This window comes from Mus musculus, chromosome 19 (assembly GCF_000001635.26).
Source record: "Mus musculus strain C57BL/6J chromosome 19, GRCm38.p6 C57BL/6J".
Taxonomy (NCBI): Eukaryota; Metazoa; Chordata; class Mammalia; order Rodentia; family Muridae; genus Mus; species Mus musculus.
The window spans coordinates 33,716,434-33,788,522 of NC_000085.6; the positions used below are offsets into that span (position 1 = coordinate 33,716,434).

Genomic DNA, 72,089 nt, shown 5'->3' on the forward strand with positions numbered 1-72,089 from the left:
AGGGTATAGTTTACTTTCAGCATAACTTTTGAAATGTAAATGAAGAAAATACCTAATAAAAAATTGGAAAAACAAAAGAGAGAGAGAACACCTGAGTGGAACACACTGGAGTTTTTCAGTTCAAGAGACAACTGCTTTCCAGATGTTTTCCCTAGCATTTTCTGTGAAGATAGAATTAAAGAGCAGATACAGGTATGTAGAGTAATCCTTCTCAAAGGTCAGTGTACCTAAAACCCACCAGTATCGAAGCACACATGGCAACAGCATTTTCTGAGTGAGGTCAAGAGCTGAAAGCTTCTGTTAGCTGGATGAGCAGTCTTTTATTTCTTCCTTATTCTCACCCCAAGCCAGAAACAGCTTTCTAGAGCTCAGCAGTGAACTCAAATAATGTGTTTTCAACACTACAGGGCTCTTTCTTGTGGTTTTATTCCTGTATTAGCCTTGAACACAGAAACTTTGGAGATGAAAAATTTTGTAATAATAAACATCACAATTTTCTGATAAGCTCAGAGGATATTTGCCAGGCCACCCATAAACAAGACATAGTGAATGATACATTCAGTATTAGTCACCTGCAGATTTAGAGACCGCTCTCCAAATGAGAGGATGATTTTTTAAGCTTGTTGAATGATTCTATGTTTGACTTAACAAGATTTTCAAATAGGCAGGTTTGATTTTATTAATATACTTTGTTTGTTTCATGCTTAAACTTGTAATAGCTCTGCCTATTATTTCTTCAATACCATCATTAGACAGCTCTTCTAATGTTTCCCTAAATGAACCAGTTGTTCTGTCTAGCCTTCCTAGAGTCCACATTCAATTACTACAGATTGGCAGCACAAAACCAAGACTAGTTCCCAGCTTGCTTGTTTTTCTTTATTTCTTTCCTTCCTTTTTCACTCCTTCTTCCTTCCTTCCTTCCTTCCTTCCTTCCTTCCTTCCTTCCTTCCTCCCTCCCTCCCTCCCTTCCTCCCTCCTCCCCCCCTCTCTCCCTTTCTCTCTCCCTTTCTCTCTGTCTTTCTTTCTTTCTTTCTTTCTTTCTTTCTTTCTTTCTTTCTTTCTCTCTCTCTCTCTCTCTCTTTCTTTCTTTCTTTCTTTCTCTCTCTCTCTCTTTCTTCCTTCCTTTCTTTCTTTCTTTCTCCCCTCTCTCTCTTTCTTTCTTTCATAGAAACTGCTCAGAAGGATATCATAACCTATGGTTTTAAAACAAAACTAAAGCTTTCCTCAAGGTTTAATTCATTTGTTCTATTCTAGGATGAGATAAATCCAGGGCAAACAAAATCAAATGATTATAGAGTAATGTCTTGACTTGTATAAAACACTTCTATCAATCCCCACAGGAATAAAAAGGTATCAACTAATCTGGATCCCTAAGAACTGCCAGAGACTAAGCCACCAACCAAAGACCATACATGGGCTGGTAAATGGCCTTTGGCATATATGTAGCAGAGGACTACCTTGTCTGGCCTCAGGGGGAGAGGATGTTCTGAACCTTGTAGAGACTTGATGTTACCAGGAAGGGGGATTCAAAGTAGAATGAGGTGGGTTTGGGTGGTTGGTCGGGAGGGGAACACTATCTAAGAGGAAAAGGAGAGGAGAGATGAAGTAAAAAAATTATGCAAAGAGAGACTGGGAAGGGAGCATTTTTAGAATGTAAATAAATAAAATAATGTAAAAATACATCTTATGTGTTTTTAAACAAATTTAATTAGGAAAAATAATATAATAAAATACATTGTAAATCTTTTTTAAAAAAATAACTGTGATTTTTATTAGGTATTTTCTTCATTTACATTTCAAATAATATCCCAAAAGTCCCCCAGACCCTCCCCCGACTCCCCTACCCACCCACACACACTCCCACTTCTTTTTTTTTTAGTGTTTTTAAAAATTAGGTATTTATTTCATTTACATTTCCAATGCTATCCCAAAAGTCACCCACCCAATCCCCCAACCACCCACTCCCACTTCTTGTCTCTGGTGTTCCCCTGTACTGAGGCATATAAAGTTTGCACAGCCAATGGGCCTCTCTTTCCACTGATGGCCAACTAGGCCATCTTCTGATACATATGCAGCTAGAGTCAAGAGCTCTGGGGGTACTGATTAGTTCATATTGTTGTTCCACCTATAGGTTTGCATATCCCTTTAGCTCCTTGGTCACTTTTTCTAGCTCCTCCGTTGGGAGCCCTGTGATCCATCCAATAGCTGACTGTGAGCATCCACTTCTGTGTTTGTTAGGCCCCGGCAGAGTCTCATAAGAGGCAGCTATATCTGGGTCCTTTCAGCAAAATCTTGCTAGGGTATGCAATGGTGTCAGCGTTTGGAGGCTGATTATGGGATGGATCCCCGGATATGGCAGTCTCTAGATGGTCCATCCTTTCATCTCAGCTCTAAAGTTTGTCTCTGTAACTCCTTCCATGGGTGTTTTGTTCCCAATTCTAAGAAGGGGCGTAGTGTCCACACTTTGGTCTTTGTTCTTCTTGAGTTTCATGTGTTTAGCAAATTGTACCTTATCTCACACAATATGTACTCACTGATAACTGGATATTAGCCCAGAAACACTCCCACTTCTTAAATAAAAGAAAGTTGAAGGTTTTGTGCCTGGCTTCCTATCTAACTGCCAAAAGGCTTGACTGGTTACTGAAGATGGAAGGGTCTGGCTCCATCTCTCCCAGTGCCAGCATTCTTTGCTAGGGACATCCTTGTAGATTCCAGTACATTCCCACTGCACTAAGTTTCTACCTAACCTCCTCAGTTGCGCTAATTCCAGTTGTCTCTACCAGTGCTCAATCCCTCCAATCTCCTCCTCACCTGATCCTTCTTCTTCTCATTTCCACCTACCCCAAGTCCAGCCACCAAACTCATTCTATTTCCCCTACTCAGGAAGATCTATGTATCATCTTTGACTCCTTTTTTCTTGCTTAGTATCTCTGGCTCTGTGGATTATAGCATGGATTTTCTTTACTGAAGATCTAATATCTACTTATAAATGAATACACCGTGCTTGTCTTTCTGGGTTTGGGTTACCTCAGGATGATTTTTGTGTCTAATCTCACTGTCAATTGTGAAGCCTTGGGAGGCCTGTACGTTTCTGAAAGACAATGGAAGAGAAGTGGATCTGGGGGAGAAGGGAGATGGGAGCATGGAACTGGAAGAGTGGAGAGTGAAAACTGCAATTCCTTTGTAATGTGTTAAGGAAGAATTAAAAAAAATTCTTTTAAGAAACAGAAGACTGCTTATCATCAATAAGTTGGCTTTATTCCAGAAATAGTACAGGGAAGATTTAACATAGTCCAAGCCAATAAAGTAATACACCATCCCATAAATGGACAAAGACAGTAATCATGGGAACATCAATAGATGGGTAAAGGCTACTCACAGAGTCATTGGACTTTAGTTATAAAGTCATTTAATTCACAAAGTCATTGGACTTTGATTTAATCAAGCAAATGTCCTACACAAACTTAAAATAAAAGGAACTTATAACATGTGTACATGTTCACACACGTAATCGCACATATAGGTTTCTTTATTATCATGTAAAAGATTGTAAGAAAAATGTATTTTAGACTGGCCTTGGTTACTCTTTATATTGTTCAAACTGTGCACATAATAATTACTTTATACTTTGAACACCTAAATAGGTTAAAATTTAATAATAAAAATACCCAATTAAAAAATTAAAAAAGTTTATAATAAAATTAAAATTGCATGTTTGAATTTGTGTTCAATTTGTGTTGCAAGGAGAATTCAAAATACCATATTATTCACGGGCTTCAATGACTGATCAATCCTGTGGGTTATTTTCAACAACTCAGATCATTTTACATAATTTTCTTCTCTCAATTTAGAGAAAACTGACATAAGTGACTTTCTCAAACAGTGCCTGGTTCACACAGGTGGTGTGACAGGGGAGGTTTGCAATGAGACTAGTGACTAAGACATGTGGAATCTGAGCAACAAGATTGACTGTCCTTCTCGAACCTGGGTTTGAATTTATGAAACGTATTATGATCTGTTATTCAGATTGCATCATGTGTGATAGCACAGTATGGGCCAGGCCTCTTCCTTTACTAGTATTTTAGGATTTCATTACTCTAAATTAAATGGAGGTCTTTTCTTCAGGAACATTCTTTTAAAAACACACTTAGATTAATTAAAAAGCAATCACAAGATAACACATTCCCTTGATGGTCATAGTTTTCACTAAAACAAATGATTCATCAAATGAAACAGCTGCTTAAAAAAAATCAAAGATAATTAAGGTGAATAATGGCCAAGCAAGAAAACATTTGCACTTATAAGAACAAGAGACTTTCAGAAAGGTTTAAAATCATGCAAAAAGCTAAATATAATCACCATCATATTTCCTAAGAATTGTTAAAATTTCCTCAGAAACCTCTTCCCTAGTATTTAATCCCCATATAAAATCAAAATGGCTAAAATCAGGAATAGTCTTAAGGTATGTGAGGTTGTGGATTTTGGGTTTCAAAATTTCAACATCTTCTGGGTCAGATAAAAAATCTTTTAAACCAGTAAACATGGCAGTTGGAACCTTCATGTCTTCTACATTGTATACAGGAGGAGTAGTCTGACGGAAAATGACAAAGAGCAACGCGTTAACAAAACATTAACAAATCAATAAAACATTAACAAAATTCGACAAAACATTAACAAAAATACTTATTCTCATCTGTGACAGAATAATTGTAATAACAAATTATGTCCATAGAAATCATTGAGCTTGGCCCTTGTCAGGTAACAATTAATCTTATTTATATATATTTATATATTTGCGTACTTTAGTTTTTTTCACAGTTACTCTCTATGTATTGTATGCTGCTTTCTTGTCAGAATCCTCCCCTCTCAGTATTTTGAAGCCTGAGGTCACTGCTATGTCCCACCCCCTATTATAGTGGTCTGTCATTCAAAGTGTGAAATAATACAAGTCCCAAGTTTTCTAAACCTGGATCTCTACATATGAAATGACTCTATCAATAAGTGTCTGATAAATCCCACATAATTTTGTGAGAGTCAAATGATGCGTTAGACAGTATATCACAGTATCATCGTACAAAAGATGCTATTTATTTGATGCCTCTCAAAGTTCTGTTTCTTCTCTCTTCCTAAGAAAAAATGAAATGTCCCAAAATCTTATTTTAAAAATGAGGACTTGCATTAGATTTCTTAGACTATGTACCTCTTATAAGAATCAGATCATTAAATCTGGAAGAAGAGACTTACCTGATTGTAGTGTCGCATATTCAGAGATGGACTTCCCCAATCATAAGCCTGAAGTATACCACTTCTTCCTACCTTAAATACAGAGAAAATATACCACTACTTACACAGCCTTAGATTTTAATAGAACCAATATTTATTGAGTTCTATTGCCTCTTTCTAAAGTATTGACACATTGGCTCACATAAACCCAGTACATTTTCTATTTTAATGATATGTATTGTCTGATCAATGGCTAATAAATTGAAGTCCTAGAGAATTCCACAACATATGAATAAGTATATAAAGGACCTAGAAAACAAGTTCATTTTTGTAAAGCTCAATCAAATTGTACCTTACAACTATTTTAATATTGGTTTATAATATATCAATTAATATGTTCTCCACAGCAAGAAAAGTCAATAAGTAGTTGAGAAAATAACATCCATGAATGGTAAAAGCTTACTTATTTATAACATAATATTCATTTTATGCTATATTTAATTTTAGTAGTGTCTAGCATATCTCAGTTTATATATATTATTAAATACCAAATGTGTTTAAGTATAAGAATCTAAACTAATGCTTATAAGAAGAATAAAAGGAAAAATCTCAAATTAGTACATAATTTAAGTGGTGTATGTTGAATAGAATTAAAAATAATAAAAGCCAAGCCAAACCAAACCAAACCAAACCGAACAGAAACAAAAGAACCTTGTGAGATGGTTTGTACCCAGTGTCAGTACCAGTTTACATCCTGTCAGATGACATTAGTCCAAGCAGATCATGCTATGTAAGTTCATACAAGCACTATCACAGTTTCCTCATAAACATCAAGGGCACCTACAATTCTAATCTTGCATCAATATGTGAAATTAATTACTAAAATCACACACACACAGACACACAGACACACAGACACACACACACACACACACACATATATAATACATATATATATGTATTATATATTTTTCTCTCAGGATATAATGTTGTGACCATTCTATCCTAACATTTTTCTACAAATGTTCTATGTACTGATAAATTCCCTCTAATCTATTAATTCGGATCAAATACCCTGACCACAAAAACAAGTGGGCAAGATTTTCTGAAACTTAAAAAGTAGTGAATTTCAAAAAGAGAAGGAAAGAAAAAGATACACTGTAAAAGATGTACCTGATTATAATGTATAAGAACTTTTACTGATGTTCCTGCTAGATTGAGCTTTACATACACATCAAGGCGGCTCTAGGAGAGAGTCAGACACAACATACATTTGTCAGAATTTAATTTCCTTGCATAGAAACAAGTCTTTCAGAATAGTGAGGCTGCATTATCTCCATATGGAAAAAGCAGTGGTTCTTGCAAAGGATGCACATTCAATCCCAGAACCCATATGGTGCTTGCAACAGCGTATAGCTCCAGTTCATGGTTATTCACTGACTTCCATGTGCATCATACTGTGAACAAACATACATTCAAATAAAACACTCACACACACAAAACCAAAAGATAAAAGCTATATATCTCCAATCGATTTATAACGCAAGTCTGGGTTTTGACCACAGTAAGGAATCTAAATATTATTGTTGCAATAAAAAAGGTTTAATTTTAATTTTTGAAACAAAATCACGTCATTTTTCACTTTCTCTGCCATCCAACTCCTACCACCAACACTACTTTGCTCTCTGTAAAATTTGTGAACTATAAGACTTTTTTTCTTTAATTTTTGTTACATATTACTAAATATATAAATACAACTTTCTCAAGTCATAAAATGTCACTTGCATGCCTACGATTTCAGGGCTCACCACTTGGTTTCATTAAGTAGAAATAGTAACCACACAAATAGTTTTGTGTGATCATGTCTTCAGAGTTGACTCTAATTGTTTTTTTTTTTTTACCATTACATACATAATTTGTATGTTTTGATGTTAAGTTATCCAAAGAATGTGGTTTGGTATATGGGTAGAAGATTTATCAAAGCAATAGATATTAACAAAATCTAAGGCAATACATTTACTTCTTATATCTTAAGAATTTATTTCTGTTAATGACTCATATTCTGTGTGGTAGTTTCCATGGAGCCACCCTTAATTCTGGAGCACAAGTGCTGAACTGGGTCATCAGGTAGTCGATGAATGACAGCAGATGCATTCACTGAACATTCTAGAAGGAAAGATGAGCTCACCCACCCTGATCCCCAGCTCTTCACTCATAATTGGTGGACAGCAGACCTGTGCTCTCATGGTGAGAACTTGCAATTGCATGCAGGGTACACCTTGATTTTCTTTTCTTTTTTTTTTTTTTTAATTTTTTTAAATTAGGTATTTAGCTCATTTACATTTCCAATGCTATACCAAAAGTCCCCCATACCCACCCACCCCCACTCCCCTACCTGCCCACTCCCCCTTTTTGGCCCTGGCATTCCCCTGTTCTGGGGCATATAAAGTATGCAGTCCAATGGGCCTCTCTTTCCATTGATGGCCGACTAGGCCATCTTTTGATACATATGCAGCTAGAGTCAAGAGCTCCGGGGTACTAGTTAGTTCATAATGTTGATCCACCTATAGGGTTGCAGATCCCTTTAGCTCCTTGGGTACTTTCTCTAGCTCTTCCATTGGGAGCCCTGGGATCCATCCATTAGCTGACTGTGAGCATCCACTTCTGTGTTTGCTAGGCCCCGGCATAGTCTCACAAGAGACAGCTACATCTGGGTCCTTTCGATAAAATCTTGCTAGTGTATGCAATGGTGTCAGCGTTTGGATGCTGATTATGGGGTGGATCCCTGGATATGGCAGTCTCTACATGGTCCATCCTTTCATCTCAGCTCCAAACTTTGTCTCTGTAACTCCTTCCATGGGTGTTTTGTTCCCAAATCTAAGGAGGGGCATAGTGTCCACACTTCAGTCTTCATTCTTCTTGAGTTTCATGTGTTTAGCAAATTATATCTTATATCTTGGGTATCCTAGGTTTGGGGCTAATATCCACTTATCAGTGAATACATATTGTGTGAGTTTCTTTGTGAATGTGTTACCTCAGTCAGGATGATGCCCTCCAGGTCCATCCATTTGGCTAGGAATTTCATAAATTCATTCTTTTTAATAGCTGAGTAGTACTCCATTGTGTAGATGTACCACATTTTCTGTATCCATTCCTCTGTTGAGGGGCATCTGGGTTCTTTCCAGCTTCTGGCTATTATAAATAAGGCTGCTATGAACATATGGAGCATGTGTCCTTCTTACCAGTTGGGGCATCTTCTGGATATATGCCCAGGAGAGGTATTGCTGGATCCTCTGGTAGTACTATGTCCAATTTTCTGAGGAACCGCCAGACTGATTTCCAGAGTGGTTGTACAAGCCTGCAATCCCACCAACAATGGAGGAGAGTTCCTCTTTCTCCACATCCTCGCCAGCATCTGCTGTCACCTGAATTTTTGATCTTAGCCATTCTGACTGGTGTGAGGTGGAATCTCAGGGTTGTTTTGATTTGCATTTCCCTGATGATTAAGGATGTTGAACATTTTTTCAGGTGCTTCTCTGCCATTCGGTATTCCTCAGGTGAGAATTCTTTGTTCAGTTCTGAGCCCCATTTTTTAATGGGGTTTTTTGATTTTCTGAAGTCCACCTTCTTGAGTTCTTTATATATGTTGGATATTAGTCCCCTATCTGATTAAGGATAGGTAAAGATCCTTTCCCAATCTGTTGGTGGTCTCTTTGTCTTATTGACGGTGTCTTTTTCCTTGCAGAAATTTTGGAGTTTCATTAGGTCCCATTTGTCAATTCTCGATCTTACAGCACAAGCCATTTGCTGTTCTGTTCAGGAATTTTTCCCCTGTGCCCATATCTTCAAGGCTTTTCCCCACTTTCTCCTCTATAAGTTTGAGTGTCTCTGGTTTTATGTGGAGTTCTTTGATCCATTTAGATTTGACCTTAGTACAAGGAGATAAGTATGGATCGATTCGCATTCTTCTACATGATAACAACCAGTTGTGCCAGCACCAATTGTTGAAAATGCTGTCTTTCTTCCACTGGATGGTTTTAGCTCCCTTGTCGAAGATCAAGTGACCATAGGTGTGTGGGTTCATTTCTGGGTCTTCAATTCTATTCCATTGGTCTACTTTTCTGTCTCTATACCAGTACCATGCAGTTTTTACCACAATTGCTCTGTAGTAAAGCTTTAGGTCAGGCATGGTGATTCCACCAGAGGTTCTTTTATCCTTGAGAAGAGTTTTTGCTATCCTAGGTTTTTTGTTATTCCAGATGAATTTGCAAATTGCTCCTTCTAATTCGTTGAAGAATTGAGTTGGAATTTTGATGGGGATTGCATTGAATCTGTAGATTGCTTTTGGCAAGATAGCCATTTTTACAATGTTGATCCTGCCAATCCATGAGCATGGGAGATCTTTCCATCTTCTGAAATCTTCTTTAATTTCTTTCTTCAGAGACTTGAAGTTTTTATCATACAGATCTTTCACTTCCTTAGTTAGAGTCACGCCGAGATAGTTTATATTATTTGTGACTATTGAGAAGGGTGTTGTTTCCCTAATTTCTTTCTCAGCCTGTTTATTCTTTGTGTAGAGAAAGGCCATTGACTTGTTTGAATTAATTTTATATCCAGCTACTTCACTGAAGCTGTTTATCAGGTTTAGGAGTTCTCTGGTGGAATTTTTAGGGTCACTTATATATACTATCATATCATCTGCAAAAAGTGATATTTTGACTTACTCCTTTCCAATTTGTATCCCCTTGATCTCCTTTTGTTGTCGAATTGCTCTGGCTAATACTTCAAGTACTATGTTGAAAAGGTAGGGAGAAAGTGGGCAGCCTTGTCTAGTACCTGATTTTAGTGGGATTACTTCCAGCTTCTCTCCATTTACTTTGATGTTGGCTACTGGTTTGCTGTAGATTGCTTTTATCATGTTTAGGTATGGGCCTTGAATTCCTGATCTTTCCAGAACTTTTATCATGAATGGGTGTTGGATCTTGTCAAATGCTTTTTCTGCATCTAACGAGATGATCATGTGGTTTTTGTCTTTGAGTTTGTTTATATAATGGATTACATTGATGGATTTTCGTATATTAAACCATCCCTGCATCCCTGGAATAAAACCTACTTGGTCAGGATGGATGATTGCTTTAATGTGTTCTTGGATTCGGTTAGCGAGAATTTTATTGAGGATTTTTGCATCAATATTCATAAGAGAAATTGGTCTGAAGTTCTATATCTTTGTTGCATCTTTCTGTGGTTTAGGTATCAGAGTAATAGTGGCTTCATAAAATGAGTTGGGTAGAGTACCTTCTACTTCTATCTTGTGAAAAAGTTTGTGCAGAAGTGGAATTAGATCTTCTTTGAAGGTCTGATAGAACTCTGCACTAAACCCGTCTGCTCCTGGGCTTTTTTTGGCTGGGAGACTATTTATAACTGCTTCTATTTCTTTAGGGGATATGGGACTGTTTAGATGGTCAACTTGATCCTGATTCAACTTTGGTACCTGGTATCTGTCCAGAAATTTGTCCATTTCGTCCAGGTTTTCCACTTTTGTTGAGTATAGCCTTTTGTAGAAGGATCTGATGGTGTTTTGGATTTCTTCAGGATCTGTTGTTATGTCTCCCTTTTCATTTCTGATTTTGTTAATTAGGATTTTGTTCCTGTGCCCTTTAGTGAGTCTAGCTAAGGGTTTATCTATCTTGTTGATTTTCTCAAAGAACCAACTCCTCGTTTGGTTAATTATTTGAATAGTTCTTCTTGTTTCCACTTGGTTGATTTCACCCCTGAGTTTGATTATTTCCTGCCGTCTACTCCTCTTGGGTGAATTTGCTTCCTTTTTTTCTAGAGCTTTTAGATGTGTGGTCAAGCTGCTAGTATGTGCTGTCTCCCTTTTCTTCTTGGAGGCACTCAGAGCTATGAGTTTCCCTCTTAGAAATGCTTTCATTGTGTCCCATAGGTTTGGGTACGTTGTGGCTTCATTTTCATTAAACTCTAAAAAGACTTTAATTTCTTTCTTTATTCCTTCCTTGATCAAGGTATCATTGAGAAGAGTGTTGTTCAGTTTCCACGTGAGTGTTGGCTTTCTGTTATTTTTTTTTTTTGTTATTGAAGATCAGCCTTAGTGCATGGTGATCTGATAGGATACATGGGACAATTTCAATATTTTTGAATCTGTTGAGGCCTGTTTTGTGACCTATTATGTGGTCAATTTTGGAGAAGGTACCATGAGGCGCTGAGAAGAAGGTATATCCTTTTGTTTTAGCATAAAATGTTCTGTAGATATCTGTCAGATCCATTTGTTTCATCACTTCTGTTAGTTTCAGTGTGTCCCTGTTTAGTTTCTGTTTCCATGATCTGTCCATTGGTGAAAGTGGTGTGTTGAAGTCTCCCACTATTATTGTGTGAGGTGCAATGTGTGCTTTGAGCTTTACTAAAGTTTCTTTAATGAATGTGGCTGCCCTTGTATTTGGAGCATAGATATTCAGAATTGAGAGTTCCTCTTGGAGGATTTTACCTTTGATGAGAACGAAGTGCCCCTCCTTGTCTTTTTTGATGACTTTGGGTTGGAAGTCAATCTTATCAGATATTAGGATGGCTACTCCAGCTTGTTTCTTCATACCATTTGCTTGGAAAATTGTTTTCCAGCCTTTTATTCTGAGGTAGTGTCTATCTTTTTCTCTGAGATGTATTTCCTGTAAACAGCAAAATGTTGGGTCTTGTGTGTGTAGCCAGTTTGTTAGTCTATGTCTTTTTATTGGGGAGTTGAGACCATTGATGTTAAGAGATATTAAGGAAAAGTAATTGTTGCTTCCTGTTATTTTTGTTGTTAAAGTTGGCATTCTCTTCTTGTGGCTGTCTTCTTTTAGGTTTTGTTGAGGGATTACCTTCTTGTTTTTTCTAGGGCATTGTTCCCGTTCTTGTATTGGTTTTTTTCTGTTATTAACCTTTAAAGGGCTGGATTCGTGGAGAGATAATGTGTGAATTTGGTTTTGTCGTGGAATACTTTGGTTTCTCCATCTATAGTAATTGAGAGTTTGGCTGGGTATAGTAGCCTGGGCTGGAATTTGTGTTCTCTTAGTGTCTGTATAACATCTGTCCAGGCTCTTCTGGCTTTCATAGTCTCTGGTGAAAAATCTGGTGTAATTCTGATAGGCTTGCCTTTGTATGTTACTTGACCTTTTTCCCTTACTGCTTTTAGTATTCTATCTTTATTTAGTGCATTTGTTGTTCTGATTATTATGTGTCGGGAGGAATTTCTTTTCTGGTCCAGTCTATTTGGAGTTCTGTATGCTTCTTGTATGTTCATAGGTATCTCTTTCTTTATATTTGGGAAGTTTTCTTCAATATTTTGTTGAAGATGTTTGCTGGTCCTTTGAGTTGAAAATCATCATTCTCATCCACTCCTATTATCCGTAGGTTTGGTCTTCTCATTGTGTCCTGGATTTCCTGGATATTTTGAGTTAGGATCTTTTTGAATTTTCCATTTTCTTGATTGTTGTGCCGATGTTCTCTATGGAATCTTCTGCACCTGAGATTCTCTCTTCCATCTCTTGTATTCTGTTGCTGATGCTCAAATTTATGGTTCCAGATTTCTTTCCTAGGGTTTCTATCTCCAGTGTTGCCTCACTTTGAGTTTTCTTTATTGTGTCTACTTCCCTTTTTAGTTCTAGTATGGTTTTGTTCATTTCCATCACCTGTTTGTATGTTTTTTCCTCTTTTTCTGTAAGGACTTCTACCTGTTTGATTGTGTTTTCCTGTTTTTCTTTAAGGACTTGTAACTCTTTAGCAGTGTTCTCCTGTATTTCTTTAAGTGATTTATTAAAGTCCTTCTTGATGTCCTCTACCATCATCCTGAGATATGCTTTTAAATCTAGGTCTAGGTTTTCGGGTGTGTTGGGGTGCCCTGGACTGGGCGAAGTGGGAGTGCTGGGTTCTGATGATGGTGAGTGGTCTTGGTTCCTGTTAGTAGGATTCCTATGTTTACCTTTCGCCATCTGGTAATCTCTGGAGTTAGTAGTTATAGTTGACTCTGTTTAGAGATTGTTCTTCTGGTGATTCTGTTACCGTCTATCAGCAGACCTGGGAGACAGATTCTCTCCTCTGAGTTTCAGTGCTCAGAGCACTCTCTGCTGGCAAGCTCTCTTACAGGGAAGGTGCGCAGATATCTTGTTTTTGGACCTCCTCCTGGTCGAAGACAAAGGCCCAAAACAGGGCCTTTCTCAGAAGCTGTGTTGCTTTGGCAGTTCCCAGAAGCTGTCAGCTTCTGTGGTGCAGACTCTCACCTGTGCAGACTAAATTCCTAAGCTCCAGGGAGTCCTGGAACCAAGATGGCAACCGCTGCTCCTGAGGCTGAGGCCGCCTCCCGAGCCAGGTGGACACCTGTCCTCTGGTCCGGACGGTGGCCGGCTGTCTGCGGCCCGCCAAAGGTGCTGCCTCAGCGGCTCTGTGCTTCCGCCTGTCCCAGAAGCTGTCCTGTTCTCTGGCGCACCCTCTAACCTGTTCAGACTAATTTCCTAAGTTCTGCTGAGTCCCGGAACCAAGATGGCGACCGCTGCTGCTGAGGCTGAGGCCGCCTCCCAAGCCAGGCGGACACCTGTCCTCTGGTCCGGATGGTGGCCGGCTGTCTGCGGCCCGCCAAGGGTGCTGCCTCAGCGGCTCTGTGCTTCCGCCTGTCCCAGAAGCTGTCCGGTTCTCTGGCACACCCTCTAACCTGTTCAGACTAATTTCCTAAGTTCTGCTGAGTCCCAGAACCAAGATGGCGACCACTGCTGCTGAGGCTGAGGCCACCTCCCAAGCCAGGCGAACACCTGTCCTCTGGTCCGGAAGGTGGCCGGCTGTCTGCGGCCCGCCAAGAGTGCTGCCTCAGTGGCTCTGTGCTTCCGCCTGTCCCAGAAGCTGTCCGGTTCTCTGGCGCACCCTCTAACCTGTTCAGACTAATTTCCTAGGTCCTGCGGAGTCCCGGAACCCAGATGGCGACCTTTGCTGCTGAGGCTCCACCTTGATTTTCATATGTACCAGACTAAATGAATTAATATTAAGTTAGCAGATACAGTTGCTCTCTTAGCAACACCACACACACACACACACACACACACACACACACACACATACACACACACACACACACACCAATGATGAATTTGAAAGAAAAGAACACCTACCTTATTTAACTCCTCTGGAGAATATCCACCCATCGATCCCATGATAGCAGCACATATAGCAGTGAAGAAGTTAATATTGCAAACACATGCACCCACCTCACTGAAAACTACGGTAGGCAAAAATTCTTTTTCACCAAAGAGGAGCTGAAATTGACAAATGTGAAGAGCAGCTCTTAGTGTGAGAAAGTGTTTTGCCTGATAGAAGCATAATGTTTATATGGAGTGAGACAAAAGACAAAACTACTATGTGCTGCTGAAGTGGATTGGCTTACTTCACTGAATATGACATTCAGTACCTAACTTGAGAAACAACACTCCCAAATATGATAGGAACATTTTTAATCAGATTAAATTGAATGTAAACTTTTGGGAATCATGAACATTTTGGGGTGAGAGCAATCTTTCTCTTTCTTTATTGGGGAGGGTTTATTTAGGGTTAATGTCTGATAGACTTGTTGAACCAAACTCTTTATAGAATTGGCTATATTTTGAAGTATGCTTAGCATAGAATGAAAACATGTCCATACAAAAACTTGCAAATTAGCAAACCAGGAAAAAAAAAAACACTGAAAACTCTGTCAGTGGTGGTATACAGATTAATGGAATGTCTTACATTTACACAAGAGATTTCAATTCTTTCACAGAAGATGTTCCTGTAATGCTACACCATAGATGAACTAATGATATTTATCTCATAGCCAAGATAGAGGACCCCAATGCACTTGATTCCATCGAGATGAAATAATTAAGTTCAACAACTTTAGTAGACACACAGGTGATTCGAGATGCTGGGCGAAGGAGACAGTGGCAGCTTCATGTAGTAATGATGTCAGATATTGAAACACACACAAAACACATACAAAACAAGAATTCTCAAAACTGCATAGCAGGCTGTGAGAGACTGTAAGATGAAAAATATGACTCTAACTAGCTGAGTGTTACATTGCACATCTGTTGTCCAAAGAGAATTCCCAGCTTTGTAATCCTTATAGACAAATGGGATTTAGTAAAGTTCAAAGCACTATGTAGAAGGAGAAGGAGTTGAAATTCAAAGATCTCCAGAGAATCTAATCTGAATTCCAGCTTACTATGAACTGCACATCTAATTGAGGAAACAAACTCAAGGCCAAACAATGGAACTGGAAAGACAGAGGAGTGTTGGAGGTTTGCGTGGATTCTGTCTGCCAGCAGCACAATAATTAAATATTTTAGTAATAATTATCATCTTCTAGACGGTAAAATTAGATATCAGTAAATTTTATATTCTGGCCTTCTGTCTTCATTAATAGAATAATTTGGGAATACTTTTTGGTAATAAAGTCAGTGACACAAATAAAATAGGGTCATGGATTTTAGGCAAATTGTATCTTTACTAATTTAAAAATGAATAATCTAAATAGTTCTGTCTCTGCATGAAAAATTATATTATAATGAAGCTTCCTTCTAGGAAAATCTCAGAACCACATGATTTCATAGGCAAAATAGATCAGATATTTATCTTATAAAAATGCAATAACAGAATGCTTCCAACTACATTTATGAGGCCAGTAATTCTGTAACACTAATTTTGGAAAGAGACCTATGAAAAGAAAATACAGTTAATATTTCTTAGGCATGAAAATGAAAGCTGGCTATGCAATTCAGATTTTTTTCTTTTTTCTTTGCTTAGCACTGTATAAAACCTACAAGTAATTAGCACATAAACACCACTACATAAGATGACAGGAAGGAGAAGCAAGAACAGTTCAAGGCTGTCCTGAGCTACACAGCAAGTTCATGGCAGTCTAAGACATATGAAACTGTGTCTCAGAAGGCAAATGAAATAAATTAAAATAGAGAAGAATTGTAAATGTTAAAATAGTAAATGTGAACTCAGTTGTTCTGCCTGCTTGGTAAAAATAGAAAATAATTTATAAATAGGATATAAATTCAGAAAAAAAGTGAGATTTGTCTCTGGAATGGAAATTGTTTTAATTCTCAGAAAGCTGGTAATTCACCTGTTAACAGTCTATGAAAGAACTAATGTAGGATCTCAGGAGATTCAGAGAAAGCAGACAGCAACATCTTCCCACAATATCTCATTGACGGCTAGCATTAAAGGTCCATGTTTTCTGACTATGAAACCATCTATCTGGAAAAGCTCACAGAGTAAATACTTTGTGCCTAACTGTATAATACAACACTTCTCTCGGTACATCTATGAGCAGGTATTCTATAGTAGACTGCCAAAATAAATGTCAATTTAAAAAAATCTGTGGCCATGAGATTGGGTTTCATTTACTTTTTTTTTTCTAAGTTATAGGGAACCCGGGTTTTATTTTTAGCACTCATACAGTTTCTCATAGAAGTTTATAGTTGAGGAGCCATCTTGGGTCTTGGGTCCCTCAGAGACTTGTCTGGGAAGGTCATCTCATGGATTTCGAAGGGTGAGCAAGTGGACATAGCTTCTGGGACAGGCAGAAGTAACACAGCTTCTGGGACAAACCCCTTTCGGGCTCCTCCCCTGCCAGAGGAGAGGTGTCCACCCTGGAGGGCTCCTCCAGAGCAGGTAAGGGAGTCATCTTGGGTCCCAGATCCCTAAGAGACTAGTCTGCTCAGGCCTACTAGTGAGAGTGCGGACTACAGAAGCAACACAGCTTCTGGGCAGGCAAAGCAACACAGTTTCTGGGAGAGACCCCATTTTGGGCTCCAGACATTTGGGCACCTTCCCCATCAGAGGAGTGGTGTTGCCCGGGAGGGCTCTTTCAGAGCATGTGAGGGAGCCATTCTTGGGTCTCAGATCCCTTAGAGACTCCTCTGTGCAGGTGAGAGTGCAGACTACAGAAATTACGCAGCTTCTGTGACAGACAGAAGCAACACAGCTTCTGGGACAGACCCTGTTTCAGGCTCCAGACATCTGGGCCCCTTCCCTGCCAGAGGAGAGGTGTCTGCCCGGGAGGATTCTGACCACCAGAGCAGGTGAGAGAGCCATTTTTGTCCCATGTCCCTCGGAGACCAGTCTCTGCAGGTGAGCATGCAGACTGCAGAGGCAACACATCTTCTGGACAGGCCCTGTTTTGGGCCTTCATCTTCAGCCAGGGGGCAGATCTGAATGCCAGATATCTGTGCACCTTCCCTGCAAGAGGAGAGCTTACCTGCAGAGAGTACTCTGACCACTGAGACTGAGGACAGAGCTAGACTCCCAAGTCTGCTGACAGAGGCTAACAGAATCACATGAGGAACAAGTTCCAACCAGAGACAACCATGACAACTAACTCCAGAGATTGCCAGATGGCGAAAGGCAAATGTAAGAATCTTACTAACAGAAACCAAGACCACTCACCATCATCAGAACCCAGCACTCCCCTCAGCCAGTCCTGGATACCCCAAGACACCCAAAAAGCAAGACTTGGATTTAAAATCATATCTCATTATGTTGGTAGAGGACATCAAGAAGGGCTTTAATAACTCACTGAAAGAAATACAGGAAAACACTGCTAAAGAGGTAGAAGTCCTTAAAGAAATACAGGAAAAAACAACCAAACAGGTAATGGAATTGAACAAAACCATCCAAGACCTAAAAAAGGAAGTAGAAACAATAAAGAAAACCCAAAGTGAGACAACACTGAAGACAGAAACCCTAGGAAAGAAATCTGGAACCATAGATACGAGCATCAGCAACAGAATACGAGATGGAAGTAAGAATCTCAGGTGCAGAAGATTCCATAGAGAACATGGGCACAACAATCAAAGAAAATGCAAAAGCTCCTAACTCAAAACATCCAGGAAATCCAGGACACAATGAGAAGACCAAACCTACGGATAATAGGAGTAGATGAGAATGAAGATTTTCAACTTAAAGGGCAAGCAAATATCTTCAAGAAAATTATAGAAGAAAACTTCCCAAACTAAAGAAAGAGATAACCATGAACATATAAGAAGCCTACGGAACGCCAAATAGACTGGACCAGAAAAGAAATTCCTCCCGACACATAATAGTCAGAACAACAAATGCACTAAATAAAGATAGAATATTAAAAGCAGTAAGGGAAAAATGTCAAGTGACATATAAAGGCAGGCCTATTAGAATTACACCAGACTTCTTACCAGAGACAATGAAAGCCAGAAGATCCTGGATAGATGTTATGCAGACCCTAAGAGAACACAAATGCCAGCCCAGGCTACTATACCCAGCAAAACTCTCAATTACCATAGATGGAGAAACTAAAGTATTCCATGACAAAACCAAATTCACATAATATCTTTCCAGTAATCCAGCCCTTCAAAGAATAATAAGGGGAAAACACCAACACAGAGATGGAAACTACACCCTAGAAAAAGAAAGAAAGTAATCCTTCAACAAACCTAAAAGAAGACAGCCACAAGAACAGAATCCCAATTTTAACAATAAAAATAACAGGAAGCAACAATTACTTTTCTTTAATTTTGCTTAACATCAATGGACTCAATTCCCCAATAAAAAGACATAGACTAATATACTGGCTAACACAAGCAGGACCCAACATTTTGTTGCTTATAGGAAACCCACCTCAGGGAAAAAAACAGACACTACCTCAGAGTGAAAGGCTGGAAAACAATTTACCAAGCAAATGTTCTGAAGAAACAAGCTGGAATAGCCATTCTAATATCAAATAAAATAGACTTCCAACCCAAAGTTATCAAAAAAGACAAGGAGAGCACTTCATACTCATCAAATGTAATACCTACCAAGATGAACTCTCAATTCTGAATATCTATGCTCCAAGTACAAGGGCAGCAACATTCATTAAAAAAACTTTAGTAAAGCTCAAAGCACACATTGCACCTCACAAAATAATAGTGGGAGACTTCAACACCCCACTCTCACCAATGGACAGATCCTGGAAACAGAAACTAAACAGAGATACATGGACACTAACAGAAGTTATGAAACAAATGGATTCAATAGATATCTACAGAACACTTTATCCTCAAACAAAAGGATATACCCTCTTCTCAGCACCACATGGTACCTCTTCCAAAATTGATCATATAACTTGTCACAAAATAGGCCTCCACAGATACAAAAATATTGAAATCATCAAATGCATCCTATCAGATAACCACAGACTAAGGTTGATCTTCAATAACAACATAAATAATAGAAAGCCAACATTCTCGTGGGAGCTGAACAACACTGTACTCAATGATACCTTGGTTCAGGATGAAATAAAGTTTTTAAAGACTTTTTAGAGTTTACTGAAAATGAAGCCACAACATACCCAAACTTATGGGACACAATGAAGGCAGTCCTATGTGGAAAACTCATAGCCCTGAGTGCCTCCAAAAAGAAACTAGAGAGAGTGTAAATTAGCAGCCTGACAGCACACCTAGAAGCTCTAGAACTAAAGGAAGCAAATTCACCCAAGAGGAATAGAGGGCAGGAAATATTCAAAGTCAGGACTGAAATCAACCAAGAGGAAACAAAAAGAACTATTCAAAGAATCAACCAAACCAGGAGCTGGTTCTTTGTGAAAATCAATAAGATAGATAAACCCTAAGCCAGACAAACTAGAGGGCACAGGGACAGGATCCAAATTAACAAAATCAAAAATTAAAAAGAAGACATAACAACAGAATCTGAGGAAATCCAAAATATCATCAGATCCTACTAATGATGATATATACTCAACAAAGACTATACTCAACAAAACTGGAAAACCTGGATGAAATGGACAACTTCCTAGACAGAAATCAGGTACCAAAGTTAATTCAGGATCAGATTAACAATCTAAATAGTCCCATTTCCCCTAAAGAAATAGAAGCAGTCATCAATAGTCTCACAAACAAACAAACAAACAAACAAACAAACAAAAAGCCCAGGACCAGATGGGTTTAGAGCAGAGTTCTATCAGACCTTCAAAGAAGACCTAATTCCCACTCTTCTCAAACTATTCCACAAAATATAAACAGAAGGTACTCTACCCAATGCATTTTACAAAGCCAATATTACTCTGATACCTAAACCACACAAAGGTCCAACAAAAAAGAGAACTTCAGACCAATTTCCCTTATGGATATTGGTGCAAAAATACTCAATAAAATCCTCACAAACCAAATCCAAGAACACATCAAAATGAACATCCATTATGAACAAGTAAGCTTCATCCCAGGGATGCAGGGATGGTTTAATATACAGAAATCCATCAACATAATCCACTATATAAACAAACTCAAAGACAAAAGCCTAATGATCATCTCATTAGATGCTGAAAAAAAATTGACAAAATCCAACACCCCTTCATGATAAAAGTATTGGAAAGATCAGGAATTCAAGGCCTATACCTAAACATAATAAAAGCAATATACAGGAAACCAGTAGTCAACATCAAAGTAAATGGAGAGAAACTCGAAGCAATTGCACTAAAGTTGGGGCCTAGAAAAGGCTGCCCACTTTCTCCCTACCTATTCAATATAGTACTTGAAGTTCTGGCCAGAGCAATTCGACAACAAAAGGACATCAAGGGGATACAAATTGGAAAGGAAGAAGTCAAAATATAACTATTTGCAGATGATATGATAGTATATATAAGTGACCCAAAAATTCCACCAGAAAACTCCTAAACCTGATAAACCTCTTCAGTACAGTAGGTGGATATAAAATTAACTCAAAGAAATCAATGTCCTTTCTCTACACACACACACACACACACACACACACACACACACACACAGACACACACACACACGAACACACACACACACACACACAACAACAACAACAACAACAACAATAAAACAACAACAACAAAAAAAAAAACGGACTGAGAAAGAAATTAGGGAAACAACACCATTCACAATAGTCACAAATAATATAAAATACCTTGGTGTGACTCTAACTAAGGAACTGAATGATTTGTATGATAAGAACTTCAAGTCTCTGAAGAAAGAAATTGAAGAAGATCTCAGAAGATGGAAAGATTTCTCATGCTCATGGATTGGCAGGATCAATATAGTAAAAATGGCTATCCTGCCGAAAGCAATCTACAGAGTCAATACAATCCCCATGAAAATTCCAACTCAATTCTTCACTGAGATAGAAAGAGGAATTTGCAAATTCATCTGGAATAATAAAAAGCCTAGGACAGCAAAAACTATTCTCAACAATAAAAGAACCTCTGGTGGAATCACCATGCCTGACATTAAGCCGTACTACAGAGCAATTGTGATAAAAACTGTATGGTACTGGTACAATGACAGACAGGTAGATCAATGGAATAAAACTGAAGACCTAGAAATGAATCAACACACCTAAGTTCACTTAATCTTTGACAAGGGAGCTAAAACCATCCAGCGGAAAAAAGACAGCATTTTCAACAAATGGTGCTGGCACAACTGGCGGTTATCACATAGAAGAATGTGAATTGATCCATTCCTATCTCCTTGTACAAAGCTCAATTCTAAGTGGATCAAAGACCTCCACATAAGACCAGAGACACTGAAATTAATAGAGGAGAAAGTAAGGAAAAGCCTTAAAGATATGGGCACAGGGGAAAAATCCTAACTGAACAGCAATGGCTGGTGCTGTAAGATCAAGAATTGACAAATGGGACCTCATAAAATTGCAAAGCTTCTGTAAGGCAAAAGACACTGTCAATAAGACAAAAAGGCCACCAACAGATTGGGAAATGATTTTTACCAATCCTAAATCTGATATGGGACTAATATCCAATATATACACAGAGCTGAAGAAGCTGGAATCCAGAGATTGAAATAACCCCATTAAAAATGGGGTACAGAGCTAAACAAAGAATTCTCAACTGAGGAATACCAAATGGCTGAGAAGCACCTGAAAAAATATTCAACATCCTTAATCATCAGGGAAATGCAAATCAAAACAACCCTGAGATTCTACCTCACACCAGTCAGAATAGCTAAGATCAAAAATTCAGGCGACTGCAGATGCTGGCGAGGATGTGGAGAAAGAGGAACTCTCCTCCATTGCTGGTGGGATTGCAAGCTTGTACAACCACTCTGGAAGTCAGTCTGTAGGTTCCTCAGAAAATTGGACATAATACTACCGGAAGATCCAGCAATACTTCTCCTGGGAATATATCCAGGAAGAAGTTTCAACTGGTAATAAGAACACATGCTCCAATATGTTCATAGAAGCCTCAATTATAATATCCAGATACTGGAAAGAACCCATATGTCCCTCAACAGAAGAATGGATACAGAAAATGTGGTACATTTACACAATAGAGTACTATTCAGCTGTTAAAAACAATGAATTTATGAAATTCTTGGACAAATGCATGTATCTGTAGATATCATCCTTAGTGAGGTAACCCAAACACAAAAGAAGTCATTAGATATGCACTCACTGATAAGTGGATAGTAGCCCAGAAACAGAACACCCTAGATACAATTTGCAAAACACAAGAAAATCAAGAAGAGGGAAGACCAATGGGTGGACACTCCGTTTCTCCTTAGAATAGGGAACAAAATACCAATGAAAGGAGTTACAGAAACAAAGTTTAGAGCTAAGGCGAAAGGATGGACTATCCAGAGACTATCCCACCTGAGGACCCATCCCATAATCAGATACCAAACCCACACACTATTGCATATGCCAGCAAGGTTTTGATTAAGGGACCCTGGTATAGGTGTCTGGTATGTGGCTATGCCAGTGCCTGGCAAATTCAGAAGTGGATGCTCACAGTCATCTATAAGTTGAAACACAGGCCCCCCAATGGAGAAGGTAGAGGAAGCACCCAAGGAGCTGAAGGGGGTCTGCAACCTTATAGGTGGAACAACAATATGAACTAACCCGTACCCCCAGAGCTCATATCTCTAGCTGCATATGTAGAAGAAGATGGCCTAGTCGGCCATCAATGGGAACAGAGGACCCTTGGTATTGGAAACGTTATATGCCCCAGTACAGGGGAATGCCAGGGCCAAGAAGCAGGAGTGAGTGGAGAGGGGAGCAGGGCGGGGGGAGGGTATAGGGAACTTTTGGGATAGCATTTGAAATTTGAAATGTATATAAATAAAATATCTAACTAAAAAAAAAAGAAGTTTATAGTTCCAGTTTTGGGGAACCAATGCCCTATTCTGATTTTCAAAGGCACTAATCATGCATATATTTTCATATATATGTACATGTAGAGAATACTCATACACACAAATTAAAATATCAAGTCTTTAAAAACAGAACTTTATATAAACAAATGGCAGATTCAGTCTATTACTTATAGTTAACACAATATAAATGAAGGGTGACAATGCAGTTGAGAATGCATACAAATTATGCACATATAACATGGTAGCATTTCAGCTTTCCAACAATTAATACATAGAGAGGCAGATGTCACTTACTTTACATAGTGATGTGTCTCTCTGTATACACTCACTTTTCATGTTCATGCATGAAACAAAACTACACTGTTAATCTCAAACAACAAAACCAAAACAAAACCAAAAAACAAACAAACAAACAAAAGAACAACAACCAAAACCAAAACAACAAGAATAAAAAATAACAACAAAACAAAACAAACCAAAAACAAGATATGAAAGTAGAAGGGAAATGAATAGGAAACTTATGTGGTTCAGATGCAGGAGACAGGATAAGAGAGGATAATGAGATGAATATAATGGGTACATTGTGAAGATGTACGATGTGGTCAAATGAATAGGGAAAAAGAGAACTCTGTACTCTATAAAACATAAACTACATATGAAAAGTAATGAATATACAAAAGCACAAAAAACAACTGGCTCAAATTAGTCATTCATTGTGTGGAACAAATAGGAACACACACACACACACACACAAACACACATGCACACACACACCTTTTGAGATGTAACAAAAAACAGAAAACAATTTTAAACAAAATCCTATGTGGAGTTACAGTCTGGTTTGAGAAGTGGACAACCGAGAAAATGAACAAGTTATTTGTTCTATATTGTTTTCTGTGTATGCTTGATGTAAATTAGGACCTTGGATTAACTTCTGAAATAGAACAAATGTAGGTGATTCAGAACACTTGCCATCCAGGAATACTATGCAGATTTTCACAGTAAAGAATGCCCAACTAGCCTCAGAATCCTAAAAGCCAGGAGAGTTACATCTGAAGAAAACAAAGTGGTTGCTTCTAATGTTAATTATATTCACAAGCACAGATTTAAATGTTCATTATAAAAAAGAAAATATGACAAGCACATGGCAATTTCATCTCTCCCTGTTTTTCTTGTTTTGTTTGATGTTTATTTGAGAGATTTTTCTGTGTATCCTAGGTCTGCCTGGCAGTAACTATGTAGCTCAGCCTGGCCATATATTCACAACTGTTCTTTTTGTTTTGCTTTTATATGTATGGATTAATCATCCTAAAATTTAGTGAAAATTTTCAAGGGAATATGAAATACTTTAAGATAGATGGAAATATAAACACGATGGGAATGAAGTTTTTCATTCGAAAGAGACGTTGATGGCATAAGTGGAAGTTTAAAATTGATAAGATGCTTTACCTGTAGCCACACAGTAAATGCCAATAAAACTACACTTGGAACTCTAAGTCAAGCAGACATTGAGAAGCGTTTAAGAACCCTAAGAGATGGCAAGGATGTCATCATCATACTTTGGTGATGACAAATGATACCAGAGACAGAGTTGGAATCCTGATGCTGTCATAAGATGAAACCCACACTGAGAAGACAAAAATCTGCCCTCACCTTGAGGGGTGATATTTGCAATGACTTTATTTATCTTTAATGAAAACATACTGAAATGGTCATACAATATTATGGTAATAGATTTATAACAGAAATAATGATATTAAGAACAAGCATTGGACAACTCGAGGAAACAGAAACTAAACAGTGATTCTACGATACTAACAAAAGTTATGAACCAAATGGATCAAAAAGAATTTATAGAACACTTAATCCTAAAACAAAATAATATACCTTCTCCTCAGTACCTCCTGGCATCGTCTCCAAAATTGACCATATAATTGGCACAAAACAGGCCTCAGCAGATACAAGCAGACTGAAGCAGTCCCATGCATCCTATCAGACCACCATGGTCTAAGGGTGGTCTTTAATAACAAGACAAACAGCAGAAATCTCACATACACATGGAAGCTGAAAACTGTGCTACTCAGTGATAACTTGGTCAAAGAAGAAATAAAGAAAGAAATTAAATACTTTTTAGAATTGAATGAAAATGAAGCATAGCATGCCCAAATTTATGGGACACAAAGAAATCAGTGCTAAGAGTAAAACACATACATTTAAGTGCCTCCCAAAAGAAACTGGACAGAGCATTAACTAACAGCTTAACAGCACACCTAAAAGCTCTAGAATAAAAAGAAACAAATACACCCAAGAGGAGTAGGCCACAGGAAATAATCAAACTCATGGATGAAATCAACCATGTAGGAACAAAAAGATCTATACAAAAATCAACGGAACCAGGAGTTGGTTCTTTAAGAAAAACCAACAATACAGATAAACCCTTAGACAGATTACCCAGAGGGCACTGAGACAGTATCTAAATAAATAAAATCAGAAATGAAAAGGAGACTTAACAATATAAACCCATAACCCCTAAAAACAAAAACAAAAACAAAAAATTCATTAACAACAACAACAATAAAAAAAACAGAACCAGATGGTATTAGTGTAGAATTTTCTCAGACCTTCAAAGAAGACCTATACTAATACTTTTCAAACTATTTCATAAAATAGAAACAGAAGGACCTCTACCCAATTCATACATGAAGCCACAGTTACGCTGATACCAAAACCACACAAAGACCCAATAAAGAAAGAAAACTTCAGACCAATTTTCCTTATGAATATTGATATAAGTATATTCAATAAACTTCTCCCAAAGCTAATCAAAGAGCACATCAAAACTATCATCCATCATGATCAAGTAGGCTTCATTCCAGGAATGCATGGATGGGTCAATATACAGAAATCTATCACCATAATACATTATATATACAAACTCAAAAAAAATACCACATGATAATCTCATGAGATGCTGAGAAAGCATTTGCCAAAATTCAACACCCCTTCATGGTAAAAGTCTTGGAAAGATCAGGAATTCAAGCCCCATTCCTAAACATAGTAAAAACAATATACCACAAACCAATAGCCAATATCAAAATAAATGTAAAGAAACTTGAATCAATCTCATTAAATTCAGGGAAAACATAAGGCTGCCCACTCTCTCCCTACCTATTCAATATAGTACTTGAAGTCCTAGTCAGAGCAATTAGACTATAAAAGGAAGTCAAAGGGATACAAATTGGAAAGTAATAAGTCAAAATATCAGTGTTTGCAGATGATAAGATAGTATACTTAAGTGACCCCAAAAATTCCACCAGAGAAACCTACAGCTGATAAACAACTTCAGCAAATTGGCTGGATATAAAATTAACTGAAACAAATCAGTAGCCTCCTCTAATTAAAGAATAAAAAGGCTGAGTAAAAATTATGGAAATGACATCGTTCACAGTAGTTACAAATAATATAAAATCCCTTGGTGTGCCTCTAACCAAGCAAGTGAAAGATCTGTATGACAAGAACTTCAATTCTCTGAACATAAAACTCAAAGGAGTTCTCAGAAGATGAAAAGATCTTCTATGCTCATGGATTGAATTAATACTGTAAAAATGGCCATCTCACCCAAGCAATCTAAGGAGTCAATGTATTCCCCATAAAAATTCCAAATCAATTCTTCATAGAGTTACAAAAATCAATTTAGAAATTCATTTGGATTAACAAAAAACACATGATAGCGAAAATATTCTCAATTATAATAGAACTCCTGGCGGAATCACCATCCATGAACTCAAGCTGTCTTACAGAGCAATAGGGATAAAAACTGTATACTACTGGTACAGAGACAGGCAGTTAGATCAATGGAATAGAATTGAAGAGCCAGGAATTTACCCACACACCTATGGTCATTTGATCTTTGACAAAGGAGCTAAAACCATCCAGTGGAAAAAAAGACAGCATTTTCAACAAATGCTGCTGGTTCAACTGGCAGTCAGCATGTAGAAGAATGCACATTGATCCATTCTTATTTTCTTATACAAATCTCAAGTCCAAGTGGATCAAGGACTCCCACATAAAATCAGATACACAGAAACTAATAGAAGAGAACATGGGGAAGAGCCTCAAACACATGGGGTCAGGGAAAAATTTCTTGAACAGAACACCAGTGGCTTATGCTGTAAGATCAATGATAGACAAATGGGACCTCATAACATTTCAAAGTTTCTGTAAGGCAAATGACACTGTCAATAGGCAACTGACACTTTGGGAAAAGATCTTTACCAATCCTACAGCCAACAGAGAGCTAATATCCAATATATACAAAGAACTCAAGAAGTTAGATCCAGAGAATCAAATAACACTTAAAATAGGGTACAGAGCTAGACAAAGAATTCTCTATTGAATGGCTAGGAAGCACCTAAAGAAATATTCAACATCCTTATTCATCAGGAAAATTCAAATCAATACAACTCTGAGATTCCACCTCACTCTAGTCAGTATGGCTAAGATAAAAAACTGAGGTTAGAGAAGATGCTAGTGTGGATGTGGAAAGAGAAACACTTTTCTATTGTTGGTGGGATTGCAAGCTTGTAGCACCACTCTAGATATCAGTCCGGCAGTTCCTATGAATATTAGACCTGAGGACTAGATTCTCCTGAGCAGATACCCAAAAGATGCTACAACATATATCAAGTACTCTTTCTCCACTATGTTCATTGCAGCCTTATTTATAGTATCCAGAAGCTGGAATGAACCCAGATGTCCTTCAACAGAGGAATGAATACAAAAAATTTGGTTCATTTGAACAAAGGAGTACTACTCAGCTTTTAAAAACAATGACTTTATGAAATTCTGAGGCAAATGGGTGGAACTAGAAAATATCATCCTGAGTGAGGTAAACCCAGTCTCAAAAGAACACACATGGTATATGCACTTACTGGTAAGTGGATATTAGCTCAAAATCTCAGAATACCCAAGATACAATTCACAGATCCATGAAGCTCAAGAAGAAGAAAGATCAAAGTGTGGATGCTTCAGGCCTCAGAAGGGGGAATAAAATACGGGAGGTAATATGAAGACAAAGTATGGATCAGAGACCAAAGTGTGGATCAGAGACTGCCCCACCTGGGGATCCATCCCATATACAGTCACCAATTCTAGATACTATTGTGGATACCAATAATTGTTTGATGACTGGAGCCTGATATAGCTGTCTCCTGAGAAGCTGTGACAGAGCCTGACAAATATAGAGGTGGATGATCACAACCTACCACTGTACTGAGCACACAGGGTCCACTATGGAGGAGTTAGAGAAAGGACTGAGGAGTTGAAGGGCTATGCAGCCCGATAGGAATTACAATGATAAAAACAAACCAGACATTTCAGAGCTCCCAGCGACTAAACCACCAACCAAAGATTACACATGGAGGGACCCATGTCTCCAGCTACATATGTAGCAGAAGATATTTTTATTGGACATCAATGGGAGGGGTAGCCATTGGTCCTATGAAGACTTGATGCCCCACTGTAGAGGAATACCAGGGCAGGGAAGTAAGAGTTGGTGGATTGATGAGCAGGGGGGTCTTCAGAGGGGAAAATACGAAAGGAGAAAGATATAGCTATAGTAATAACATTAAATTCTGATAAATGAAAATTTAAAAAATAAGAACTAGATAAAAGACAAAAAATATAAAGAATAACATCCATGTTTGATAAAGTGCACAGGACCAAGTGCAGGCTGCCCAACTTTGAAGTGTGACTCACTGTAGCCATCAAGGGAGGTGATGCGGGTGAGTGAACAGTAGACTGTACTGGGAGATCTCTTCTTTAGAAAGCTAACTTTGAAAAATATAGGTATACCACCACTTTGAGTTCATCACAAACCTTGATAGTCGTTGGAGTGAGGTAAGACGCAAGGTGCGAAATACCTTTGGAATGTTGAACACTATAAATTGGAGCCAATAAAATGTTGAGTTTAATCTTTTCTGCCAGTTTTTGATTTGTTGCAAATGCCCCAATAGCTGAAAGACATTACATACAAATATAGTTACTGTTACCTCCTTCTTAATCTCTGTTTCACAGAGATTGTCTCTTCTTTGTCAGACATGTGAACTTGTTTCTGAAGATTCCCTTAGTTTAGTCATCGGAGTGTTAAGATGATGAACTCTTTAAGTTCAATTCAGTTTGCTTCTCCCCCTCCCACTTCCTGTGAATGACACTGTTTATGATTTATCATTAGAAAAAAAAACATTCTGTAAGTGGAAAAATATTCAGCCCTTTAAGATATATCTCTAATAAATTCTGGAATTCTATTAATTTCAGGTTTTCTGCTGTGGGAAATTCCACCTTGTTTATTTTGTGTTGTATTCTTGCCAATGTGAAGCTCATTTACATTTATTAAAGTCTTACAGATGATCTTTGAGGTTTTTTTTTCTGACTGCTGGCTCAAACATTTGAGACCCACCGTAATTAAGGATCAACTCATCACTCTTAAATAATAAAATAGTCTCTGATTATTGGAAGCAAAACCTATGCAAAGCATCACACATTGATTGTAAATGATCTCTAGATTTTTAAATCATTAATAATGATTAATGTGTCCTCCCTGTAGTATAGCCAGCTCACTCGTGCAGGTGAACACCTATATACCAATCTACTTATCTATCTACAATCATTCTGTCTGTCACATTATAAATTGGACAAATGGGTACATTAGTTAGAAATATCTTTTCTGTCCATCTGTCCTGAATCACATTTGTTCTTTGAAAATATATTCTTTGTACAAACTGAAACAATATCATTCAAATCTGTTTGAGACCTGACCAAGATAGTGGAGAAACATTCATGAAGCATTTTCTAAGAATAATGGCCACTCCATTTTTCAACACATTCAATGTCATTTAGAAAGAACACACACACACACACACACACACACACACACACACACACACATACATTCTTCAGAATACAAACTTCAGCACTGTCCTTTTCTGCATACCAAGAAGGGTTCCTTGAGAATGGCCAATGTAGTAAATCTGCTTTTGTCCTGTTTTATCCAGAATGAAATTAATGGTGGCTGGAAGGTCATATTTTATCATTTGATCAAAACTGCATGAAAACAGAATGGAGAAAATGTGGTTTAGTTACTAACCAATAAGTAATTCATTTCTGTTTTAAATGATGTCTCTATGTGATCTATGTGAAGGTGGACATGGTTCACAAAGTGGTGGCAATTATCAATTACCACCTTCACTACAATACCAACTTATGATCATTATTTCTCTGTGATCACAAATTCCCCATGATAGTTGTCCACAATTATACACATTGCACAGAATTAAGCTATCATCCCTATGTCTTTAGTGAATGAATTGCTAGACTTAATTCTGCTAACTTTTTGTTGAGAGCCAAATTTCTAAAAATTCTATGTTCTCCACATGAGCATTATATTATTTAAAATATGGATATAGAAAATCTTCCCCAAACTCCTACTGTGAGAGAGAGAGAGACAGACAGACACAGAGACAGAGACTGACAGAGAGTGCTAAAGGAACAAAGATGAGTACATAAAGGAACTTTATTAAAGAAATCGACGAGATAATATTCTACTATTCTGTGTCACAAACTAATCTCATGTACTATTAACCATCTCTCTTCTCCATTGCCTGTCAGTTTTCCTTCTAAGAAAATATCAACAGTATCAGCTGAGGAGGCAGCTCATTGGAAATAATTGGGGAGTGATTTTGATCCCGAGGACGCACAAAAAATAAAAACAAACCCAAAAACAATTATGCTGGTGCTCACCTGAAAATCCAGCCAGTCATGTGTAAAAATAAGCAGTTTGGCTGACCACTCAGCCTATCCTACCTAGAGATTCCCAAGCCAGACAGACACAGTGTGTGTAAGGAATGTCACTTGGATTTATGCTCTGCTCCTCACTAAAGACATGTACATGAATATACATATATTTCATACACACGTAAGTATGCACACACACACACACACATACACACACACAAATGAGAATACATGCTTAAAGTGAAGGATAAGGGAGGATGTCTGCATGCAAATGTCTACAATTACAAAATCATTGCTTTAAATATATCAAATTTACTTTAATGAAGTAATTTTATACAGACATGGGTGGGGACTGTGAGAAGACTCAGAGAGCAAAGGCAAGTGTTTCCAGGCCTGTTGCCCTAAGTTTCATTCCAAGGACCCACATGGATTAAGGAGATAGCCAATCCCCTTAAGTTGTTTCCTGACCTCCAAACATATAGTAAAGCATTTACGTGCAGAAATAGACAAAAAGACAGTCAGACAGACACACACACAGTAATTAAAGTAAATATGTATAAGTTTTTAAAGTAAGTGCATTGATTAGAAGAGTTATTAGTATTTCAATAGTAGAATATACGCTATAATGACAATTATACTATAATTATTATATGTTTTAGCAGGAACACAAAGTCCCAAACCAGGTCACCCAAGTCAGTCTTCTAAAGTCACTCTAAGCGAAATGCCTTTAATCCTATTTGACAAAATTATTTAACCATTAAACTAAAAGTAGAAATCACATGGAATTGTTCCCTACCTAAAATCCCAGAATTCTTTAGAATCTGGGTTGAGGGTCACGTGTTTCTTTGCCCAGGTACTTCCTCTGCTGCTTCCCATCCACACATCATACCCAGCATCTGCTAGGATGAAGGCCAGGCTGTTGACAGGCGGATTGGAAACCCATGCACCAGGAGTTGCAAGCAAGCCATGCTGACAAAATACTACCATTTTGGGGGCTGCAAAATCAATCATGCAAATAGTTTACCATATTAGCATCGACTGACAATGTAAGCAACAACTTCAAATATGCATGATGGAGCCAAAAGATTCTGAAACTAGCACACAGGGATGTTCTAAAATTTCATTGCACTTACATCAGTGAATGTCAATCAATTTGGAACTGTGCAAAAGTAGAGTTATTTCTACAGGATCTTGGTCTTCCTCCTACCTCACCCTCATCAAGCATAAATTCCCTTAGTACATCTGCATGTCTTTTAGATTTTATAGTTTGTAGTTATTTAAAAGGGATGGTCCATACCTTATAAAATCCAAGAGGCAAATATACAGGAATACTAATGACTAAATATCCAAAGATTAATATGCAGTTTCTTTTAAAAAAATCACTGGACTCTCAGAACATGCAGGGCTTCTACGTGGATATGAGGAATGAACCAGGTGTCATGTATTAGCATCTGGATCATAAACTGTGAATGATCACTACATGAAACTAAGGTGTCTCCCAGATGAAGTGTGCTTGAAAATTATTTAGGGGCTCTGCACCCACAGTAGAAGAACATCCTTGTCCTCATAGTGACCAGTGATAGCGAGGTTTGTCTACAGAAGCACATCCTTATCCTTACAGTGACAATGAATGCTAGGTTCTTTTAAGCCCCAGCATTAATCGTGGGCATCAAGGAGTTTTGACTGTTCTTTTGACATCACTCAGTTTGGAAGTGCCTTTGTAGTAAGTCATTGCCTCAGGGTGCTGAGAGCTTCAGCATGTATCTCACTCAGATCTTACCTGGACTTTTAGCATTGTTCTTCCCATGAGGAATTCGGTTAATTGGAAGAATGTAACCATCATCAGTCACAACCTCATATTCTTCGCTTGGATAATCCCAGTGTTTAATAATCTCGCTCTACAAGAGAAAACATACAATAATGGTTTTCATGAATCCTTTTTTATACTTACTCATTTCTCGTGATCCTGAAAATAGAATTATTTCTTCCTGGTATTAAGTCATCATTCTGGTCACTGTTCAGATTGTAAGAGATGCAGCCATTTAGAAAGGTTCAAATAAACTCACAGAGATAAAGCAAATGCATTTAATTTTATTAGTGATAAGAATAGCTTAGAAGATTTTAAATATATCTACCTGAACACCAAGCTATACCACTCTTGGGCATATACCCAAAAGATGCCCCACCATGCTACAAGGGCACATTATCCTCTTTTCATAGCCTTGTTTTTGATAGCCAAAAGTTGGAATCAACCCAATTGTCTCACAAATGGAAGGATCAATAAAGAACATGTTCACTTACACCATGGAACTTAATCCTCAGCTATTAAGAATGAGGACATCATGAGGTTTTCAGGCAAATGGATGGAACTAGAAATTATCCTGAGTGAGGCAACTCAGACTCAAAAGAGTATGCAATGGTATGAACTCACTAATAAGTGGATTTTATCCAAAAATACAGAATACTCAGGACACAACCCACAGGACTCAAGAAGTTTAAAAACCTGAACTACCAAGTAAGGATGACTCAATCCTACTAAGGAGAGAGAAGAAAGCAGTTACAGGGACAGAGGGAGGGAGGGTCCTGCATGGGAGAGCAGACAGGGAGCAGAAGAGGGGAACAGTCCTGAATCTCTGAGAGTCAGCAGAAAAAAGGAAACAGGCAACCTTGGGACGTAGGAGGTGGGAAGACCCTCTAAAATGTACTAGAGACCTGGAAGGTAAGAGACTTCAGTACTCAAAGGGGGAGATCTTGGATGAAGTGATTTACAGTGGGGAAGGGGAACTTGTGTAGTCCACCTCCAGTGAAGGGACAGGACATCAAGTGGAGGGATGGGCTTACAATCTCATAGTCAAAAGCTCTAACCCAGAATTGTTCCTGTCTGAGGGAACTGCAGGGATAAAAATGGCGAAGAACATGAGAGAAAGGAGGTCCAGGGACTGTTGAAAAACAAACAAACAAACAAACAAACAAACACAAATGAAAAATAATAGGAGGTTCAGTGAGAGGCCCAAATTGGAATCCAGCTGAATGGGAGGCCCAGGGTTCTAACATTGTTACTGATGCTGTGGTGTGCTTGCCCACAGGATCCTAAGATGGCTGCCCTGTGGGAGGCCCAACAAGAAGCTGAAAGAGCCAGATGCAAATAGCAGTGTCCAACCAATGGACTTGACAAAAGCCGGGGACCTGTGTTGTTGAGTTGGGGAAAAGCTGGAAGAAACTGAAGAAGAGGGCGGGCCCCATGGGAACACCAGAAGCCTAAAGTGATCCGAACCCTGGAGATTGCTTCAACACTGAGACACCACCAGCATACAAGAGCTGATATGAAGTCTCCTACAAATATACAGCAGAGGTTTGCCAGGTCTGGCCTCAGTGAGAGAAGATGTAGCTAAATCTCCAGAGACTTGAGCTTCCAGGGAGTAGGGATATCTTCTGGGGTGGGGTGGATAGATAAGGTGGGGAGTGGAGAAATACTCTTAGAGATGGGGCAGAGGGAGCAGGTATCAGATGGGGAGCTGTCAGTGGTATGTGTAATTCTGGGTTGAGGATCAAGTCTTGACTGTAGAAAATAATTAAAGAATTAAAAATAAATAAATTAAAAACAGAATAGCTTACAACATTCATGTGAGCTTCAGGATTCTTCTTTGGTCCAAATAAACAAAATATTTTACCAAGTACTTGGATAAGGCACATTGTTCTCAGCAGCCAGAGCATTTTAAACCTGCAGCGAAATAGTTATTTTCATGAAGGAGCTAAAGACATGGTAGTATGTATCTCAGTTTATTGCATTTACATTATGTCCTTATGTAACATTCCTTCAGTGAAAATTTTCATATTATATAATAAGAACCTTAGATGAACTCAAAAACTTTAAAATGAATACTCACAGCAGAAATCTATGGGACAAAGAACAGCTTAGATATAATTAAAGATCAGCCTAGATATAATTAAAATTGATAATATGTTTTATGAAAGCTATCTTTCTGTCCCTTAGGTTTTTTAAAAACAAGATAATTCTAACTAATTTGCTGATAGATCCTCACTGATAATATTTTGACATTTACCCTAAAGGACTTAGATTAGTACATAATTTATTGGTTAATGATTTAAAGAACTTACTTATTCAAAGGCCTTTACATTATTTGTATCGGAGTGAGGATAGGAGGAAAGGTTAAAAAATGATAGCAGAGATGAATGAAAAACCAGGAGAATGGATTCCCACATGTTGAAGATATGTGTTCCAAGGCATCCTGTGTAGCCACCATACCTTTTCTTGCCTATTTTTATAACTGTTTAGCACATGTAGTCCACCACTATTCTTTGAAGTTTTAAAATATGTGCTTTAAACAAAACACAACCATGAGCCACAAACATCTCTTTTTTTATCCACTATAAGCATTATTTTAAAGTGCTATTTGACTCGAGCCCCGGGCTTCCTGACCAGCGGAGTTGCCTGACACCCTCAAGGGCCCACACAGGATTCCCCACGGGATCCTAAGACCTCTGGTGAGTGGAACACAGTGCCGGCCCCAATCCAATTGCACGGAACCTGAGACTGCAGCACATAGGGAAGCAGACTACCTGGGCCTGACCTGGGGCAAAAGCCCCTTCTGCTCCACTCGAGCCCCGGGCTTCCTTGCCACCAGAGTTGCCTGACACCCGCAAGGGCCCACACAGGATTCCACACGGGATCCTAAGACCTCTAGTGAGTGGAACACAACTTCTGCCAGGAGTCCATTCGAACACCAGATATCTGGGTACCTTCCCTGCAAGAAGAGAGCTTTCCTGCAGAGAATACTCTACCCACTGAAACCAAGGAGAGTGCTACCCTCCCAGGTCTGCTTATAGAGGCTAACAGAGTCACCTGAAGTACAAGCTCTTAACAGAGACAACTATAACAGCTAGCTTCAGAGATTACCAGATGGAGAAAGGCAAACATAAGAATCCTACTAACAGAAATCAAGACCACTCACCATCATCAGAACGCAGCACTCCCACCCCACCTAGTCCTGGGCACCCCAGCACAACTGAAAATCTAGACCCAGATTTAAAAACATTTTTCATGATGATGATAGAGGACATCAAGAAGGACTTTCATAAGTCACTTAAAGAATTACAGGAGAGCACTGCTAAAGAGTTACAGGCCCTTAAAGAAAAGCAGGAAAACACAGCCAAACAGGTAGAAGTCCTTAAAGAAAAACAGGAAAACACATCCAAACAGGTAATGGAAATGAACAAAACCATACTAGAACTAAAAAGGGAAGTAGACACAGTAAAGAAAACCCAAAGCGAGGAAACGCTGGAGATAGAAACCCTAGGAAAGAGATCTGGAACCATAGATGTGAGTATCAGCAACAGAATACAAGAAATGGAAGAGAAAATCTCAGGTGCAGAAGATTCCATAGAGAACATCGACACAACAGTCAAAGAAAATACAAAATGCAAAAGGATCCTAACTCAAAACATCCAGGAAATCCAGGACACAATGAGAAGACCAAACCTACGGATAATAGGAATTGATGAGAATGAAGATTTTCAACTTAAAGGGCCAGCTAATATCTTCAACAAAATAATTGAAGAAAACTTCCCAAACATAAAGAAAGAGATGCCCATGATCATACAAGAAGCCTACAGAACTCCAAATAGACTGGAACAGAAAAGAAATTCCTCCCGACACATAATAATCAGAACAACAAATGCACTAAATAAAGATAGAATATTAAAAGCAGTAAGGGAGAAAGGTCAAGTAACATATAAAGGAAGGCCTATCAGAATTACACCAGACTTTTCACCAGAGACTATGAAAGCCAGAAGAGCCTGGACAGATGTTATACAGACACTAAGAGAACACAAATGGCAGCCCAGGCTACTATAACCGGCCAAACTCTCAATTACCATAGATGGAGAAACCAAAGTATTCCACGACAAAACCAAATTCACACAATATCTTTCCACGAATCCAGCCCTTCAAAGGATAATAACAGAAAAGAAGCAATACAAGGACGGAAATCACGCCCTAGAACAAACAAGAAAGTAATCCCTCAACAAACCAAAAAGAAGACAGCCACAAGAATAGAATGCCAACTCTAACAACAAAAATAAAAGGAAGCAACAATTACTTTTCCTTAATATCTCTTAATACTAATGGACTCAATTCCCCAATAAAAAGACATAGACTAACAGACTGGCTACACAAACAGGACCCAACATTCTGCTGCTTACAGGAAACCCATTTCAGGGAAAAAGACAGACACTACCTCAGAGTGAAAGGCTGGAAAACAAATTTCCAAGCAAATGGTCTGAAGAAACAAGCTGGAGTAGCCATTCTAATATCGGATAAAATCGACTTCCAACCCAAACTTATCAAAAAAGACAAGGAGGGACACTTCATACTCAGCAAAGGAAAAATCCTCCAAGAGGAACTCTCAATTCTGAATATCTACGCTCCAAATGCAAGGGCAGCCACATTCATTAAAGACATTTTAGTAAAGCTCAAAGCACACATTGCACCTCACACAATAATAGTGGGAGACTTCAACACACACAGTTGAATCAGGATCAAGTTGACCTTCTAAACAGTCCCATATCCCCTAAAGAAATAGAAGCTGTTATTAATAGTCTCCCAGCCAAAAAAAGCCCAGGACCAGACGGGTTTGGAGCAGAGTTCTATCAGACCTTCAAAGAAGATCTAATTCCAGTTTTGCACAAACTATTTCACAAAATAGAAGTAGAAGGTACTCTACCCAACTCATTTTATGAAGCCACTATTACTCTGATACCTAAACCACAGAAAGACTCAACAAAGATAGAGAACTTCAGACCAATTTCTCTTATGAATATCTATGCAAAAATCCTCAATAAAATTCTTGCTAACCGAATCCAAGAACATATTAAAGCAATCATCCATCCTGACCAAGTAGGTTTTATTCCAGGGATGCAGGGATGGTTTAATATACGAAAATCCATCAATGTAATCCATTATATAAACAAACTCAAAGACAAAAACCACATGATCATCTCGTTAGATGCAGAAAAAGCATTTGACAAGATTCAACACGCATTCATGATAAAAGTTTTGGAAAGATCAGGAATTCAAGGCCCATACCTAAACATGATAAAAGCAATCTACAGCAAACCAGTAGCCAACATCAAAGTAAATGGAGAGAAGCTGGAAGCAATCCCACTAAAATCAGGGACTAGACAAGGCTGCCCACTTTCTCCCTACCTTTTCAACATAGTACTTGAAGTATTAGCCAGAGCAATTCGACAACAAAAGGAGATCAAGGGGATACAAATTGGAAAAGAGGAAGTCAAAATATCACTTTTTGCAGATGATATGATAGTATATATAAGTGACCCTAAAAATTCTACCAGAGAACTCCTAAACCTGATAAACAGCTTCGGTGAAGTAGCTGGATATAAAATAAACTCAAACAAGTCAATGGCCTTTCTCTATACAAAGAATAAACAGGCTGAGAAATAAATTAGGGAAACAACACCCTTCTCAATAGTCATAAAAAGTATAAAATATCTTGGCATAACTCTAACTAAGGAGGTGAAAGATCTGTATGATAAAAACTTCAAATCTCAGAAGAAAGAAATTAAAGAAGATCTCAGAACATGGAAAGATCTCCCATGCTCATGTATTGGCAGGATCAACATTGTAAAAATGGCTATCTTGCCAAAAGCAATCTACAGATTCAATGCAATCCCCATCAAAACTCCAACTCAATTCTTCAACGAATTAGAAGGAGCAATTTGCAAATTCATCTGGAATAACAAAAAACCTAGGATAGCAAAAACTCTTCTCAAGGATAAAAGAACCTCTGGTGGAATCACCATGCCTGACCTAAAGCTTTACTACAGAGCAATTGTGATAAAAACTGCATGGTACTGGTATAGAAACAGACAAGTAGACCAATGGAATAGAATTGAAGACCCAGAAATGAACCCACACACCTATGGTCACTTGATCTTCGACAAGGGAGCTAAAACCATCCAGTGGAAGAAAGACAGCATTTTCAACAATTGGTGCTGGCACAACTGGTTGTTATCATGTAGAAGAATGTGAATCGATCCATACTTAGCTCCTTGTACTAAGGTCAAATCTAAGTGGATCAAGGAACTTCACATAAATCCAGAGACACTGAAACTTAGAGGAGAAAGTGGGGAAAAGCCTTGAAGATATGGGCACAGGGGAAAAATTCCTGAACAGAACAGCATTGGCATGTGCTGTAAGATCGAGAATGGACAAATGGGACCTAATGAAACTCCAAAGTTTCTGCAAGGCAAAAGACACCGTCAATAAGACAAAAAGACCACCAACAGATTGGGAAAGGATCTTTACCTATCCTAAATCAGATAGGGGACTAATATCCAACATATATAAAGAACTCAAGAAGGTGGACTTCAGAAAATCGAACAACCCCATTAAAAAATGGGGCTCAGAACTGAACAAAGAATTCTCACCTGAGGAATACCGAATGGCAGAGAAGCACCTGAAAAAATGTTCAACATCCTTAATCATCAGGGAAATGCAAATCAAAACAACCCTGAGATTCCACCTCACACCAGTCAGAATGGCTAAGATCAAAAATTCAGGTGACAGCAGATGCTGGCATAGATGTGGAGAAAGAGGAACACTCCTCCATTGTTGGTGGGATTGGAGGCTTGTACAACCACTCTGGAAATCAGTCTGGCGGTTCCTCAGAAAATTGGACATAGTACTACCGGAGGATCCAGCAATACCTCTCCTGGGCATATATCCAGAAGATACCCCAACTGGTAAGAAGGACACATGCTCCACTATGTTCATAGCAGCCTTATTTATAATAGCCAGAAGCTGGAAAGAACCCAGATGCCCCTCAACAGAGGAATGGATACAGAAAATGTGGTACATCTACACAATGGAGTACTACTCAGCTATTAAAAAGAATGAATTTATGAAATTCCTAGCCAAATGGATGGACCTGGAGGGCATCATCCTGAGTGAGGTAACACATTCACAAAGGATCTCACACAATATGTACTTACTGATAAGTGGATATTAGCCCCAAACCTAGGATTCCCAAGATATAAGGTACAATTTGCTAAACACATGAAACTCAAGAAGAATGAAGACTGAAGTGTGGACACTATGCCCCTCCTTATAATTGGGAACAAAACACCCATGGAAGGAGTTACAGAGACAAAGTTTGGAGCTGAGATGAAAGGATGGACCATGTAGAGACTGCCATATCCAGGGATCCACCCCATAATCAGCATCCAAACGCTGACACCATTGCATACCCTAGCAAGATTTTATCGAAAGGACCCAGATGTAGCTATCTCTTGTGAGACTATGCCAGGGCCTAGCAAACACAGGAGTGGATGCTCACAGTCAGCTAATGGTTGGATCACAGGGCTCCCAATGGAGGAGCTAGAGAAAGAACCCAAGGAGCTAAAGGGATCTGCAACCCTATAGGTGGAACAACATTATGAACTAACCAGTACCCCGTAGCTCTTGACTCTAGCTGCATATGTATTAAAAGATGGCCTAGTCGGCCATCACTGGAAAGAGAGGCCCATTGGACACGCAAACTTTATATGCCCCAGTACAGGGGAACGCCAGGGCCAAAAAGGGGGAGTGGGCAGGTAGGGGAGTGGGGGTGGGTGGGTATGGGGGACTTTTGGTATAGCATTGGAAATGTAAATGAGCTAAATACCTAATAAAAAATGGAAAAAAAATAAAGTGCTATTTGAGCACACAGTTTTAATAATCACAAATTTGTCACTTTAGATGAACCCCATAGATAGTGTCCCTGTTCCTATTCCAAGCACAGGATATGGCTTCTTGTCTTTCTTTCATTTTACTTTATTTTATTTTATTGTTCAATTCCTTAATATCAAGATACCAAGTAAGCTGAGAGAAAGGCAGTGGGGAAGGAGGGGGGTATTATTCAAATAATCTTAGTAATGAAGTCAGTGTTGTAAATGTCAACCTTCATGTTGCCCACTGTCTAAATACTGTCTAAATAACATCTTAATAACATCTTGATGCTTTAATACTGAACCTAAAGCAATACAATTCATAATCATACTCACTGTTACCAAATATAATTATTTTTATTTCTTTTAGTCCAAATGAAATTTTAATTTTCCTTTTTCCATCCTGCTCACTATAAATATAGCACGAGTGTATATTTTGTATGACCTTTTTTATAAGTGAACAGTGCCTACTTCAACCATGAACTTGGATGCTTGTCAAATCAGATGTCAAATGTTGCAAAGCTCTCACAAGTGACATGGTTTCTTAGTTCTGAGCCTATCACCTGCCAATACCCTATTTCTCCACATCTTTATCCTTAGTGTGAAAACTGAAGCTCTCTTTAGATTTTAAGCTGGACAACAACTCACCAGGCTGTATTTTCCTTAAAACAGTCGTTGTAACCATATTTTCTTACTGAATCCTTTGAAAGCTGCTATCTATAGAATTACAAAATGAGTCAAAATATTGATTACAATAGTAAACAATGCCACTTTAAAGACATTTTCCCCTATAACTGACTTAAGAGCAAAATGTGTATATATTTGGCATATGATAGCTTCAGAACATAAAAATGATAAAGCATGAATAGCAAAGATGTTTTAAAACAACCAAGGACACATAAAATTTCAATAGAAAAAAAACCAAGCCTCTATCAAGAAAAGATATGAAAACATCTGCAAGTCCATATTCACACTACATGAGAATAAACTGGAATAATATCTTGGGAACATAATATTCATTGTATAGAAAAATTGATATAAAAATTTGTTCCTTTAGAAATTTCTATCCTGATATTCCCAGAAAAAAGTCTGGCATATTGATAGCAGGAAATGCATATGGTACTACTTGAATGTGACTTGTATTCCAGGGTCTATTGCTGGTAGGTTGATAATTCAGAGTTAAAGTATAAACACAGTGGAATCTTTGCAAGTGGAACCTAGTTGGAATTACTATGTCAGGAGGACCTCACCATTAAATGGATCCATGCTGTATCTCTGAAGTAGGTCAGGTATGGGTGGAAGTGATGATTCCAAAGGACATTTTGTTATAAAAAAAAAAAAAAAAAAGCAAAAAGGACATCTGGCTTGTCTCTATCACTTGTTTTCTAGATATCTGTGTGGCCCCCTTCTGCACATACTTCTTACTGTGTTATGTTGCCTGGCATTTTGCAGCCTCTAGAACTGAGCACCCACCATTTTTCTAAAATCTACAGAAGACTCAGCCACATGGACCCATTTTACAATGCATCCACTGTGTGGTATTTTCTTTCAGACTCAGAAATTGGGCAAGATCATTGTTCAAATCTATTCTAAATAAATATTCTTTCTTACAGAAAATATGTTATTACGAAAAAGCAAGGCAAGCCAAAACAAAACAGAACAGTAGAAAGTCAGAGCTGTGAGATATTTTCTTTTTAGTGTTTTAAGTTGGAAATTTTGAGGTTCAGACAGAGAAGATTAACTATGTTCACATCCCCATTGCTTTCACTATGTGTATAAACAAAATATATCTCTGATTACAAAGTAATTAAAAGCTTTAAACAATAAAAATGGAAAAATATAAACAACAACAACAACAAGCAAAAACAAAATGTCTCCATAAAAAACAGTTATAGGGCATAATCTTAATTATTGATTGATGGGTGGAGAGCCCAGCCCATTGCAGGTGGTATGATATCCATGTGAGGAACATAGTCATTCGCTACCAATGAGTTGGTCTTTAAGAGAAGCACAATCTATTGGATTCAATCCATCCTACTGTTATGCCAAGGAGAGGGATAGAAAAGTGCGTTTGTATACTCAGAAACACAGACATCTTCCCAATCCTCAAAATAGAAATGTACACAAGAAAGTTGAATAAATGATTATACACACATACTATAATATTATGGATATCATTACAGAAAAGAAAGCAAATTAAATTTATTGACATAAAAACATGCCAAAGATATGAAACAAAAAGATACTGAATAGTTTCTATAATAATCCCCTTTGCTCATATTTTAACAAAATGAATATAAACAAATTGATAATAATTAGTAACAGAGCTTTGTTTTCATGCATAGGAAAACCAAAATTTGTAAAAGTGCACACACTCAAAACTGAGGTCAGGGTTATTTGGAGGAAGGAAAGGCTGACTGAGAGTTTAACTATTTTCATAATCTATACGATACCAGCATTTAACCCACAACTTTTATCCTAAGAGACAGAGAAAATCCATTTCCCACCTGACTTTTTCAAGTAGTACTTGATAACTGAAGAAAATCCTTGAGGTGCCACAAGTTGCAATCTCCTTCCTTCCCTTTCATTCCTTCAATGGGGGATGTCAGAGGCTTCAAAATTCCATGAGCTAACAGTTCCTCATAAAAACTGAAATAATCATTAAATGTAAATGTATAGTTTAATTAGCTCTACAACTGTCTTGCTTTATCTAACCATTTGACATTAAAAATCAAATCACACTATAAATCCTCATATGATTAACTCAGTGGATATGATTTTAAACAAAACTCAAAGAACAGAAATGCTTCAAGAATGTAAATCTGCTGACGTTAGCCAAGTCCTACTTCACTCTATAAACAAGAAAAGTACATAGAAAAGTATTATATGCCTCATTTTAAATGTGTTTAGAAACTGTCCCACCTGGGGATCCATCCCATAAACAAACACCAAACCCAGACACTATTGCAGATGCCAACAAGAGCTTGCTGACAGGAGACTGATATAGCTGTCTCCTGAGAGGCTCTGTCAGTGCCTGACTAATACAGAAGTTGATGCTCACTGTCATCCATTAGACAGAGCACAGGGTTTCCAATGAGGATAGCGGACTTTTGGAGGGGAAACTTGGAACGGGGATAACATTTGAAATGTAAATAAAGAAAATACCTAATTAAAAAAAATAAAGAAAATACTGACTTTCATTACTACCTGCCATCTTCCACATCAGCAACTAACTACATGTTATTGGGCTCCCTTTTTCTTGTTCCATATACAATCTCATCCAACTTTCATAAGGACAATATAAACATGTCATTGTCATAAGAGGCAAAGTTTAAAATGTTTTACAATGGATGATTTGTGTCATTTTACACCATATATGTATCTACTAAAACTTGTGGTGACTAACTTACTTTTGGTGCTCTTTGACATAATGAGAGCAGGTGATGTACTGAGCTACCCAGTCAGCTGTGCATTGGGGACTATGAGGACTGTTGGCACTAGTCATTCATAAGCAGCTGTCAGCCATAAATGAACTTCTTGAAATTATACAACTCACCCTAGCTTGGTTGCTTTATTTATTATTGTCTTTGTCCAAAAACATTAAACTCATTAAAGTAGCTAAAGACTTTATATCGCTCATTGTCCCGGGTATTTGGTCCTGTTTTTGCTTTTGTTTTTAATTTGAAGAAACTCATGAATAATACAGAATTGCTTTACAATTAGTCATTAGTACATATTGTGTTAATCTGAAAAAATGAACGACGTAATGAATGACTAAAACTAAATGGATGGAACGCCACAATGAATATAAAAGGTTATTCAGTCAGGATGTACAAGAAGGCCTCTTATTCTAGATGACTAGAAAGTCTTAGTCCAGGTGGATTTGGGGATCTGCATCCTGGAGAAAGCTTCGATGGTACAGAGGAGCTTAGCCCACAGGGTTGTTGCTTGCAGGGCACAAGCCTCCCTGGGCAGGGCTCTGTGCACCACCTTCCGGGTCAGGGCTCCCGGACCAGTCCTCTCTGCCCCAGAGGCCGCCTCCCAGAGCAGCAGCCTCCAGTCACGTGACAGCTCTCACACGGAGAGCGCTCAGCAGCGGCGTCTGCACCGGAGAAGCCCCCACTGACTGGGCTTTTCTCTCAGAGCGACTGGGTGGCCCGCCTACTTCACCAAGGAGAGGCCTGTCACCCTCTGGTTATCCTAACAACTCACCTGTGTCCCCACCCTTGTCTCACAGGCCGAGGTACAGGGGGGCGGTTGTTTCCTTCCTCAGCAGCGCGGCACACAGACTTCCGGTTAGCCCGGCGCCCACAACCAGTACCCGGGACATGGCGGCGGGCCTTCAGCTAGGCCGCTGACAGAGGCGCGGAGCCTCGCCGTCCCACTCTACCACTGTGTCCCCGCCTGGGTCAGGCAGGGCGGTGCCCTGCGCGGGACGTCTGCTCCTGAGAGCGCGGAGAACCCCGCAGGGGTGACTGAGGCCCAGGGGACGTTCTGCCCAGGCCTCCACCGAGCAGCTTACTTACTGGGCGAGCCCCAATCCCATCGTCCCCTGGAGGATAAATCAGGAAGTCACCGCCAGTTGGCCTCTTGAGGATGACTGAAGTGAGTGAGAGGAGTCAGCAGCAAAGCCGCAGCTGGATTTCTTTTGGGGTTTTATAGGCCACTTCAGGTGACAGAGGGTTTTGAAATCAGAGAGACATTTCTGTCGTTGTTATACAGCCTCAGAGACTACAAATTATGTGTCCTTCCTGACATTGGCTCCTCAGTGACCGCAAAATATGGAAAATAATACCTCCTTTCCAAAGTTGTGAAGAATGCAGGTACTTGGTTCACCAGAAAATTTTGTCTCACTTACCATGTCCACAAATACCAACTTCTGTGTCAAAATGGGATCACTATGATCGAAGGAATATTCTGTGAAATGGAATCTGCCATGACCATTGCCCTGTCATCAACTTTGTCCTAAGAAGTTAAAAAAAAAAAAATGAAAAATAGGAACCATTAAAAAACCTGCAAACCGATCTTGGTCCGAGACCCGCCGAACTTAGGAAATTAGTCTGAACAGGTGAGAGGGTGCGCCAGAGAACCTGACAGCTTCTGGAACAGGCAGAAGCACAGAGGGGCTGAGGCAGCACCCTGTGTGGGCCGGGGACAGCCGGCCACCTTCCGGACCGGAGGACAGGTGCCCGCCCGGCTGGGGAGGCGACCTAAGCCACAGCAGCAGCGGTCGCCATCTTGGTCCGGGACCCGCCGAACTTAGGAAATTAGTCTGAACAGGTGAGAGGGTGCGCCAGAGAACCTGACAGCTTCTGGAACAGGCAGAAGCACAGAGGCGCTGAGGCAGCACCCTGTGTGGGCCGGGGACAGCCGGCCACCTTCCGGACCGGAGGACAGGTGCCCACCCGGCTGGGGAGGCGGCCTAAGCCACAGCAGCAGCAGCGGTCGCCATCTTGGTCCCGGGACTCCAAGGAACTTAGGAATTTAGTCTGCTTAGGTGAGAGTCTGTACCACCTGGGAACTGCCAAAGCAACACAGTGTCTGAGAAAGGTCCTGTTTTGGGCCTTCTTCTTCGGCCAGGAGGAGGTCCAAATACAAGATATCTGCGCACCTTCCCTGTAAGAGAGCTTGCCAGCAGAGAGTGCTCTGAGCACTGAAACTCAGAGGAGAGAATCTGTCTCCCAGGTCTGCTGATAGACGGTAACAGAATCACCAGAAGAACAATCTCTAAACAGAGTCAACTATAACTACTAACTCCAGAGATTACCAGATGGCGAAAGGTAAACGGAGGAATCTTACTAACAGGAACCAAGACCACTCACCATCACCAGAACCCAGCACACCCACTTCGCCCAGTCCAGGGAACCCCAACACACCTGAGAACCTAGACCTAGATTTAAAAGCATATCTCATGATGATGGTAGAGGACATCAAGAAGGACTTTAATAAATCACTTAAAGAAATACAGGAGAACACTGCTAAAGAGTTACAAGTCCTTAAAGAAAAACAGGAAAACACAATCAAACAGGTAGAAGTCCTTACAGAAAAAGAGGAAAAAACATACAAACAGGTGATGGAAATGAACAAAACCATACTAGACCTAAAAAGGGAAGTAGACACAATAAAGAAAACTCAAAGCGAGGCAACACTAGAGATAGAAACCCTAGGAAAGAAATCTGGAACCATAGATTTGAGCATCAGCAACAGAATACAAGAGATGGAAGAGAGAATCTCAGGTGCAGAAGATTCCATAGAGAACATCGGCACAACAATCAAAGAAAATGGAAAATGCAAAAAGATCCTAACTCAAAATATCCAGGAAATCCAGGACACAATAAGAAGACCAAACGTACGGATAATAGGAGTGGATGAGAATGAAGATTTTCAACTCAAAGGTCCAGCAAACATCTTCAACAAAATTATTGAAGAAAACTTCCCAAATCTAAAGAATGAGATGCATATGAACATACAAGAAGCCTACAGAACTCCAAATAGACTGGACCAGAAAAGAAATTCCTCCCGACACATAATAATCAGAACATCAAATGCACTAAATAAAGATAGAATACTAAAAGCAGTAAGGGAAAAAGGTCAAGTAACATATAAAGGCAAGCCTATCAGAATTACACCAGATTTTTCACCAGAGACTATGAAAGCCAGAAGAGCCTGGACAGATGTTATACAGACACTAAGAGAACACAAACTGCAGCCCAGGCTACTATACCCAGCCAAACTCTCAATTATCATAGAGGGAGAAACCAAAGTATTCCACGACAAAACCAAATTCACGCATTATCTCTCCACGAATCCAGCCCTTCAAAGGATAATAACAGAAAAAAACCAATACAAGAACGGGAACAACGCCCTAGAAAAAACAAGAAGGTAATCCCTCAACAAACCTAAAAGAAGACAGCCACAAGAACAGAATGCCACCTTTAACAACTAAAATAACAGGAAGCAACAATTACTTTTCCTTAATATCTCTTAACATCAATGGTCTCAACTCGCCAATAAAAAGACATAGACTAACAAACTGGCTACACAAACAAGACCCAACATTTTGCTGCTTACAGGAAACTCATCTCAGAGAAAAAGATAGACACTACCTCAGAATGAAAGGCTGGAAAACAATTTTCCAAGCAAATGGTATGAAGAAACAAGCAGGAGTAGCCATCCTAATATCTGATAAGATTGACTTCCAACCCAAAGTCATCAAAAAAGACAAGGAGGGACACTTCATTCTCATCAAAGGTAAAATCCTCCAAGAGGAACTCTCAATTCTGAATATCTATGCTCCAAATACAAGAGCAGCCACATTCACTAAAGAAACTTTAGTAAAGCTCAAAGCACACATTGCGCCTCACACAATAATAGTGGGAGACTTCAACACACCACTTTCACCAATGGACAGATCATGGAAACAGAAACTAAACAGGGACACACTGAAACTAACAGAAGTGATGAAACAAATGGATCTGACAGATATCTACAGAACATTTTATCCTAAAACAAAAGGATATACCTTCTTCTCAGCACCTCATGGTACCTTCTCCAAAATTGACCACATAATAGGTCACAAATCAGGCCTCAACAGATTCAAAAATATTGAAATTGTCCCATGTATCCTATCAGATCACCATGCACTAAGGCTGATCTTCAATAACAAAATAAATAACAGAAAGCCAACATTCACATGGAAACTGAACAACACTCTTCTCAATGATACCTTGGTCAAGGAAGGAATAAAGAAAGAAATTAAAGACTTTTTAGAGTTTAATGAAAATGAAGCCACAACATACCCAAACCTTTGGGACACAATGAAAGCATTTCTAAGAGGGAAACTCATAGCTATGAGTGCCTTCAAGAAAAAACGGGAGAGAGCACATACTAGCAGCTTGACAACACATCTAAAAGCTCTAGAAAAAAAGGAAGCAAATTCACCCAAGAGGAGTAGACGGCAGGAAATAATCAAACTCAGGGGTGAAATCAACCAAGTGGAAACAAGAAGAATTATTCAAAGAATTAACCAAACGAGGAGTTGGTTCTTTGAGAAAATCAACAAGATAGATAAACCCTTAGCTAGACTCACTAAAGGGCACAGGGACAAAATCCTAATTAACAAAATCAGAAATGAAAAGGGAGACATAACAACAGATCCTGAAGAAATCCAAAACACCATCAGATCCTTCTACAAAAGGCTATACTCAACAAAACTGGAAAACCTGGACGAAATGGACAAATTTCTGGACAGATACCAGGTACCAAAGTTGAATCAGGATCAAGTTGACCTTCTAAACAGTCCCATATCCCCTAAAGAAATAGAAGCAGTTATTAATAGTCTCCCAGCCAAAAAAAGCCCAGGACCAGACGGGTTTAGTGCAGAGTTCTATCAGACCTTCAAAGAAGATCTAACTCCAGTTCTGCACAAACTTTTTCACAAGATAGAAGTAGAAGGTATTCTACCCAACTCATTTTATGAAGCCACTATTACTCTGATACCTAAACCACAGAAAGATCCAACAAAGATAGAGAACTTCAGACCAATTTCTCTTATGAACATCGATGCAAAAATTCTTAATAAAATTCTAGCTAACCGAATCCAAGAACACATTAAAGCAATCATCCATCCTGACCAAGTAGGTTTTATTCCAGGGATGCAGGGATGGTTTAATATACGAAAATCCATCAATGTAATCCATTATATAAACAAACTCAAAGACAAAAACCACATGATCATCTCGTTAGATGCAGAAAAAGCATTTGACAAGATCCAACACCCATTCATGATAAAAGTTCTGGAAAGATCAGGAATTCAAGGCCAATACCTAAACATGATAAAAGCAATCTACAGCAAACCAGTAGCCAACATCAAAGTAAATGGAGAGAAGCTGGAAGCAATCCCACTAAAATCAGGGACTAGACAAGGCTGCCCACTTTCTCCCTACCTTTTCAACATAGTACTTGAAGTATTAGCCAGAGCAATTCGACAACAAAAGGAGATCAAGGGGATACAAATTGGAAAAGAGGAAGTCAAAATATCACTTTTTGCAGATGATATGATAGTATATATAAGTGACCCTAAAAATTCCAACAGAGAACTCCTAAACCTGATAAACAGCTTCGGTGAAGTAGCTGGATATAAAATTAACTCAAACAAGTCAATGGCCTTTCTCTACACAAAGAATAAACAGGCTGAGAAAGAAATTAGGGAAACAACACCCTTCTCATTAGCCACAAATAATATAAAATATCTCGGCGTGACTCTAACGAAGGAAGTGAAAGATCTGTATGATAAAAACTTCAAGTCCCTGAAGAAAGAAATTAAAGAAGATCTCAGAAGATGGAAAGATCTCCCATGCTCATGGATTGGCAGGACCAACATTGTAAAAATGGCTATCTTGCCAAAAGCAATCTACAGATTCAATGCAATCCCCATTAAAATTCCAAATCAATTCTTCAACGAATTAGAAGGAGCAATTTGCAAATTCATCTGGAATAACAAAAAACCTAGGATAGCAAAAACTCTTCTCAAGGATAAAAGAACCTCTGGTGGAATCACCATGCCTGACCTAAAGCTTTACTACAGAGCAATTGTGATAAAAACTGCATGGTACTGGTATAGAGACAGACAAGTGGACCAATGGAATAGAATTGAAGACCCAGAAATGAACCCACACACCTATGGTCACTTGATCTTCGACAAGGGAGCCAAAACCATCCAGTGGAAGAAAGACAGCATTTTCAACAATTGGTGCTGGCACAACTGGTTGTTATCATGTAGAAGAATGCGAATCGATCCATACTTATCTCCTTGTACTAAGGTCAAATCTAAGTGGATCAAGGAACTTCACATAAAACCAGAGACACTGAAACTTATAGAGGAGAAAGTGGGGAAAAGCCTTGAAGATATGGGCACAGGGGAAAAATTCCTGAACAGAACAGCAATGGCTTGTGCTGTAAGATCGAGAATTGACAAATGGGACCTAATGAAACTCCGAAGTTTCTGCAAGGCAAAAGACACTGTCTATAAGACAAAAAGACCACCAACAGACTGGGAAAGGATCTTTACCTATCCTAAATCAGATAGGGGACTAATATCCAACATATATAAAGAACTCAAGAAGGTGGACCTCAGAAAATCAAATAACCCCCTTAAAAAATGGGGCTCAGAACTGAACAAAGAATTCTCACCTGAGGAATACCGAATGGCAGAGAAGCACCTGAAAAAATGTTCAACATCCTTAATCATCAGGGAAATGCAAATCAAAACAACCCTGAGATTCCACCTCACACCAGTGAGAATGGCTAAGATCAAAAATTCAGGTGACAGCAGATGCTGGCGAGGATGTGGAGAAAGAGGAACACTCCTCCATTGTTGGTGGGATTGCAGGCTTGTACAACCACTCTGGAAATCAGTCTGGCGGTTCCTCAGAAAATTGGACATAGTACTACCGGAGGATCCAGCAATACCTCTCCTGGGCATATATCCAGAAGAAGCCCCAACTGGTAAGAAGGACACATGCTCCACTATGTTCATAGCAGCCTTATTTATAATAGCCAGAAACTGGAAAGAACCCAGATGCCCCTCAACAGAGGAATGGATACAGAAAATGTGGTACATCTACACAATGGAGTACTACTCAGCTATTAAAAAGAATGAATTTATAAAATTCCTAGCCAAATGGATGGACCTGGAGAGCATCATCCTGAGTGAGGTAACACAATCACAAAGGAACTCACACAATATGTACTCACTGATAAGTGGATACTAGCCCAAAACCTAGGATACCCACGATATAAGATACAATTTGCTAAACACATGAAACTCAAGAAAAATGAAGACTGAAGTGTGGACACTATGCCCCTCCTTAGAAGTGGGAACAAAACACCCATGGAAGGAGTTACAGAAACAAAGTATGGAGCTGAGATGAAAGGATGGACCATGTAGAGACTGCCATATCCAGGGATCCACCCCATAATCAGCTTCCAAATGCTGACACCATTGCATATACTAGCAAGATTTTACTGAAAGGACCCAGATGTAGCTGTCTCTTGTGAGACTATGCCGGGGCCTAGCAAACACAGAAGTGGATGCTCACAGTCAGCTAATGGATGGATCACAGGGCTCCCAATGGAGGAGCTAGAGAAAGTACCCAAGGAGCTAAAGGGATCTTCAACCCTATAGGTGGAACAACATTATGAACTAACCAGTACCCCTGAGCTCTTGACTCTAGCTGCATATGTATCAAAAGATGGCCTAGTCGGCCATCACTGGAAAGAGAGGCCCATTGGACACGCAGACTTTGTGTGCCCCGGTACAGGGGAACGCCAGGGCCAAAGGGGGGGAGTGGGTGGGTAGGGGAGTGGGGGTGGGTGGGTAAGGGGGACTTTTGGTATAGTATTGGAAATGTAAATGAGCTAAATACCTAATAAAAAATGGAAAAAAAAAACCTGCAAACCTAAAAGTTCAGCCTCTATCTCCCTTCCCAGCTATTGTCTATATAGCAACTCTTTCTTACCAATTAAAGCCAGCTGGAGGCAGTGACTATGAGTGTCATAAAGTGCTGCTTTTGGGAGAGAATTAAGACAAAGTATTAGAACCAATTACCAATTGTACTCCCTAGTGATTAAGCATTCAACTATATGATCTTAAAGATGTCATTCTTATTAAAACTACCACGTGTGCTTAAATCTTCTAAAATACATATTTTTCAAAGCACATACTCTGATAATAAACATGAAATGTTTTCAGTCTCCTTACTACTGGCTATAGAGATATTGATTAACGTGCTATTAAATCTACAATGTTTTAAAAATCACACATTTTCAAGTCAAATTAATAACTCCAACATGAAAGAGATAGAGCCAAGTGATATTATTCCCTGTTCTAGAGTGAGACTTGTTTTGATCTTTGTTTGTTTCTGAGTTTTACTGAATTACTTAATATCAGGACTTCAATTTAGTAAAGAAAAAATAAATCTTTTAGTAGAATATAGTTTGTGAAATAGAGGTTAAATTTCAATGGAAAGTCATGGCTTAAGGACTAGATACAATAATTATGAATATAAAAATGATATATTGAAAAAGCTTTATGATACCAAGATACCATACTCACTATCAGCAATGTAAATTACTTAGGCCTTCTGGACTATCAACGACATTGTAGTTCTTATTCCCTTCTATTCCCTGTAAAGATTTGTATGACTGTATTCAGTGGTTGCATTTGCAATAAACTTTAACATTTGTCCACTAAAAAAGTCAAACATTACAAAGCTCAAAGTTCCACCAAAGAACTCCTCCAGCTGATAAACAACTTGAGCACAGTGGCTGAATATAAAATTAACTTAAGTCAGTAGCTTTCCTCTACTCAAAGGATAGACAGTTTGAGAAAGAAATTAGGGAAATGCCACCCTTCACAATAGTCACAAATAATATAAAATATCATGGTGTGACTCTAACCAAGAAAGTGAAATATCTATATGAAAAGAACTTCAAGTCTTTGAAGAAAGAAACTGAAGAAGACCTCAGAATATGTAAAGATCTTCCATGATCATGGGTCAGCAAGATTAACATAGAAAAAATGACAATATTACCAAAAGCAATCTGCAGGTTCAATGCAATCCCCATCAAAATTCAAACTTAATTCTTCATAGAGATAGAGCAATTCTCAAATTCATTTGGAACAACAACAACAGAAAACAGCATAGATAAAACTATTCTCAACAATAAGAGAACTTCTGGAGGAATCACCATCCCTGACCTCAAGCTCTGCTACAGAGCAATAGTAATAAAAACCACATGGTATTGGTACAGAGGCAGATAGGTAGGTCAGTGGAATAGAAGTGAAGACCCAGAAATGAACCCAAACCCTATGGTCACTTGATCTTTGACAAAGGAGCTTTAACCATCCAGTGGGGAAAAAAAGTACAGCGTATTCAACAAGTGGTGCTGACACAACTGGTGGTCTGCATGTAGAAGAATTCAAATTGACCCATTCTTATCTACTTGTGCAAATCTCAAGTCCAAATGGATCAAGGACCTCCACATAAAAAACAGATACACTGAATCTATTAGAAGAGAAATTGGGGAAAAGCTTTGAACACATGGGCACAGGAGAAAATTTCATGACTAGAACACCATGGTCCGGGCTCTAAGATTAACTATAAAAAAATGGGATCTCATAAAATTGAAAAGCTTCTGTAAGGCAAAGGACACTGTCATCAGGACAAAATGGCAGCCTACATGTTGGGAAAAAAATCTTTACCAGTACTACATCTAATAGAGGGCTAAAATCCAGTCTATACAAAGAATTCAAGAAGTTAGATTCCAGAGAACCAAATAACCCAATTTAAAAAGTGGGCTACAGAGCAAAACAGAATTCTCAACTGAGCAATCTCAAATGGCTAAGAAGCACCTAAGGAAATGTTCAACATCCGAAGCCATCAGGGAAATGCAAATCAAAATGACCCTGAGATTCCACCTTAAATCAGTCAGAATGGCTAAGATCACAAACTCAGGTAACAGCAGATGCTGTCAAGGATGTGGAGAAAGGAAAAAAAAAAGAGGTTGGTGAGATTGCAATCTGGTACAACCACTCTGGAAATCAGTTTGATGGTCCCTCAGAAAACTGGACATAATACTACCTGAGGACCCAGCTATACCATTCCTGGGCATATAGCCAGAAGATGCTCCAACATATAACAATGACACATGCTCCACTATGTTTGTGGCAGCCTTATTTATAATAGCCAGAAGCTGGAAACAACCTAGATGTCCTTCAACAGAGGAATGGAAACAGAAAATGAGGTACATTTACACAATGGAGTACTCCTCAGCTATTAAAAACAATGACTTTGTGAAATTCTTAGGCAAATGGATGGAACTAGAAAATATCATTCCAAATGAGGTAACCCACTCACAAAAGAACAGGCATGGTATGTACTCAGTGATAAGTGAATATTAGCAAATAATCTCGGAATACCCATGACACAACTCACAGACCATATGAAGCTCAAGAAGAAGAAAGACCAAGCTGGATGCTTCAGTATTACTTAAAAGGTGTTACAAAATAATCAGGGGAGGTAGGGGAAGAATAGGATTTTGGGGGAATAGAGGAGGTGGAGGGGAAAAGGCAGGCAAAATCAGGAGTGGGAGATGTGCAGAGGGTCAGGAAGTTGAACAGAGGTGTGTAGCAATGGGGGATGGGGAACTAGAGGTAGCCACCAGCAAGTCCCAGGTACTAGGAAAGCAAGAGTTTCCCAGGACCCAACAGGCATGATATTAGCTGAAATACCCAACAAAGGGGAGAAAGAACCTGTAGAGACAATATCCAGAGGTTAGGCACAGCCCCTGGTTGAAGGATAGGGCCACCAACTCATCTCAAAATTATTAACCAAGAATTGCTTCTGTCTGAAGGAAATAGGGGGACAAAGTGTGGATCAGAGACTGAAGCAAAGGCGGTCCAGCTATTTCCCCACCTGGGCTCCATCCTATACACAGACACTAAACCCAGACAGTATTGCTGGTGCCAAGAAGTGCTTGCTGACAGAAGCCTGATATAGCTGTCTCCTGAGAGTCTCTGCCAGAGCCTTGCCAATATGGATGTGGATGTTTACAGGCAACCATTGGCCTGAGCATGGGGACCCCAACAGAGGAGTTAGGGAAAGGGCTTTGCAACCTCATAGGAAGAACAACAATATCAATCAACAGGACCCCCAGAGCTCCCAGGGACTAAACCACCAACCAATGGACACCACCAACACATGAAGGGACCCATGGCTCCAGCTGCATATGTAGCAGATGATGGCCTTATATGGGATCAGTGGAAGGGGAGGCCCTTGGTCCTGTGAAGGTTAGGTGCCCCAGCACAGGGGAATATTAAGGCAATGAGGCAGAAGGGGTGGTTGGGTGAGAGAGCACCCCCATAGAAACCGGGAAGGAGGATGGGGAAGGGAAGGTGTGGAGGGGAAACTGGGAAGGGGTATAACATTTGAAATGTAAATAAATAAAATAACCAATAAAAAAAATAAAAAAAGAAAACAACAAATCTCTTAAGATTGACTTGGTTCTCAAATAACTTCTGAACTTCATTTGTCATATCACCTGCCAAAATGCTCCCTCCTATATATTTCTTCTCCAAATGTTCCTTGTTGTGTCATGAAAAGAAAAAAAAAAGATTAATGACTCTAAATGTACTTTTTAAAACAATATGTCTGTCTGGTTTGTTTAGAAGCATTTTGATAATCAGTTTTATCAAAACATGTTGAATTTTGTTGTACATAGAGTTATAATGTAAGAAGCCTTGACTTTCGAGGGTAAAAAGAAGTTCTAGAGGTAGTTTTTCTGTAAACAAACTAAGTACAAATGTGTAGGATATCTTCAAAGCATTCAAATGAAATGCATTAGGGACCAAACTTCATGAAGAGGTCCAATAATTAATTAGAAAGAAATACTAACAGAAAAATGTAGCAAAAATCTTACAGCAAATGCTAACATGTACTTGTACACTTGATACAACTTTGCATCTTCTCTTTCGAGGGTGGTTAGCATAGCATTTTGTCTTATAAAACTATGATATAAATTATTTTCCTCTTAAGAAGTAGTCTGGTGCATATATTTTTACACACATGTACACACACACACAAAGAAATGAGTATAATTACCTCACTCGACAATAAATAAAATGTTACACAAGAGAGTTAAAGCAGAATTGTTGGTTATAAGTTCAAAGCAGCAGATTTATCTATCTTTTCCTTCATGAGCTCATTTTGTAAGTTCAAAATAGTAGGTTTTTAAAATAGAATTACCCACTCCCAGATTTTGGCCTTACTTATTTTATTTTTCATCCTTGGACCTGACCTAAAATGAATATTTGATTGATCACTAAATGCTCCAAGCCTATTTGTCTTCCTACTGAATTTTACCTGGTTGCCACACATAAAAGCTTAATCTATTACTTTTCATGCAGCCTTTACTTACTATTCTATGAGGAGGTAGCACATTTTACTCTATTTTCAACTTTATTATATCTTTCTGGCAAGACAAACTATCTCTTTAAGTTGCCTAACTTCCTAAATTATTTGAATCATATCAGGAATTCTATAACATATTTAAACAGCATTAGTTCATAAAAGTTCATCTTCATGTTGATCTGCAGGAATTTGTACACAATAGGGCGGGCTAATACATGGGAATCTGACATATCAGAGTATAAGCAGAAAGAGTCTTTGCCCAATCACACCATGTCAGAAAAATGGGAAATACAGCTTGATTAATATGAGAAGGCGCAACAGCATCAAGAAGCAGTCCCGGGACACAATTTTCTGGGGCCATGCCTTTCCAGGATTCACCTACTATAGCCATGAAAACTGGTGTGCTATCTACAGGGAGTTTAGTTGCCCACTACAGCTCCTCTTGCATGGCAACAGACTTCATTTCCCAGTGCATCACTGGAAAAATCCTTGGCTTGTTACAGAAGATGGCAGGGTCTGGCTCCATATCCTCTGCCACATCCACTCCAGTAGTGAACCCAGTGACAGGCCCAAAAGCCTGGATGGAGTCCCAAGGTGAAAAGTTCAAAAAAACTTAGTCTCATGGTGTTACCTCTTTCCAGCCTAGTAAGGCTGGCTGTGACCATCTGCTGCCTAAGTGGAGCCACCTGCTGTACTGCTCCTTTGATGTGCCACTACCTGCCTGAGGCCCAACCTGCCTGAGGCCAAACTGGTTCTCCTCTGAGATTTTCTGGAGTTAGCACCAAACTGTTATCTTTTCCAGTCCCACTAGAAGGTTGATCTGTCTACTTCAAAGGAACTTTGCATGGCTAGGGATGGGCCTCCCCTCTTCTTTATAAAGTGTGTTTGCTGACATTAAAATTGAACCTTGATCAGACTGCTTGTCAGCTTGTCTTGGTTCCATATCTCTCTCTCTCTCTCTCTCTCTCTCTCTCTCTCTCTCTCTCTCTCTCTCTCTCTCTCTCTCTCTCTCCCTCCGACTAGTCCCCCCTCTTCTCTTCCAGGTTTCCAAGATGCCTTTCCAGACTAGAACCCAGACATGTGAGCCACTGGCCGGACACAACATCCTAGAACCGTGGCATCCTGTAAAGAATGCTCCAAATCTGTCCTTGCTTTCCCTCAATGTTGCTTTACTATAAGTGCCTCTAAGTATTGATTTTGACATATAGTTAAGTTAGATTCTTCACCAATCCTAGGCAGTCCTTCAGCAGACCCAGGGCATGGATAGCTGAGTCACTGCCCTACACAGGAATTTACAATTAATTATCTAGGAAGAAGGAAGGTTGTGATTTAAGAAGGAATTAAAGTAAATACTTAGAACTATAGGTAGCTGAGTTACACCCATACACAGGAATTTACAATGGCCTAGGGGGAAGGTGGACTATACAATAGATTAGAATTGGAACAATGGCCAGGACATGAAGCCCCTGCCCCTGTCTTTTAAGATTAAGCTGACCTTATGTGGGACTGCTTTTGATCCTGGTTGCTAACGTTGATTTTTTTTATCCCAGTTGGTTCCTCTTAGCTTTTTGTATGCATTCCTTTGTTTTATGTAAAAGTCACTTATATGACTGGTGCTCGCTTTGAGACAAATTCATTCAGATAATGCACTCCCTTGTGTCCAAGTGTGTCACCCTTTTTGTCTCCAACTCCTTGCCCACCTATCTGGAACCTGGATTTTCTCCCTCAGATAAAGGGGGGACCCCAACTGAGGCCAGTCCGTGGCAATTCCCCAGTGCTAGGGACATCCTTGTAGATCCCTGTAGATTCCCACTGCACTAAGTTTCTACCTTGTCTCCTCAAATGCCTCCAACTCCACTTGTTTCTCCCTGTGATCTATCCTTCCATTCTCTTCCTCTCCTGATCCTTCTTCTTCTCATTTCCACCTGCCCCAAGTCCACCCACCAAATCCATTCTCTTTCTCTGTCTTATGTGCCTAGTCTTACTGTCACTTGTGAAGCCTTGAGAGGCCAGAACGTTTCTGAAGGACAATGGAAGAGAAGTGAAACGGGAAGAAGGTAGATAGGAGCAGGGTACTAGAAGGGGTGGAGGGAGTGGAAACTGCAGTTATTTTGTAATGTATTAAAGAAGAATAAAAATACTTTTAAGAAACATAAAACCATTTATTAATAATTTGGCTTTATTTCAGAAATACTACAGGGAAAATTTGACATATTCCAAGCCAATAAATGTAATACATGATCCCATAAATGGACGAAAGACAGTAATTATGTGAACATCAATAGATGGGAAAAGGCCTTTCACAAAAGTCCAATATATAATTAGTTAAAAGACCTACACAAACGTGGAATACAAGGAACTTAACATACATGTGCACATGTGCACATGCACAGACACACACACACACATCTTTATAATCATGGAGAATATTGCAAGAATAATACATTTGAGACTGGGCATGGTTACTCTTTATATTGTTTAAACTATGCCCAGAATTATTACTTTAGGATTAAAAAGATAAGAATTAGATTAAAATTTTAATAATAAAATTAAAATTGTGTGTTTGAATTTGTGGTCACTTTGTGTTGCAAAGAAAGTTCAAAATACTCTATTTTACAGGGAATGAATGATCAATTCTGTGGATAATTTTAAATATCTTACATCACTTTAAATATTTCCTCTTTCCCTCATGCCAGAGAATACTGACATAAGTGACTTATTCAACAGTGGCTGATCCACACCTTTGTTGTGATGGAAAGTTTGAATTTAGACTAGTCACTAAGAGTTGTGTGATCTAAGCAACAAGATTACCTGTCCTTCTATAGCCTTGGTTCTAATGTATGAAATGTGTTCTGATCTGTTCTTCCGACAGCATCATGTCTGATATCACAAATGGGCCAGGCCTCTTTCTTTATCAGTATATTAGGATTTCATTACTGTAAATTAAAAGCAAGTCTTTTATTCAGGAAAAATCACTTCAAAAATATATGAACTTAGATTAATTTAAAACAGTCACAAGATGAAATATTCTCTTGATGGTCATAGATTTCACTACTGCAACAAATAAACCAATAGCTTTCAAAAAAAAAGATAATTAAGGAGGAAAATGCCAAACAAGACAATATTTGCACTTATAACAGCAAGAGACTTTCAGAAACGTTTAAAAACATGCAAAAGCTAAATCTGTATGTCACCATCATATTTTCTAAGAATTGTTAAAATTTCCTCAGAAACCTCTTCCCTAGCATTTAATCCTGTTATAAAATCAAGATGACTAAAATCAGAAATAATCTTATGGTATGTGAGGTTGGAGATTTTGGGTACCAAATTTGCAACATCTTCTGGGTTAGACAAAAAATCTTTTAAACCACTAAACATGGCAGTTGGAACCTTCATGTCTTCCACATTGTATACAGGAGGAGTAGTCTGACCGAAAATGACAAAGACCAATGTGTTAATAAAGAAACTTAACAAATTCAACAAAACATTAACAAAAATAACAAACTTTTTATGGCTCATTCTCATCTGTGACAGGATGAGAATGACACATTTCTTATATCCATAGTAATCACTGATCTCAGCCTTTCTCAGGTAAAAGTAATCTTATTTTTATATATTTGCTTACTTTAGTTTTGTCACAGCTACTATCTATGTAGTCTATGCTGCTTTCTTGGCAGAATCCTCCCCTCTCAGTATCCTGAATCCTGAGGTTACTGCTATGTCCCACCCCCTATTATATTGATCTGTCATCCAAGCTTGATATCATAAAGGTCCCAAGTTCTCTGAATCTAGATCTCTACATATGAAATGACTCTATCAATAAGTGTCTGATAAATCCCACATAATTTTGTGAGAGTCACATGATGTGTTAGGCAGAATATTGTCATTGTATAACTATACACAAAATAATGATATACATTTTGATTCCTCTCAAAGTTCTGTATAGTCCCTCTTTCAAAGAAAAATGAAATATTCCAAAGACTTATTTAAAATCAAGGTTTACATTTCTTAGATTATATACCTTTTGTAAGGGCCATATCATTAAATCTGGGAGAAGAGACTTACCTGATTGTAGTGCTGCATATTCAGAGATGGACTTCCCCAATCATAAGCCTGAAATACACCACTTCTAATTGCCTAAAATACAGAGAAAACATATCATTAATTACAAAAACTTATGATAGAATCAACATTTATTGAGTTCTATTGCCTCGTTTTACAGTAATGACACATTGGCCCAGATAAATCCAGTACATTTTCTATCTTAATGATAGTAGTGTAATGATAAATCAATGGGTACCAAATTTAAGTCCTAGAGATTTACACATTTTATGAGTAAGTATAAAAAGGACCTTGAAAATATTTTTACTTTTATAACACCTCAAACAAAATATATTTTACCACCATTTTAATAATACTTAAACCATATCAATTAGTATGTATTTGACAGCAAGAAAAGTCGATAAGAAGCTGAAAAATATCATTCATGAATGATAAAAGTTTAGTTATTAATGCAGTGTTGTATCATTTTATGTTATATTTAGTTTTAGTAGTATGTAGTCAATCTCATCTTATAATTGTTTAATTATCTAATGTGTTTAACTATAAGAATTTAAATCAATGCGTATAAGAAGAATAAAATGTATAATCTCACATTAGTACTTGTAAAAGTTACTTTACTACTCTCTAATTCAAATGAATTCAAACTATACTTCAGAGTAATTTAGTTGCTCTTTGGATTAATATTTGATGTAATAAAATTTGTACCCTTCATATATAATTTCATTTACATAATTGTTCTTTAATTTTACATAATACAAAAGTTTTCAGAAAATGTTAAGGTAGTGTTATGCTGAATATTATTTATGTCTAAAATTAGAAAAACTTAAGCGGTTATAATGATCAGGAGTAAATAACAGAAACCAATGTTAAGGGAGTTGCAGTATCCAGATTAGAATTTTGTCAACAAAGTAATTTAAAGCAAAATATCTCAGGATGTACAGCATTCTGATTTATTGATAATGGGATAATAAAATAAAATTTTTCATACCATTAAGACACATAACATGAATGTATAGAATTACGTGATAGATCTTTGAGCAGAATTGAAAAGCAAAACAAAACAAAGAAACATAACACTTTCTAAGATGACTTGCTCCCTGTTTAGGTAGCAGTTTACCTCTTGTCAAATAACATGAGTAGAATCACCTGGTTCTATCCACAATTTTTTGGCTGACACATAGGAGAATATGTAGGTATACAAGTTATCGAAGTTTGTTCATAGACCTCAAGGGTACTTAGATTTTCATCTTCAATCAGTTCTGGGAAATTATTTAGTAAAGTTGATGCTACTTGGATAACTAATGCATGTACATAGATTTGCTGATTGGAATAGAAAGTCATTCTCTTTTAGGATAAAATGACCATTCTGCTTTTTTGACATTTTATTTTATTTTATTTTTTTACAAAGGTTTTATGCACCAGTAAGTCCCTGTAAACTAACACTTGGGAATTGAATACCCTTATCACAAAGACAACTGAAGAAAGATTTTTTGAAACTTACTAAGGAGGAGAGTCTCAAAATTAGAAGGAAGAAAAGAGACATATTTTTACCTGACCATAATGTATAAGAATTTGAACTGATGATTCAGCTAGACTGTGTGTTATGTACACATCAACACGGCTCTAGGAGAAAATAAGATACAAAGTACATTTGTCAGCATTTAATTTCCTTCCACAGAAACAATTTCTTTCAAAAGAGTGAGGCTGTATTACTTCCATATAAAAAGAACAGTGGTTTTTGCAAAGGACCCACATTCAATTCTGAGCACTCTTATGGAGGCTCACAGACACCGATTGCTCCAGTTCATGGGCATTCTATGACCCCTGTGTGCATCAGAATGTGAACAAACATGAATACAAGTAAAACACTCACTCACACAAAGTAAAAGATAAAAGCTATTTATGTCCAGTTTATAATGGAAGTCTTGATTTTGACTGCAATATGGAATCTACATATTATTGTTACAATAAGAAAGGTTTTCATTTTTAATTTTTTGAGACACAAATACAATTATATCATTTTCACTTTCTCTGCTCTCCAATGTTACCACTTATACTCCTTTACATTCTCTAAAATCTGTGAACTATAAAGTATTTTTTTAAATTGTTGCACATTCCTAATATATAAATACAACCTTCACAAGCCATATAATATTACTTGCATGTTTATGGTTTCAGGGCTCACCACTGAGTTTTGTTAAGTAGAAATAGTACTCACACCAAAAGTATGGTGTGAGCTTCTCACAAGAGTTGACTCTAATATTTTTTTAACAGTACATACATATTTTGTATGTTTTGCTGTTATGTTATTCAAAGGATGTGATTTGCTATGAAGGTAGAAGATTTAGAAAAGCTTAGATGTTAGAAAATCTAATCATTTACTTCTCATGTATTAAAGAATTTCTTTTTTGTTAATAGAATCCATATTGTATGTGGTAGATTACATGGACCTATTCTTAATTTTAGAGTACAAGTGCTGAAATGGGTGATCAGTTACTTGATGAATGACAGCAGATGCATTCACTGAACCGAGTAGAAGAAAAGATGAAAGTCATCCATCCTGATACTCAGCTCTTTACTCATAACTGGTGGACAACAGACCTGTGCTCTTATGGTGAGAACTTGGAAAGCAAGTATGCAAAGCAAACTTTCATTTTCATATGTACCAGACTAAATGAATTAAATGAAAAACAAAAACAAATAAACAAAATGAATTGAAATTAATTTACCAGATACAGTTTTTATCTTAGCAACATACACACACACACACACACACACACACACACACACACACACACACAAACACACACACACGATGAATTTGAAAGAAAACAATGCCTACCGTATTTAATTGCTCTGGAGAATATCCAGTCAGTGAGCCCAGTACAGTAGCGCATCCAGCATCAACCAACTTAATATCGCACACATGTTGAGACAGCCTACTGAAAACTTTGGTAGGGAAGAATTCTTTTTCACCAAAAACAATCTGAAATTGATAAATGTGAAGAGCACCTTTTAGTGTGAGAAAGTATGTTGTCTGATAGAAGCATGATGTTTATAGGAAGTGAGACATAAGACTAAACTACTGTGTGCTGCTGAAAGGTGGATTGGCTTGGATCATTATTCACTACATGATTGGTTGAAGTGTGCTAGATTTATTTTTAATCCGTTGAAATTGAATGAAAAATTCTGAGAATCCTGAACATCATGGGGTGACAACAATTTTTCTGTTTCTTTATTGTGGAGGGCTTACTCAGAGTTAATGCCTGGTGGACCTATTAAAGTAAACTCTGTATAGAAATGACTATATTTTGAAGTATGCTTAGCATAAAATGAAAACATGTCCACAGAAAAACTTGCAAATGAGCAAACCAGAAAAAAACACTGAAAACTCTGTCAGTGGTGGTATACAAATTAACTGAATGTCTTACATTTACACAAGAGATTACAATTCTTTCACAGAAGAGGTCCCTGTAATGCTACACTATAGATGAACTAACGATATTTACACCAACTGAGATAGCCAAGACAGGGGACCCCAAAGCACATAATTCCATCTAGGTGAAATGACTAAGATCAACAGCCTTAGTAGACACACTGGTGATTAGAGATGCTGGGGGGAAGGAGACAGCGGCAGCTTCATGTAGGAATGATGTCAGATGTTGAAACACACACACAAAATGCATACAAAACAGGAGTTCTCAAAGAGCACATATTAGGCTGTGAGAGAGTGTAACATGAAAAATATGACTCTAACTAGCTGAGTGTTAATGTTGCACATCTGTTACCCAAAGATAATTCCCAGCTTTTTAATTTTTTAAACAAAGGAGATTTGGAAAAGTCCAAGGCAGCTGAAGTTTCCATCCAAGGAGAAGGAAGTAAAATTCAAAGATCTTTATAGAGTCTTCTCTATGTTTCAGCTCTCTGTGAACTGCACATGTAGTTGAGAAGACAAACTCAAGGCGAGGCAATGGAACTGGAAAGATTCAGGAATACTGAAGGGTTGAGATAAGATTGTGTCTAAGCAGCACAGTAATCAAATATTTATCAATGATTAGACTGTAAGTAGCCTAGAGTGCAAAATTAGATTTCTGAAACCTTATATTCTGGCACTCTATATTTATTAGTAGAATGATATGGGAATACTTTGTGGTAATAAAGTGAGTGACACAAATACAATAGGGCTATGGATTTTTTTGACAAATTATATCTTTACCAATTTAAAAATGAATAAGTAGTTCTGCCTCTGTTTGGAGACAGTTATAGAAAACTCGAAAACTAGGTTTAAAAAAAAATTACATTAGGAAATATTCCAAAACATTATCTGGTACAAAATGATCATCCCTAAAATTATGTACATACATAGAAGCAACACTGAATGAACTTAGTATGTACATGTATGTGTAATGGTGATACTGAAGGAGACAGTCATGAACTTGCAAGGGAAGGGGCACAGAGGAATTGGAAGAGAATAGGAAGGGATGGGAATGATGTCGGTATAGTTCTAATGTATAAAATTGTCAAAAATAAAATATAAATTAATATGAAGAAGAATAAATATTAAAAATATATCCATCCTAAGGAGAGTGCATTGGACAAAGTGCAGACTGGCAAACTTTGAGGAGAGACTTTCTGCAGCCATCAAGGGAGGAGGTGTGGGTGAATGGGCAAAAGACTGTACTGGTAGATCTCTTCCTTAGCAAACTTGTTTGGAAAAGTGTAAGTATACCACCACTTTGACTTCATCACAAACCTTGAAAGCCGTTGGAGTAAAATAAGCTGGAAGGCGCCCAGAACCTTTGACATATTTAACAGTATGAATTGGAGCTATTAAAATGCTGAGTTTAATCTTTTCAGCCAGTTCTTGATTTGTTGCAAATGCCCCCAGAGCTGAAAGAAATAATACATATGAATATAAACACAAATTATGTAGTTGTTGTTCTCCATTCTTAACATTTTCTGCATAGATATGTTTTTTTCAACAGAGATTATGTTTGCTTTTTGCAGACATTTAAACTCGTTCCTGAAGATTTCCCTTAATTTACTCATCTCTTCAATTTGCATCTCCCCCCCACCACTTACTGTGAATGATGCTGTTTATGACTTACCATTAGAAAAAAAAAAAGTCTGGAAGAGGAAACATACTCTGGTCTTTGAGAGATCTCTCTAATAATTTCTGGAATTCTGTTACGTTGGCATTTTATTCTCTGCGCTGTTGTACTTAATTTGTTTTGTATTCTCACCAATGGAAGCTTATTTACATTAATTAAAGAATTACAGATGGCCTTAGAGTTTTTCACATATTTGGGGCTGACCGTAATTAAGAATCCACTCAGTACTCTTAAACATTAAAGTCTTCCCTGACTCTCGGAAGAGACACCTACACAAAGTATCACACATTGATTTTAACGATCTCTAGATTTTTAATGATTTTCCTTCACATGTCCTCCATGTAGAATAGCCGGCCCACTCGTATAGGTGCACACCTATATATCAATCTACTTATCTATCTACAATCATTCTGTCTGTCACATTATAAATTGGAAAAATGGATACATTAGTTAAGAATATCTTCCTTGACCATCTGTTCTTGGTCACATTTGTCCTTTGAAAGTATATTCTTTGTACAAACCCAAACAATCTCAATCAAATCTGTGTAAGAGCTGAATGAGACAGTGGAGACAGATTCATAGAGCATTTTCTAAGAAAATGGACACTCCAATTTTCAATATATATAATGCCATTTGAGAAAGAACACTCACGTGAGTACACACACACACACACACACACACACACACCACACAATGATTAGTCTCATAACTTCTAGGTATAGAAAACCCTAGGAGTACTTCACATTATGGACTTAATTTAAATATTTTATGCAATAGATACTGTGATTTCAACATTTTACATTTTAAATCAGGCTACAGTTGTTATCATATGTCAGAGCTTCTCTGTGTTTTACCAAGTGGTGTAAATTATATGTATATGTTTGTTCTTCAGCATACAACTTCAACATTGTTCTTCCTTGCATACCGATTAGGGTTCCTTGAGAATGGCCAGCATAGTAAATTTGCTTTTGTCCTGTTTTCTCCAGAATGAAATTAATGATGGCTGGAAGGTCATATTTTATCATCTCATCATAACTGCAAGAAAACAGAATGGAGAAAAAGTGATTTAGTTACTAACTAATAGGCAAATAATTTCTGTTTTAAGTGATGTCTCTATGTGATCTATATGAAAGGTAACATGGTTCTCAAAGTGTTGGCAATTATCGATTACTATCCATTTGTTCACTATGTTGCCACCTTATGATCACCATTTCTTTGTGATTACAAATTTCCCATGACATTTGTCCACAGTTATTTACATTGCACAGAATTAAGATATCTTTGCTATGTGCCTAGTGAATGAAATGTTAGACATAATTCAGAGCACTTTTGCTTTAGAGTCAATTTTCTAAAAATTCTAGGTTCTTCATATGACCATTATATGATTTAGAATTGGGAAGTAGGTTGCAAAATCTATGCCAAGGTTCCTTGGGGGTGGGAGGGAGAGAGAGAGAGAGAGAGAGAGAGAGAGAGAGAGAGAGAGAGAGAGAGAGATTGCTAGAGGTATAAAGATGAATACGTAAAGGAAGTTGATTAAACAAATTAATGAGATAATATTTACATAATTCATACACAAAATCATGCACACACAAAAAAATCAGAATGCATGCTTAAAGAAAAAGTAATTGAGAATGGTTGTAGGCAAATGTCTGTTTTCCAAATCATTTTTAAAAATATATCAAATTTACTTCAATAAAACAAGTTTATACAGACATCGGTGAGCCTTTTGATAAAACTCAGTGAGTAAAGGCATTTGTTACCAAGCTGGTTGTACTGACTTTATCCCCAGGACCAACATGGATAAAGTATATAGCAAATTTTCTTAAGTTGTTTCTTGGCCTCTCCAAACAAACTGAAGCATTTACATACATATACACACACACACACAGACACACACACACTGAATAATTTTAAAATTAACTGGATTTATTAGTGGACTAATATTTCAAGAAGACTATAATGACAATTTTATTATAATTATTAGGTATAGTAATCATAATACAAAGGTCCAAACTATATTACCCAAATCATTCTTTTAAAATCATTCTAAGTGAAATGTCTTCAATTCAGACCCACAAAATTATTTAACCATTAAACTATTTGACATTCTTTTAACACAAAAGTAGAAATCACAGGGAATTGTTCCCTACCTAAAAGCCCAGAATTCTTTAGAATCTGGGTTGAGGGTCACGTGTTTCTTTGCCCAGGTACTTCCTCTGTTGTTTCCCAACCACACATCATACCCAGCATCTGCTAGGATGAAGGCCAGGCTGTTGTCAGGGGGATTGGAAACCCATACACCAGCAGTTGAAAACAAGCCAGGGAGACAAAATACTACCATCTTTGGGGCTGCAAAAACAATCATGAACATGCTTTACACCATTAGAGTCTACTGACAATGTAAGCAAGAAAATCAAATATTCATAATGGAACCAAAAGATTTTGAAACTAGCACACAGGGATGTACTAAGACTTCATTTCACTTATGTCAGTTAGTCAATCAATATGGAACTGCACACACAAAAAAGAGTTGTTTTTATAGGATTTTGATCTCCTTCCTACCACACCCTCATCAACCATAAATTTTCCTATATCTGTTAATCTTTTAGATTTTATAGTTTGTAGTTATTTAAAAGGAATGGTTCATACTATCAAAAATCCAAGAGTCAAATGTACAAAAATACTAATTGCTAAACATCTAAAGATTAATATGCAGTTTCTTTTAAAATTCACTGGACTCTAAGAACATCAAGGGCTTCTAGGTGGATATGAGGAATGGACCAAATCATATGTATTAACATCTGGAATATAAACTATGAATACTCACAACAGGTAACAAAAGGATTTCCCAGATGCAGTGTGCTTGAAAATTATTTAGGGGCTCAGCTACCTCTGTAGAAGCACATTCTTGTTCTCACAGGGACCAATGAAAGCTTGGTTCCTTTAAGCCCCTGTTGTAGTCATGGGCACCATGGATCTCTGATTACTCTTTTGAAATCACTCACTTTGGAGGTAACTATTTTGTAAGTCATAGCTTAGCATGTCCTTGCCTCAGGGTGCTGAGAGCTTCAGTATGTATCTCACTCAGATCTTACCTGAACTATTAGCATTGTTCTTCCCATGAGGAATTCGGTTAATTGGAAGAATGTAACCATCATCAGTCACAACCTCATATTCTTCACTTGGATATTCCCAGTGTTTAATAATCTGACTCTACAAGAGAAAACATGCAATAATGATTTTCATGAATTTTGAAAATACTCATTTCTCAAGTTCCTTAAAATAGAATTATTTCTTCCTGGTATTAAGTCATCATTCTGGTCACTGTTCAGATTGTAAGAGATGCAGCCATTTAGAAAGGTTCAAATAAACTCACAGAGATAAAGCAGATGCATTTAATTTTATTAGTGATAAGAATAGCTTAGAAAATTGTAGATAGATCTACCTGAATACCCAGCAATACCACTCTTGGGTATATACCCAAAAGATGCTCGAGCATGCCACAAGGGCACGTGTTACACTATGTTCATAGCAGCCTTAATTAAGATAGCCAACAGTTGAAAACAACCCAGATGTCTCACAAATGGAAAAATGGATACAGAGAATTTACACAATGGAATACTACTCAGCTATAAACGAGGACAACATGAGTTTTTCAAGCAAATTAGAAAATTTCATCTTGAGTAGGTAACTTAGATCCAAAAAGACATGCGTGGTATATACTGACTAATACGTGGATATTAGCCAAAAAAGTATTGAATACCCAGGACATAACACAGAGGACTCAAGAAGGTTAACAAGCTGAAGGACACAGTGGGGAGGAAAGCAGTTTTGAGGGCAGACGGTGGGAGGGGGCTGGGAGGGAGAGGAGACAGAAAAGTGAGGAGGGGAACATGATCAAGTATTGTGGGGGGAGGTGAACAGGAGTGAAGCCCTGAGGGCCAGCAGAAAGAATGGAAACAGGCAACCTTGGGAGGTAGGAGGTGGGGCAGACCCTCCAGAATGTAGCAGAGACCTGAAAGTTGAGAGATTCTCAGAACTCAAAAGGAGGAACCGTAGATGAAGTCCTACAGTGGGGAGTGGGAACTTGTAGAATCCACCTCTAGTGGCAGGACAAGTGGAGGAATGGGGTTGCCACCGCACAGTCAAAAGCTCTGACTCAGAATTGTTCCTGCCTGAAGGAACTGCAGGGACAAAAATAGAGAAGAACATGAGAGAAATGAGATTCAGTGAGAGGCCCAGATTGGAATCCAGCTCAAGCAGCAGCCAGGGAATCTGACACTGTTACTGATGCTGCGGTGTGCTTGCAGACAAGAACCTAGCATGGCTGCTTTCTGAGAATCCCAACAAGCAGCTGAAAGAATCAGGTGCAGGTACCAGCACCCAATTAATATACTGGACAGAAGCCGGGGACCTCTGTGGTTGAATTAGGAAAAAGTTGGAAGAAGCTGAGGAGGAGGGCGGGCCCCATGTAGAGAGCAGAAGCCTCAATTGATCTTACCGCCGAGATCTCTCCAACATGGAGACACCATCCGGGCAGCATATGCCAGCTGATATGGTGCCTCCAACACAGATACAGCCGAGGTTTGCCTGGTCTGGCCTCAATGAGAGAAGATGTACCTAACCCTCCGGAGACTTGAGGCTCTAGGAGGTTGGGAGTTCTGGTGGGGTGGGGTGGGGCTGGGGGCATCCTTTTGGAGATGGGGCTGGGGGAGGAGGTATGGAATGGGGAGCGGTCGAGTGGGGCAGACGAGGATGGGGATGAAGCCAGGCCTATAAAAATAATTAAAGAATTAAAAAATAAATTAAAAATGAATAGCTTACAACATTCATGTTAGATTCAGGATTCTTGTTTGGTCCAATTAAACAAAATATTTTTCCAAGTACATGGATAAGGCACATTGTTCTCAGCAGCCACAGCATTTTAAACCTGCAGGGAAATAGTTATTTTCATGAAGGAGCAAAAGGCATGGTACTGTGTATCTCAGTTTATTGCATATATTTTATGTCCATATGCAGCCTTCCTTCACTGAAAATTTTCATATTATATAATAAGAATCTTAGATGAACTCAAAAACTTTAAAATAAATACAGCAGAAAACTATGGGACAAAGAACAGCTTAGATATAATTAAAAGTCAGCTTAGATATAATTAAAATTGACAATATGTTTTATAAAATCTGCCTGTTTCTTAGCAGTTCCTAAAAACAAAATAATCTTAACTAATTTGCTTATAAAACCTCACTGATGCCTATTTGAGGTTTACCCGAAAGGACTAAGATTAGTATACAATTTATTGGTTAATGATTTAAAGAAATTACTTAATTTGACATTTGATTTGACAAGCATCCAAGCCTTTAGTTTTTTTTTTGCATCAGAGTGAGGATAGGAGGAAAGGTTAAAAAAATGATAGCAGAGATGAATGAAAAACCAGGTGAATGGATTTCCACATGTTGAAGATATGTATTACAAGGAATCCTTTCTGTCCACCATAACTTTCCTGCCTTCTTTCCTAACTAGGTATTCCACCACTATTCTTTGAATTTCTAAAATATGTGCTTAAAAAAGTCATGAGACATAAACATCTCTTTTCCATCCCCTCTCTAAGCCTAATTTTAAAGTGCCAATTGAGAACAAAGTTTTAATCATCACAAATTTGTTAGTTTAGGTGAACCCACTAGATTGCGTCCCTTTTCCTGTTCCAAGCACAGGATGTGGCTTCTTGTTTTTCTTTTTTTTCACCTTATTTTATTATTCAATTCCCTAATATCAAGATACCAAGCAAGGTAAAAAAGAGATATGAATTAGACAAATAGTCTTAGTAATAAAATCAGTATTGTAAATGCCAACCTTCATGGTGTGCTCTCTCTCTCTAAATACTATCTAAATAATGTCTAAATAACATCTAGCTGTTTTACTACTGAGCCTAAACCAATACAATTAATAGCGTATCATACTTACTGGTCCCAAATATAATTAATTTGATATCTTGT

General features: G+C 38.2%; 2 protein-coding genes across 6 annotated transcripts; both read right to left on the reverse strand.

Moving 5' to 3' along the window:
* Nucleotides 1-3,236: 3,236 nt before the first annotated feature.
* On the reverse strand, nt 3,237-45,589 carry Lipo2 (lipase, member O2). 5 transcript variants are annotated; one of them, XM_017318036.2, is made up of 11 exons: nt 45,165-45,585; nt 43,460-43,601; nt 34,821-34,926; nt 32,986-33,103; nt 32,002-32,200; nt 30,406-30,515; nt 29,292-29,428; nt 14,373-14,516; nt 6,397-6,468; nt 5,245-5,312; nt 3,237-4,591 (listed from the first exon to the last, which is right to left on the reverse strand). In XM_017318036.2, exons 3-10 carry the CDS (start codon nt 34,917-34,919, stop codon nt 5,265-5,267), a joined length of 927 nt encoding a protein of 308 aa, XP_017173525.1. In that variant the 5' UTR covers nt 34,920-34,926; nt 43,460-43,601; nt 45,165-45,585; the 3' UTR covers nt 3,237-4,591; nt 5,245-5,264. The 5 variants fall into 5 exon arrangements, with proteins under 5 accessions (XP_017173525.1, XP_003945643.1, XP_017173524.1 ...); XM_003945594.4 differs by lacking the exon at nt 45,165-45,585 and adding an exon at nt 44,363-44,387 and having other exon boundaries at nt 5,245-5,316; NM_001322338.1 differs by having other exon boundaries at nt 3,241-4,591; nt 5,245-5,316; nt 45,165-45,518.
* A 14,014-nt stretch (nt 45,590-59,603) lies between these two features.
* Nucleotides 59,604-71,019, reverse strand: Lipo1 (lipase, member O1). Its single transcript, NM_001323065.1, has 9 exons — nt 70,921-71,019; nt 69,192-69,309; nt 68,247-68,445; nt 67,022-67,131; nt 65,739-65,875; nt 63,828-63,971; nt 62,537-62,608; nt 60,989-61,060; nt 59,604-60,349 (listed from the first exon to the last, which is right to left on the reverse strand). Exons 1-9 carry the CDS (start codon nt 71,017-71,019, stop codon nt 60,101-60,103), a joined length of 1,200 nt encoding a protein of 399 aa, NP_001309994.1. The 3' UTR covers nt 59,604-60,100.
* Between the last annotated feature and the right edge of the window lie 1,070 nt (nt 71,020-72,089).

What these genes read in the sequence shown, in the direction of transcription:
- Lipo2 (XM_003945594.4), bottom strand. Translation starts at nt 34,919, where the DNA reads ATGCTCTGGCTGCTGAGAACAATGTGCCTTATCCAAGTACTTGGTAAA. An exon ending in AAAGAATTCTGGGATTTTAG is followed by an intron (nt 30,516 to 32,001) that starts GTAGGGAACAAT and finishes GTTTTCATGCAG; the next exon opens with TTTTGATCAAATGATAAAAT. An exon ending in TCACTCCAACGACTATCAAG is followed by an intron (nt 14,517 to 29,291) that starts GTTTGTGATGAA and finishes TGTCAATTTCAG; the next exon opens with CTCCTCTTTGGTGAAAAAGA.
- Lipo1 (NM_001323065.1), bottom strand. Translation starts at nt 71,019, where the DNA reads ATGCTGTGGCTGCTGAGAACAATGTGCCTTATCCATGTACTTGGAAAA. An exon ending in GAACAATGCTAATAGTTCAG is followed by an intron (nt 68,446 to 69,191) that starts GTAAGATCTGAG and finishes TTGTTTTTGCAG; the next exon opens with CCCCAAAGATGGTAGTATTT. An exon ending in ATATGCAGCACTACAATCAG is followed by an intron (nt 60,350 to 60,988) that starts GTAAGTCTCTTC and finishes ATTTTCGGTCAG; the next exon opens with ACTACTCCTCCTGTATACAA.